A 71,080-nucleotide genomic window follows, 5' to 3' on the forward strand; every position below is an offset into this window, starting at 1 on the left:
GGGAACATTTCCATCTTGACAACAGCTGCATGGGCTCAGTAACATGCATCAAAAAATAAATGCGAGAGAATAACAGTCATACAAGTATTAAAACTCTCAGCCAATACAGTTAATTACCAGAAAATTGATTGGCGGCATTTGCTACTTTTCCCTTTAATGATGTTCAGGTCTTTGTAATAATTCTGAGGTTTCTCACTATTTTCAGAATTTTTATAAACCAGACAATCGTTTTAATCATCTGATTAATCCATCATGAAAAGAATCGACAGCTGCAGTTCTGTACAAAATATTTCAAAACATTAATGAATGAGTCAGAAGAAGAAATCATCGATAGACAGACAGTGGAATAAAACCTGTCGATTGAAGCAGTGAGTCTCTGCGGCCACCAGAGGGCAGCAGTGTTTATCTGCTGTGTTTAAACCATCGCTGATGTAAACAAACCTTTACTGATGTCACAGAATATTCAGACTCATTTAGTTGTTTTCTAGTGTCACAGTGTAATCACTTTGGTTATTGAACTACTTCTTCTATGTTTCGTGTTATTTTGATCTTTCATTGATTTGTTGTTTAATTTTTTGCACATTTTTCTTTTAAACTTTCCTTTTTTATTTTTATTGTATCATGCTTTTATTCTATATAATTTCTATATAATTTTGTGTCATTTTATTTGTACTGTTTGTTTTTTTGTATTTTATTTGATTTTCCTTTTATATTTTTATGATCTTTTTTTGAATGTCATTTTTATATCAGTGTTTGTTTTCATGTTTAATTTTAGTGCATGTTTTCCTTTAAACTTTCCCTTTTTATTTTTTATCTTTCTTCCATCATACTTTCATTCTGTTGATTCATTTGTAATGGATTTTTTTTTTCCTTTTTATGATCTTTTTTGAATGTTTTTATTTTGTTTGTTTTTCCTTTTCTTTTTTCCTTTTTTCCTTTTATTTGTTTATTTCATGACTTCATCACTGAGTGACAGCTGAATTCCCGGAACTTTGAGCTCTGCATCACTTACTGCTCACAGACCACCCTCTGACATCACCGCTTCACTCCACATCCGCGGAGTAAAATAGTTCCCATAGTTAACACACCCTCCTGCTCCGTTCGGACGCATTTTCTTTGATAAAGTTATCTGTTGCTATGGGAACACGTGTTTAATTGTTTTTCCCGCTGCCACTAACACGCTCGCGAGTCGTTGTAATTTACTACGTAGCTCACTCTTGGCACGAAAACTGTGACGTAGGCGGATGAGGGGAAAAAAGGCCGGACCGGGGGTATTAAATGTCCCGCGGACAGTAACGGTGAGTCACGCGCAGAAAAGCAGCGGATCGTACAGATTGCTGCTTGATAGATGAGTTGTATCGATTATTGATTCACAGCGGGGATATTTTTCACGGCCGGGTTCTGCTGGATTAAAACGCCTCCACTCACCGGGACATCTGCATTTCTCTCAGTTTTCACATCGGCCCCGTCAAGTTTATTCTGGGAGTCATAACGGTGAGTTTGAGTAGAAGCTAGTGTACCTGCAGAGCAGCAACACCTCACCTGTCACTACCTGAGTCAGCCTTTTTTTCACTGAATGCGACGGAACAATCTCAGTATGTTTACCACAATCAAAACTTCTGTATTAGTCATATTTGGAACACGGGAAGTGCTCTTCAGTTGTTTTTTATATGCCGGAGTGAAGACTGTCCTTTATTGATAATGATTTTTTGTATTCGAGTCAAATTTAATACTTTTATCCTTAAATTTTAAACCAAAGAATCCTGAACTTACTGTTTTTTGCGTTAAGTTTTGTGTGACTGCCGAATTTGCCCGTACTTACGGTCACAGGTAACAGCTGTGATCTGAGCTGTGACAGTAACTGAAGGCTGGTCGTGAATCTGATCTTAAATCCATCCTCAAACACATTGTACAGTGTTACCTATTGATAAATACTCTTCATATTTTATGTGTTAACTTTGATGGACAGTTTTTTGGATGAGTTTTGTGTGAATGTGTTACAGGTGAACTGTGTGAGCCAGTCCTGCCTGTAAACACCTGACATTTTATGAAGCGCATCATAACAACACCCAGTACAGAGTCTCTGTTCTGAATAAAGCTCAATCCTTTTTAAAGGGTTTCTGGGTTATTTACACCCCAAATAAGAGAAATGTCCCCATAAAGGCAGGACTCTGAGTCACACTTTAAAATGACAAAACGCCCATTTACAGAACGTTAAACTCCCTCATTTTTAATGGATTTTGGTTTTTATCTCCAGCCCACAGAGGACGTGAACATCACACTTTAAACTGGCAGTGACTTTGTTCTTATGACTAACTACTCATGGATATCTAACACTTCTCTTTTGTACAGCATCAGAACAGGTAACCTTTAGTTATTTTACACTAAAGTCTGTCGTGCTGTGGTGTTTGTGCCTCATGTCGAGTTTTATTGTCAGAGCTTTCAAGTTATATAGTTAAAATAAGGTCTGCTGTGGGGTTCATGTTGCTCTGTGGTCCATTAGAATAACTTGAGGATGCTTTTTGCTCTGTGTCATTGCTATGACTACCCCCCCTAAATATTCACAGAGGAACTTGGAGGGTGGCAGCTGCAGGCCGTCTCCCTTTATGCACATACTCTTTGAAATCCAGATGATCAATGATATCCGTTATGCTAATTTCAGTCTGTCTGTTTGGTCACAGGCAGCCGTGATGCCGCCGGTGTTAACCACGTCCAACAGGAACTATGATTATGACTATGACACGATTCAGCCCTACTTCCTCCTGGATGGCGAGGAAGAGGACTTCTACCTGCCTCCTCGCAGCCAGCTCCTCCCAGGCCCCGGCGAGGACATCTGGAAGAAGTTCGAGCTGCTGCCGACGCCTCCCCTCTCCCCCAGCCGGAGACCCTCCCTGTCCGGCGTCCCGCTGTCCGCCTCTGAACACCTGGAGGCGGTGTCAGACCTGCTGGACGAGGACTGCAACCCCTCCGAGGCCTTCCTCCAGTCCTTCATCATCCAGGACTGCATGTGGAGCAGCAGCTTCGCGGCCGCCACCAAGCTGGAGAAGGTGGTGTCCGAGAGGCTGGCCTCGCTCCGGTCCCGTTGCGACTCCTCCGCGACCGACGGCACAAACGGCGCCGCAGACAGAGCGGCGGACCAGCAGGTGGGCAGCTCTCAGGTGAACACGGGGTACCTGCAGGACCTCCACACGGCGGCGACAGACTGCATCGACCCCTCTGTGGTGTTTCCGCACAGCTCGCCGAGCGAGAGGAGTCGTGATGGAGCAGCGATGGAGGCGACAGCAGAACTGTGCGTGGACTCACCGCCGCTCAGCAGCAGCAGTGAATCAGGTGACTGTTAACGGATAATGTTCATTACACCCCAGAGCTTAATAAGAAACGTTTGAACAAAACACAACTGCCTTTTATTTCTGCCTCTCAGTCACTGAGGTAGAAAACACTGACACCAGGTGTTCCTTCTTTCCCCCAGAAGAAGAAGAAGAGGAGGAGAATGACGAGGATGAAGAGGTCGATGTGGTGACGGTGGACAGGCGAAAGGCGTCTCGGCGATCAGACACCAGCAGCAGACCGGACGCCTCCCCGCTGGTGCTGAAACGCTCTCACATCAACATCCATCAGCACAACTACGCCGCCCAGCAGCCTTCAGCGACGCGCCAACAGCCTGCTGGGAAGCGGATGAAGTCGGAGAGCAGATGCCCGGCGGCGGCGAGGCAGAGCGGCGGCCGCAGGTGCTGGAGTCCGCGGTCCGACGGAGAGGACGAGGACAAACGCAGGACTCACAACGTGCTGGAGAGGCAGCGCAGGAACGAGCTGAAGATGAGCTTCTTGGCTCTGAGGGACGAAATCCCGGCGCTGGCCAACAATGACAAGGCGGCGAAGGTGCTGATCCTGAAAAAGGCGACCGAGTTCATCGCGAAGATCCGAGAGGACGAGAGGAGGCTGCTGAGGATGAAGGACGAGCTGAGGAAGAGGAGCAGAGAGCTGAAACACAGACTGGAGCAGCTGAGGACTTTACATTAACTGTGTAATAGTTTTCATGTCAGAGACTGAATTCAGAACATCTGGACTGCAGCCAACATCCAATCAGAGTCAAGCTGAATTGTTTGGTGTGTTAAGCACCAGAATGATGAGTAACGTAAACAGGAAGTGGCTGCTGGTCTGCAATCAGTCAACCTGTGTCTGTCTGTATCTGTGTTATTTTTATTGACAGCTTCTGCACGTTTTCATTTAAACTTGTTTTTCTTAATGTTTTGTTCAAAAGTCAGATGTCTGGTTCAGCATCTGACTGGTTGTGTCACATGACTTTAACTGAAAGCGATCAATAATTTAATCTTATTTAATCAGCACTTACTCCCTAAAGTGTGGATTTCTTCTTATATGTTTCAGTTCAAATAGTTTTTATTTTTATATTTTCCTTCATCAGCTGCTTCTCTATAAAATCAGCTGGATGACAGGAAGTGCATCAGAGGCACTGCAAGCTCTTCAAAATAAAAGCCCTTCATACAGTGGACATCCTGTCAGTGTTAAAATGGTGTAAAATTTGTTTCTTCACATGAAAATTGCACATTTGAAGGAAACCAGACTGTTGTAAAATGATTTCTATTCTATTCGTTCATGTCATGCCTTGAGTGTTGCCTTACACTCATACTGACATACTGATGTCAGACCACACTCTTTACAGGTGTGCATTCAGTGGAAGTGGTTGGAAACGAGGACAGCTTGTTGTCTCGTGGGACACTTCCATCAGTCAGATATGTCACAGATCGGATCTGGTTCTGGGTTCAGAGATGGGTCGACCCTCGGTAGTTTGATCGTCGGTGAACATCCGGAGCGGCAGACTGAAGCTGCTGTCGTCACGCTGTGATTCCCACACTGAACTCACAAACCAGGTGAAAGTTGAGCCCCGGTCAGTAAACATGAGCACCTCCACTCCCATGATGCACTCTGGGACTTCACATCCCACAACGCTCCACAGGGCCACAACTAACTGGACAATAAGAATAGCACAAGAATAATCTTTATTTCCTGAATCAGCAAAGACACATCAAGGAGGTCAAAGGTCACAAACTCATAATAAGAGAACTGGATCTTATTTAGACCTTCATCTTAAAAACCTGAACTCAACAGAACCTCAAGTCCCCAAATTTCACTGACAATCTTTTAAAATGCAGCACAGTTACAAAACGTCAGGGGTCAGGCTCAGGATGAGGGTCAGGGTCACGGTGAGGGTCGGGGTTATCCTCACCGTGATAGAGATATGGAAAGGATGTAGATATTAGAGAGATGCACGTTGCCCAAGCGACCAGTCAGTCTGTCATAGACATAGTTTAGCGTATGTGAAGCAGCAGATACAGAAACGCTGCCGGCTGCTGAGACCACAGAAACTGTTCCCTTGTTGTCACGTTTTAGCGTCCCCTGGAAACAGTTTCCTTCGTTATCTGTGCCTCTTCATTTTCATTTTTTTCTAAATGCTGCTCATGGCGTCACATCACTGAGGTTGTTTTCTTCTCGTGCTTTATTTGTTAAGCTGCTAACGGATTCAGTATTTAATTAGTCTCCTGGCTGTGTCATTCATTACAGAGAAACATTAGGTCCCATTTACACCACTGCCACAGAAAAAAGCTCCTCTCTGATTGGCTGGCAGGTGTCCTCTCTCAAACATAGCTCTAATCAACAGTTTATAACAGGATGCACTCGCACGTGATCACCTGAGGTAAGAATGACTCTCCCTGGTCCCCACGTCAAGGCGAAAAGGACTGCGAAAAGGGAGGACAGACGGTAATGGACACATGAACCTCCTCCATTATTTTCTTACACCAGCAGACGTCCTGTGGAGTAACTCAATGATCACGAGACGCAACATAAAAAGGTGTGAAAGAGCATCACTTTCTGAAATATCAATAATTCTCACTATTATTCTGAAGAATTTATGGACGATGTTGAGCAAACACTGTAAAATCTTCATAATTCAGGTGTCTGATGGGGTGATTCACACCTGCTGCTCACAAATCAGGAGGCTGACTGCTGCACTTTCACTGTGATGAACACACGCACACACACACACACACACACACACACATACACACACAGCGGTGTTGTATTCCCGCTGTGTGACTCTATCCAAACTGTTCTGACACCAAACAACACTGCAGTTTTTCTGAGTCCCTGCAGGCTGTGAACGTTATCCCACAGACAGAAAACATGAATCACAGGAAATAAATCTGTCCACTCAGTGTTTGTTCATGTTTTCAGAGAGGAAATCATTCACGAAGCATCAGCGCTGATCTGCATCCAACACATTCATGCACTAAAAATGCATTTACAAAGCCTCAGAGTTTCAATGATCAGCCACAAAGGAAGGTGAAAGTAGTAGAAATACAAGTGAGTCTGCATTTTAGGTGTGTGTGTGTGTGTGTGTGTGTGTGTGTGTGTGTGTGTGTGTGTGTGCGCGGGGGGTCTCCACACAGATGCCCACAGTCAGTGAGGAAGTTCACTGGGAATTCTTCGGGACTGGGACTGGGACTGGGAGGCCCTGAGGAGGATCTGGAAGAACTTCAGGAGCTTTAAAATGTCTTTTCGGAGGAGATGGAGGTTTTTAACCTGCGTGTTTGTGAGCAGCTTTTGAATTACTTTGAGTGGTGGGGGGCTCTTAGGTGTGTGTCAGATATCCTTTCGGATGTTCCAGAAGTGCCTTGGAGGTTCTTGAGGTCCTTCAGAGGCTTTTTAATTGTTCCTGAACAGGTTTAGTCTCCTGAAGACGTTCTTGAGTGGCTCTTAAATGACGTTAAGGAGGAGCCAGGGGTCACCCAGGACTTTCTGAACCTGGTTTATACACACCAGGTTTTATACATTACGTCTATTATTTGTGTTGGTCTCCCTGAACAGGTTCTGGGAGTTTGGGTCTGAGGAGTTAAAATAACCTTTAGGAGGAGGCGGGGTCTCTAAGGAGTTTCTGGAAGGTCTGACTGTGTCTTAAATGTACTTTTGGAGGTTCTGAGAGGTGAACGCTGACTGTGAGGTTGCTGAGATCCTTCAGAGGTTTTACAAATGTTCCTTAAGAGATGGAGGATTGCTGAGGATTCTGGTGACAAGATTTTCAGACCTGGTTCCAGAGCTCTCAGTCACCTCATGCATCGGCTCCCGTCATGCTGTGTTCAGGTCATGTGGGACAGATAGAGGAGATGACAAAGATTCTCATTGAGCCATCTCTACGAGTCAGAGGCTGATCATTAGTTCTGGAGATCCTTCAGAGGGTTTTGAATGTCCCGTAACCTCAGTCCGCCTCAGATGAAGCTGTCTGTGAGACTTGTGGATGACTGGGCTGGCGCATTAAAGTGCCCTCTTGGGTGCCAAAACGCGTGCTAAAGTGCCCTCTTGGACGCCAAAACGCATGCTCAAGTGAAGTCCTTTTCGCCCCTGCCCTTCGAAAAGTCTGTGCACGCCACTGGTCCTGCAGAGAAAAGGGGGTTTCCAGCACTTTGATGCAAACCTGGTCACAGCAAACCTGCCTCCTAGAAAGTTAATAATAAGCAACAACTAATATATTTAGAAAGATTCAATGTTTTATTAACGCAAAGAGGAAGTATGAATCAACATATCTGGAGAGTCACAAATTATCGACACTGAACATATCAGCAGATGTTCACTGACAACTGCTTCCTTTACAGGCTTCCTTGGGAGGTTTTGGTGGTCTGCAGGCGTGTCACTGACAGTTTACATGTTTCGTTCTGTAAATGGTTTAACTGGGCTGCTGTGAAAGTGTTTAAAGGTGTGAGATTAATGGAAACTGCTGTCTAATCACATCAGTCACTGGTTTCCTGGGAGCTCTGGCTGGAGGTCTGTGGACCTGTGTCTGTGGAGGCAGATCCACAGAGATCAGGGGGATTTCCACAGTTCAAACTGGTTAAAGAGTTGTGATCTGCATAACGGTGGTTTGGTCCAGGAAACAGTGCCTGAAAAGACTAAAATAACACAAGTTATTGCTGACAGGAGATCTGACTTTACATGAGCAGGTGTGTCACATAGCGTGGGAAAAACGTGGGACTTTCCTGCATGTTTCCTCTCTTTAGACTCAAAAATAATGTAAAGTATAAGTCCTCCTGATCTCACCGTTTGAAGTCTAAACAGGTGTTTGTTTGTGACTGAGGTCCACACACTGTGTAGCTGTGATTAGAGAACCGGCACATGCTCACAACATGTTTTCCAGCTCATGCAGGCGTTGTGAGCAGACTCCAGGGGGACGATAGAGGACAACAGCATGAAAACATGTGAACTTTGTGTTATATTGAAGGGACAAGGACACCAGAGCTCCTCAGAGGACGAAGGCTGAGATGAAAAAGTAGTCTGAGATTAAATGTTTTTACTCCTGAGAGCTGTGCTTTGTCTGTGTTTCACAGGTGGAGGATTAGATCATGAATCAAAAGCTCGTTGGATCTTAACGATGTGATGTTAATTAAGATAATTTAGAGTTCACAGGATGCAGTTTGGATATATTCTGTCAGTCTGAGTAGAATAACTGCAGGAGACTCCATGTCCATTCAAAGGGGACCATGAGAGCGTCCATGTCCACCTGGGTCAGGTGATCTGCTGCGCACTCACGTGATGATGTGGTGACATTAAGGTTATACTTAGGACCAGGTGATTGATCTGTTTGAGGGGTTACCTGTGCAGGTGATCTCAGGTGGCAGGAGTAGCAGAGCTTTAGTTCTTCATTAGCTTCAGTAGCTTCAGTAGCTTCTGTTCCTGATGTCCATGCAATGTCTTCACAGAACTTCAAAGAATAAACAAAAGCACACGAGACACCTGACATCTGTTCACACCTTAAAACTCAACGATGAGCACTAAACAATACAATAACTCAGCGTAATCATGCCCCCTCTCAAAGAGCTAATAAAGCAGCAAACATCCTGTGATTACAAATCAACCCAATTGACGAGTCGCTGCATCAGCATCACGTCTGAGGAGTAAAACCAGGATCCTGTTTGGCTGCTTCATTTCCTGTAAATAAATTCAGCCTGAACATTTTGGTAAAGTGTGTTTTGTTTCACTTTCATTCTGGTTCTGAATTTCCCTCCACCGGTGTTTTATAATTTACTGAACTGTGTGACCTGCAACCTTCAACGGTCGACGAGCTCTGAGATTCAAACAGGTCAAAGTTTTCCTCCACGTTCGGCGCTGAAGACTGAAGCTGAGGAAGCAATCCCAAAGCCTCCGTCAGGAGTTTAAAGTGTGTTTTCAGCGCTGAGCTCGGCCAGCGGGATCCCACTGATCCAGTCTTCTCGTCTCAGCCTGAGGTGGAAGAAGGCCGGCTGTCGCGTCGTTGAACAGTCTGCAGAGCACAGGCAGCGTGAAGCGTGTGGGAGCCACAGAAAGGGGGCAGCTTCATGCCAGCTCGCTTCGGTTCAGCCTCCCACGGATCAGGTTTTTATTCAGTTTCAGAAGTCCCAGAGAAAGCTGCAGCTGCTGCCAGCTGTGAGCAGAGAGGACTCACGTCTCTCCTTCAAACACTTTCACACGCTGCGTTTCATCATTTTTATCAATTTCAAGGTCTTATTTCATGCTTTAAATCTGATCACGAGTTTAACAAAGTCCGAATAATAAAATGTTTGGTTTACAGCAGATGAATTCTACGTTATCGAGATCACATAGACGGATTCGTTTCATTATTCATTCAGACAGTTTCAAACGAGCGTCACTGATCTGTGTTTGACGGCTGGTTCGTTAGTCGATCCAGCGCCTTGTCCAGACTGAAACACTCAACAGCGCCATCATCAGGTCAACATGTGTCCAGCGCTTTGGCTCATGAGCAAATACCTGCAGAACTCCTGACGCTCACATCAGCCTCAGCCGTTAGCATGCTTAACATCTGCATCTGCAAAAAGGCAAATCCTGACATCTGAGGAGCTACAGCCAGTGAACGATGGAAAGTTCATAGATCAGAGAAACAGTTCCAGCTCGCTCCACCATCAAAACTTTAAATAAAACCTGTGCATGCCTTAACTTCATGTAACTGCAGTTAGTTTCTCTTCACTTCCCACCATGCACCGTCGCCTCCGGCAGGTGTTCTCACCTCTCTTTCAGGACTGTGGGCGCCTGCAGACTGTGCTCCACTGACGTGTCCTCACTTTCACACATGAGCCACAGAAGCTGAAAAAGCCTTCAAACAGCAGCTCAGGGCCTCCAGCTCAAACTGAAAATGGCCTTTACTCCACCCGTGTTGTGCTTTGGCGCCAGCCTGTACTCCCCCCATCTATCCTGCTGAGCCCCCATGGGACGCCATGACGCTAACCCCCCCCTGAACACCACCCTGCCCCCTCAGTGCATCTGCAGGGGGCTTCCTGAGCGTCGACTTCCCCCCGACGCTGACGGAAAATGAAACCTTTCTGTCTGCGGACCGGCAGCAGACCACAGGACAGCGCTCACTTTCCAGAGACGCTGCAGCTGTTTCATGACACGATCGAGTTTCTGTTGTTGTGGTTCGCAGAGAGGAGCCGAGCGAGCCTGAAGCTGCTGAGTGAAAACAGGAAGAAAATACTTTAAATCCTGTTGTTTCATGAGGCCCTTTAAAAAATACAAGATCATGTGAGTCCCCTCAAAGGTGAAGCTTTCAACAGCGTCTGCCAGAACGAACCTTCATCGCTGGTGACGAAGTGACTGAAAACCTGGAGGAGCTGCGAAGAGGCAGCAAAAAACTCAGATCATTCACTGAAGTTAAAGGATAACTTTGTTTTTTACAACCTGGACCTTATTTCTAGCATTAAATACGACCATTTACTCACCCAGACAACTTTGGTGGCATTTGGAGTCGTTTTGAAGAAATTAGCCCCAGAGGAGCGGCGCGTATATCCGTATAATGCGAGTACTCGGGGCATCCATGCGCAGCCTCTATATAACGCATAATCTGCAGAAACTCGTTCATATTCCAATATTTAGTTCTGATATGCTGGTGCTATTCCCCTCTGAGCCGGCGGTCGGCTAGTTTAGCTGTAGTTTGGCACAGCTGTGGTTCGTTATTGCGTATTCGTAGCCGACCGCCGCAGAGTCAGCCGTGTTGTGGCTGGCTGCTCGCAGCGCCCGGCGTTCGGTAATGACATCATCCACGTCAGAGGTAGTTGTCTAGAGACGCCGGATGTTGATAACATGCCACCACGGGCTCAGAGGGGAATAGCACCAGCATATCAGAACTAAATATTGGAATATGAACGAGTTTTGCCACCAAAGTTGTCTGGGGGAGTAAATGGTCGTATTTAATGCTACAAATAAGGTCCAGGTTGTAAAAAACGAACGTTATCCTTTAAAGTAGTCATACCACGTAGTAGAAATACTGCATTCAAAACATGACCTATCAAGTACAACTTCAAAATATACTTAAAGTAGCAAAGGTAGAATATTATATATTTTATCATCCTGTCATAATGATTGATACATTAATGTGTTCATTTTCTTTTCTTCTATAATAAATCATCATTTATTGGTGGTTTTATTTTGTATATTAATCTGAATTTGCAAAGAACTAAAGTTGTCAAATAAATGTAGTGTTAAAAATTAAAAGTACAAAGTAAACTGAAACTCTCAAGAAAAACACAAGTACCACAAAAATGTACTTCAGTACAGAACTTGAGCATCAATGTATGCCGTGTCTGAGGCCGTCAGAGATCAAACATCGGCTGACAGAAAATGTCACAGACGGAGATTTGTGAGGGGAATTTTCCCTCTGAGGCAACAATCGAACAAAGGAAAAAAAAAAAGAAACGTGCTGTTAAATTTGGAAATAATGAATGTGTCATAAATCATGTGTGAGTAAACTGTGAGTCATGGGTGTCTCCCTCTGCTCTCCACGCTCCATCACACTGTTTCAGCACCTCCTCTCAGCGCTTTGATGCTCACTGAGGCGGTCAAAGCATCACTTTAACTGTCTCTGCTCTGTTTGAGATCTTCATCACTTCTCCTGTGTGTGAATACAAACTTCTTCACTCCAGCTCTTCTTCTACAACTTCTCACAACAGTTTGTTTACACGCTCACTGGTTTGTTCGTGGACACGTCACTCGGCTCTGTTAAATATGTTACTTTGGTTATTCTGATGGAAAGAAAAGTGATTGGTGAAACGAACACCATTTCCCAGAAGCCCCCAGACCACCATGAGTGAAACACCACAGCTGGAGTCCATGAGTGAGATTAGTGTCTGTGGTTAGTTCACTGTCTGTAAAAACAGCAGGACAGTTGAGTGTCTGTGGGTAGTTCACTGTCTGTAAAAACAGCAGGACAGTTGAGTGTCTGTGGGTAGTTCACTGTCTAAAAACAGCAGTCAAACTTTTGTGGTTATTAATAATTTTCTAACGTTCAGTCAGAAACGTCCGCTTAGACTTTCAAAGTAAAGTTTGCAGAGAGTGACGATAAACTCGAGATTAACGTTGTGAAACACTGATACTTTGCTTTAAACACCAAAACTACTAAAATAAGTACATTAGCTACGTTACTTCAGTTACAAAAGACATTTACACTCCTGCGTGAAGGTCCTGGTCTACCTGAAGACCTGAACGAGGTCAAAGGGTGCAGCACAGGGTTAACCAAACGAATGACGGAAGTCATACACATCAAGATTTTCTTTGAAGTGCAGCAACTGAAGAACGTCTGCAGCACCGAGCAGATCATTGTTTTTACTAAAGACTCACATTTTTAACATTTTCATTCTTTAAAGTGTTCAAACCGATCACAAGACAAGAAGATCCACTGAGAATCAGCCAGGTTATTCACCCTCAGGGTTCATATGAAGCATCAGGATTTTTAGTGGAATGAAAAGTTCCAGTTTAGTTTCATATTCCTTTTGTTGGTTTTATCGTCTTTCTTACAGCACTTTGTTTGGCCTTGTTGTTTAAAAGCGACAAACCTTCGTCCCTACTCTCACCGCTCTTCATCACTGGAGGTGGTTTTTCCGCTCATGACAGCAGAGACGTGAAGAGAGAGAAAGTGAAAGCCAGGTCAGAGATTTTCTGTAAAACTACATCAAACAATGGCTAAAAATACTGCAGTGTTTCCTGAGCTTCAAACGCACCACCTGAGTTTTTCTAAGAACTGCAGGCAGCCTTTGAGAGAAGCTTCATCTGCTGTGGTTTCTGACATCCACTCCGGTTATTCAGACCTTTCACAGCTCAGGTGAGACATCTGACAACTGTTTCCTGCAGCCGTTCGTCAGATTATCTGTCACCTTCATGTTTTATACAAACACTTTGTCCTGCCATCAGTGTCAGTACAAGGAAAATGTACCTGAAGTATTCAAGTCAAAGTACTGAGTGCAGTAAAATGTCCCTGTGACTGTTCTCCTGTTGTCCTGTTCTACTGTTCTGCTGTTCTACTGTTCTTCTGTTCTACTGTTCTCCTGTTCTACTGTTCTCCTGTTGTCCTGTTCTACTGTTCTGCTGTTCTATCTGTTCTTCTGTTCTACTGTTCTGCTGTTCTATCTGTTCTTCTGTTCTACTGTTCTCCTGTTCTACTGTTCTCCTGTTCTCCTGTTGTCCTGTTCTACTGTTCTGCTGTTCTATCTGTTCTCCTGTTCTACTGTTCCACTGTTCTCCTGTTCTCCTGTTCTACTGTTCTGCTGTTCCACTGTTCCACTGTTCTCCTGTTCAACGGTTCTCATGTTCTATCTGTTCTTCTGTTCTACTGTTCTCCTGTTCTACTGTTCTCCTGTTGTCCTGTTCTACTGTTCTGCTGTTCTATCTGTTCTTCTGTTCTACTGTTCTGCTGTTCTATCTGTTCTCCTGTTCTACTGTTCCACTGTTCTCCTGTTCTACTGTTCCACTGTTCTCCTGTTCTATCTGTTCTCCTGTTCTCCTGTTCTACTGTTCTGCTGTTCCACTGTTCCACTGTTCCACTGTTCTCCTGTTCAACGGTTCTCATGTTCTATCTGTTCTTCTGTTCTACTGTTCTACTGTTCTACTGTTCTCCTGTTCCACTGTTCTACTGTTCTACTGTTCTCCTGTTATACTGTTCCACTGTTCTCCTGTTCTCCTGTTCTGCTGTTCTGTTGTTCTGCTGTTCTCCTGTTCTCATGTTCTGTCTGTTCTCCAGTTCTATCTGTTCTACTGTTCTCCTGTTCTACTGTTCTACTGTTTTACTGTTCTCCTGTTCCACTGTTCTACTGTTCTACTGTTCTCCTGTTATACTGTTCCACTGTTCTCCTGTTCTCCTGTTCTCATGTTCTCCTGTTCTGCTGTTCTGCTGTTCTCCTGTTCTCCTGTTCTCCTGTTCTGTCTGTTCTACTGTTCTATCTGTTCTACTGTTCTCCTGTTCTACTGTTCTCCTGTTCCACTGTTCTACTGTTCTACTGTTCTCCTGTTATACTGTTCCACTGTTCTCCTGTTCTCCTGTTCTCCTGTTCTGCTGTTCTGCTGTTCTCCTGTTCTCCTGTTCTCATGTTCTGTCTGTTCTACTGTTCTATCTGTTCTACTGTTCTCCTGTTCTACTGTTCTACTGTTTTACTGTTCTCCTGTTCCACTGTTCTACTGTTCTACTGTTCTCCTGTTATACTGTTCCACTGTTCTCCTGTTCTCATGTTCTCATGTTCTCCTGTTCTGCTGTTCTGCTGTTCTGCTGTTCTCATGTTCTGTCTGTTCTACTGTTCTATCTGTTCTACTGTTCCACTGTTCTACTGTTCTACTGTTCTCCTGTTCTGCTGTTCTCCTGTTCTCCTGTTGTCATGTTCTGTCTGTTCTCCTGTTCTCCTGTTCTATCTGTTCTCCTGTTCTCCTGTTCTGTCTGATCTCATCAGATTACTGTGACTCAGTCGTTCATGTCAAAGCAGGATTTTACTGTTGGAGCTGGTTGAGCTTCATTTGAACTAATGATTCTTTTCATTCTGGATCAATCAGCTGATTATTTCCTCCATTAATCGATCGATCGGTTTGGAAACATTGTGAAAATAGTGAGAAATGTGGTGACGATGAGGCCAAAGTGACGCCTTCACAGTGTTTGTTTAGTCCAAAGCTCCACATTATTACAAACACATTCAGATCATTCAGAGGAAAAGCAGCAAATCAAACATCTGATGTTACAGGAAAATAACTTAAAGTTATCAATGTCAAAGATTTTCATTTAGATAAAAGTCTGTTAAGTTTCTTTCTGTTGCTGAATGAGTGAAACTGTGGACCACTGATGGAAGTACTGCAATATTTATGTGTTTACAGGATTACTAACTGGGTCTGTGGTCACATTCCCTGAAAAAATGCTGTATTAAGTTGCTGCCAATACAAACTCAGCATTTCCTGCTGCAGCAGCTTCACATTAAAAGCATTTTCAGCATTTGCTGATCAGTCTGAAATGCTGCAGTTAGTAACTTCTCACTCCTTCCGTCTGCAGACTCCTGCTGTCTGCAGACTCCTGCTGTCTGCAGACTCCTTCTGTCCACAGACTCCTGCCACCCGCAGACTCCTGCCGTCCACAGACTCCTGCTGTCCACAGACTCCCGCTGTCTGCAGACTCCTGCTGTCTGCAGACTACTTCCGTCCACAGACTCCTTCCGTCCACAGACCCCTGCCGTCCACAGACTCCTGCCGTCCACAGACTCCTGCCACCCGCAGACTCCTTCCGTCCACAGACTCCTGCCACCCGCAGACTCCTGCTGTCTGCAGACTCCTTCCATCCACAGACTCCTGCCACCCGCAGACTCCTGCTGTCCACAGACTCCTGCCACCCGCAGACTCCTGCCACCCGCAGACTCCTGCTGTCCACAGACTCCCGCTGTCTGCAGACTCCTGCTGTCTGCAGACTACTTCCGTCCACAGACTCCTGCCGTCCACAGACTCCTGCCACCCGCAGACTCCTTCCGTCCACAGACCCCTGCCGTCCACAGACTCCTGCCACCCGCAGACTCCTTCCGTCCACAGACTCCTGCCACCCGCAGACTCCTGCTGTCTGCAGACTCCTTCCGTCCACAGACTCCTGCCACCTGCAGACTCCTGCTGTCCACAGACTCCTGCCACCCGCAGACTCCTGCCGTCCACAGACTCCTGCCACCCGCAGACTCCTGCCGTCTGCAGACTCCTGCCACCCGCAGACTCCTGCCGTCTGCAGACTCCTTCCGTCCACAGACTCCTTCCGCCCGCAGACTCCTGCCGTCCGCAGACTCCTGCCGTCCAGAGACTCCTGCAGTCTGCAGACTCCTGCCGCCCGCAGACTCCTGCCGTCTGTAGACTCCTTCCGTCCGCAGACTCCTGCCGTCCGCAGACTCCTGCCGTCCACAGACTCCTTCCGTCCACAGACTCCTGCTGTCTGCAGACTCCTTCCGTTCACAGACACCTGCACAATGTAAGGAGGTCATACATCTGCATTTAAAAAAAGAAACAGTGCCACTGAAGTGAGTGAGATATAAAAGTAGGAGATTTGCTGGAGATGGGGATGAGCAGCGGATGAACAGTCAGCAGTACACGTTCTGCATCCTGTGACATCAGGAACGCGGCTGCAGGAGGTTAAGATGAAAAGAAAACAGTCGTATTAGTTTTTGTGTAATCTGATGCGACAGCTGCTGTCTGGTTAACCAACAAAACTAAAAGTAAAACTCCACACCTGACAGCTCAAACTGCTAAGCTGATAAAGCTGCTAACTGCCCGCTGATAAGGCAGGATATGTGTCCCTGTTTACCCACGATGCCAAGCGGCGTTATCAGTCAAACAGGAGCCGTCTCCTGCTTCCTGCTGGCATCAATCCCTCTGACCAGGAGGAAGGAAACTCCTTATATGGGTGGTAGGTGTGTGTGTGTGTGTGTGTGTGTAATTTCAGACTGTGAGGATTAAAACTGACAACGTTTAAATGTAGCACACAGAACTAGACAGAGATTCAGGAGAACAAGTTCAGTTCATCATTCCACTACAAACACACTATATGGCCAAAAGTGTGTAGACACTCAGTGGTCGTTTCTGGGTCTGTCAGCTGCATGAAGTCATGTTTTTTCCATTTTGGTGGAAAAACTTGATTTGACTTAATGTCTGAGCTCATCAGCTTCATTGATTTCTGTAAATATCTGCTGATTCTGAATCTGATGCAGCAACACGTTTCCAACAACTTGTGACAGGAGCAACTAAAGACTGGGAAAGATGTGGAACGCTCCAAAAACACCTGTTTGGATCATTCCACGGGTAAACAGGTTGATTGGTAACAGGTGAGTATGAATCATCCTGGAAAGGCTCAGTGGTTCACAGCAAGGATGGAGCGAGGTTCAACACTTTGTCAACACATGATTGGATAAAGGAGATTTTTATGATTGATTGTGGTTTTATGATGTTTCACACAGAGTCCAGACTTTGTTGCATTCAGCCTTGTCGTCTACACGTAGGACCACAGTAATATGTGACAGTCAATGATTTCAGGAGATTAAAGGGCAGCACACGCCAGCAGTAACATCAGTCAGCAGAGGCCGACGTGCATCAACTGTCGGTCTCAACAATCAGCTTGGTCGATCCAGCACTTTGATCCGGACTGAAATATCTGAACAGCTGTTGGATGATTGTGATAAATGTGGTTCAGATGTTCATGTTCCCCTCAGGATGAACTGCATTCACTTTGGTGATCCTCTGACTTCTCCAACACTTCTGTTTATGATCAAACACCTGCAGAACTAAAGACATTCCCATCAGCCTCAGCTGCACTTTGTGTTAGGTGATAATTAGCACATTAGCATGCTAACAGCTAATATGGAAACATTTGAGCTCAAACTGCAGTACATATATAGACCACATAAACAACTTTCAGTGCACAAAACCAGTTTTCAGCTGATGAAACTGCATTCTTACAGTTTAAGTGTACGCAGTACACTTCTGAGGTACTTTACTTCAGTACTTCCATTTTCTGCCGCTTTCTGCTTCCACGCCACTACCTTTCTGAAGCAAATATTGTACTTAATACCACCACATTCATTTTATAACTTTAGTTACTTTGCAGATTTAGATTAATGATATAAAATGTAATCAACTAATTAAACATGATGTACGGTTGCAGGTTAAGATAAAACTTTATTGATCCACAGCAGGTAAGTTTACAACCTACCCAGCACCATATAAATTCACTCACCTTGACATTATTATTCATTACTTATTATGATTCTAACTTCTGAACACAGGACTTGTACTTGCATCAGCATATTTCTACAGTTACTGCGATACTTAAGTAAAAGCTGTGAGTTAGCTGTGAATAAAACCGCTTTAAAATCAAGAGTGAGGAGGAGGACGAGCTGTCGTCACGTGAGCTGAATGAATGAACTCCGACAGTTGCTGGTTGACGCAGATGACAGGAAGTGCAGAGAGTCAGTGAGAGCTGATCCACCTGTGTGAGATAATAAAACCACACAGGTTTATTTTTAACTGCCACAGGTGAAGGAAACTGCCGGATGTGATAATAATATCTGACCTGATTGGAGTGAGTAAAGCGAAATATCTCTCAGGTTTGAGTCAGCCGACGTTACTGACTGTGTTTGTCCCTGCGGGCCACCGTACACTGATCACACAAAGCAAACAGGTTTTATGCTGGAATTTTGAACTCTGTTACATTTCATCCTGAAATATTCATTTTCACGTCATAACAACTGTTTGCCTTTGTCTGTTCAAGTTCATTAACATTTCTTTACATTTCACAGGTGAAATACTTTGTTTTGAGGGAGGAGTCGTTTTATAAGCTTGTTCTTTACACTAAGTGTGGTATTAGTACTTCTACTGAAGTAAAGGATCTGAACACCTCCTCCACCACTGCAGTAGTAGTATTTATCAGTGGTTCAGTCAAACAGCTTCCTCTCTTTGATCTCAGGTGAGACACACCTGAAAAACAGATTCTTATTCCTGGAATCCAAAAGGAACACACACACACACACACACACACACACACACACACACACACACACATTTTATAGCAGCTCGGTTATCTAATCTCCACACACTTATCATAAAGATAAGACTGTATTCAAACATCTTGATAAGATAAACACATTTTTTTCTTCTGTCTCTTCACACATTATTATCCGTCTAAAGTGTCTGCTGGCGCCCCCTGCAGGCTGCAGTGTTCATTACAGACACAATATGACTTAGTTGCACAGAATTAAGTTTTTCTTTTGGACCTAAATTCAGATAACAGCCCACAGAGAGTCATTTTGGATGCTCACACATGTCTGTGACTCCAACAGTTCGATTGTATTTATTGTTTTAGTCAGCAGCAACCTCGCGGGGTAAATACTGAGTCCAACGCTGAAGCACTAAAAACTGCAGTTCCTCAAATGGCCACTCGAGGCTGGTTCCAAAAGCATGTCAGTCCCCATAGAGCCCCACATTAAAATGTCCACTAGTATTTATTACCTGTAGTAGTTTAGCCGACTCTCTGCTTCCATCACTGTTTATTTTGCAGTTCAGTCATTTTCAGGCAGAACTCGTAAACTTCATCAACTGAATACCCCTCGCCTCCCCCCTCCATTTCCAAGCATGTAGGAGGAGCTACGGTGGCCTTTAGGTAAGGTAAAAACAGAAAATAGAGTCAGTGTTTGGTTTGTCCCTTCTGGGCTACTGTACAAACATGGCGGTGCAACATGGCGGACTCTGTGAAAGGGGACCTGGTCCCTCTGTAGATATAAAGAGAGAAATCTTAAGGTCAGAAAAATTAACTATTGTTCTGATGATATTACATTTTTCCGCCAATAGATCTTCCTAAACTCTCCACACTGGCCCTTTAAGTCCGTTTGGGTCCTCACAAACAGAGAAGTACAAATAATATTCTGTGTGTGTGTGTTTGTGTGTGTGTGTGTGTGTGTGTGTGTGTGTGTTGGGTGTGATCTCCTTCTTTCCTCCTAAAAAAAACAAAAAACTTAAATTCTAGACCGAAAATAATTCATATAATAAAAGATGACAAATATGCAAAATCAGCAGAACACACGCCAGACGGAATAAAAACAATCACGTAGTCAGAGAACACTTTGTGTCGGCTGAAAAGCAGAACTGAAACGATGAGTCTCAGGAAGGATTTAAAAATACCGGCAGGAGAGGAAGAGATGAGAGCGACATCGACTGTTCCACAATCAACAGAGAACATTATGCCCCCCATTTTCACCTGCAGGTTGGAACAGACAGGAGTGATTGATCCGATCGACGCTAGAGGTGGTAATGAGCTGAGGAGGGCAGAAATAAATGAGATTGAAAAGACATGCCAAGCATCCCAGAATGTAGAGTCAGTCAGTTTAAAGGACAGACACGGCTGCATGTACTCATCTGAACCCTGAATGTCCACCGGATGAGGCTGCGTCTTGTTCTGAATGCTGCATTTTTCCATCTTTAATATTCACTCTGATGATAAAAGCTGAAAATAAGGCAGTGTGCTGCAGCTGCAGAGTATCTGTGGTTTTAATATGTTTGTGAAACACAAAACTTTTAACCATTTTGAAATGTGTTTGCTGAGATCACGGATCTACTTCTGAAACGCTTCCAGTGAATATCTGAACTTCTGCTGAGATATGACCAAGTTTTCCAGCATCAACAACACGATGCATCTGATCCAGTAGAGATCTGGGGCCAGAGTCAGAGGGGATGTGTCGAAAATAGAGAATAAAACCGGGCCTAAAATGGATCCCTGTGGTACTCCACAGGAAATTGGTGCAGACAAGGAAGTTTGTAATCCAAACAGGGACTGTTCTTGTGGGTAAGAGACAATCCACCACAAAGCCAGACTCACAATGACTCACAATGATTGGCTGTCGGAAGCAGCCGAGAGGCCTAACAGAACTGTTATATAATGAGTTTAAAGACATCGAACATCAGCTGCAGCTTCCAGAGCTGTTTCCAGACTCATGGGATATGTTTTTTCTGACAGTACTGCTACGTCTTTGTTAAAATGATAAGATGATCAGATGTTGCTGTCCAGTGCAGCAGCAGATACTCATTAATCACTGAATGGAGACATAAATTTAAAAAAAAAAAGGGGTGAGTCTCATTTTTCTTAAAAATGTAAAAACTTTATTTGGCCAACACGAATAAACATCATTTAAAACAGTTAATGCCATACAATCCCTGACGCTGCAGCATCGACACACAAGGCAAATAAGCTCATAAAGATTTCCAGTCGGCAGTTCCACTGATCAGATCAGTTCAAACATCGACCAAACTGCAGTCCACATCAGTCACATCAGTACCGCATCTTCTTCCTCACAGTGGTTCTCCTTCTCTTAGCCAAACTGCTCTCAGTAGCCAGTTTATGACAGGCTATGCTAGCCGTCCACATGTGACAGCCAACAAACTGTTTTTCAAATCACGCTGCGAGTTTCTAGATTCAAATAATTCTCTCAAGGTGCAGAAATGTTCGGGATCCACTCAAAGACAATCAGAGATGCTTCTCATAGAAGAACAAATGGAAGCGGCTGTGAGCTGGGAACGTTAACCACACCACTTTACTGGAGGTTAGTGATGCCAACAGCTCATCTTCTTCTGAGGAATCATCTGTTTCAGTTTCCCCAAACAAACTGGCTACTGAGCGCTTCGACCTTTTTCCACCCAAGAATCCAGAAACCACAGGAAATGTACATCGAGGCGACCAGGAACCCCTCTGGGCTGCGTGGGCTTTTAGGGAAGTGAGCAAATGCAGGTCGCATGATGCTCTAATATCCAGAGAGACTTTTATTTATAGAAATTGTTTCAAAACTAAGATGGAACATTTCCAAAGCGTCACACGTTTAAAAATCTGAAGCTCTCGCTCCTCAGGCTGAGGACTGACGGCCAGCCGGTTTGTTCAGAGACGTTCATGCACAACTTTTTCCTTTTCTTTGCAGTGGTTGCGTCTGTGTTTGCTTCCCCTGCTAACCAGGTAAATTACAAGGTGACATTTAGGATTCAGGCCTCATTTGATGACCAACTGATTTTCTGTGTTTAAGCTGCAGCTGTTAAAAAAAAACTACAGCGCATGAGAACAACTATCAAGAACTCTGCAGCCATCGGTTTCATCCGTCATAACATTAGGCTAAACTAATTGTAGCATTGGTTTAAGATCTTAGGTGTCTCTATTGAACATTAAATATAAACATCTGCACATGCAACAGCTGAAGTTTGAGAAAAGCATCCTTAGTTCTTACTTATTAGCTGTTTATCATAACAAGGACTGTGGGCGAGATTTGATGCAGGCAACACAAGTCAACACAGCGCTGTCGTTCACTTTGATTTGAGGTGGAGCTTTGACCTGATATCCTCTTTTTTCCAACCTTAACCACCTTTTAAGGCCAAAAACAGAAATCTCACATAAAAATAAAAGAAACTGTTACTTAAAAATAGCACGTTTGTGTCAGACCCCGATGCTCGTGCTGTAGCAGGACGCAAACAGCAGCCGTCAGACGATCACACAGTCAAATGAAGAGGAACAGGAAAATGATTACCCGCTCAGTGCGTTGTGTCGTTGTCCATTGAACTGATGGCTGGAGTTACAAAAATAAAAAACCATGATAAACTGTGAAAAAGCGTGTTTTTCCTCTGAGATTCTGTGTGTTTTGACCAATCAGTGATGTTCAATTTGTTTGACCTCGGCCACAGAGACTTTGTTCTGAGGTAGGAACTGTAGCCGAGGAGAAGGTTCTTCTAGTGTACAAGTTCCTGGGTTCTTGAAACTAGTTCTAGAAAAGGTTCTCGTGGTGGAAAAGGGTCTGCAGTGACGATCTATCAGACTGTCAAGCCACCAACATACTTAACAGATGGCAGCTAATAGATCTGTGCTGCTTCAAACTTGTCAGAGCTGCATTCACGTCACATCAGAAGTACGAGAGCCCGACGGACCGAAGGCCGCCATGTTTCAGTCTTTGAAAAGTCAGCACATGGTCTCCAGAGGACGCTTTTTATCCGCCTAGGTCAGGACAAACTTTACATTTTTGGCTCCACTACTAGAAAAATTAAAGGCCGGTTTATGTTTGAAAGTTCATATGTTGCGTCGTCCAATCACGCGATCACACGATCACACCGGCCACACATCGTGGACAGAGACGAGACATGACGGTTGTTCAAAAGTGGCTAACGGAGCACATTATCAGACGGCCCCTCCTGAAGGACAGTCATAGTGTTGCATTCAGTTGTTTAAAGTTCAAACTACACTTCCTTTCACACCTTCGCACACCTGACCAATCAGTGTGGAGGGTGGACCTGAATGTCTGTGTGTGGTTCAGAAACTCTCAGCTGTTCCTATCAAGGTTTGATTAAACATCAGTCACAAATAACTATTCAAGAGGATTTTTAGATGTCTTAAAACATGTCTGAAGGGAATCTCTTTAGGATCCATAAATGAGATTTTCATTTTTATATAACAGCAAACAACTGTTTGCTATATGAGGATGCTGCATAGTGTAGTACGGGTTGTTAGCCTGTATAACCAGTAAAAAGACTAAATCATCAGCATGTTGTTTGTTCTGTCACATTGATGCTTTGACTGTAATCAAACTGCAACCAACAGGGGGCGCTAGCAAACCGACCGAGCAGCTTTCACTGCAGTGTTTTCTGTATGTGATAAATTCTGGAGATTCGACGGTGCAGAGTAAACATGATGAGAACAGACTGTCGATCTGACGTGAACGCAGCTCGAGCAGCTTTATCAGCCGGCTGAAAGGTTTCTCTTCTTTCCTTTTTACAACAAAAAAAAAACAGCTTTTCTCAAGTGAAAGTAAAAAAAACACAACAACTGAGGTTAAACAAAGAAAAATTAGCTACAGGTTTGTTCAGTAGTTCATTTGAAATTTGGACCAAAACACTTTTGCCTCCTGTATCGTTCCAGTTTCACTTCTGCAGCGTGTGATTAATTTGGCTGCAGCATGTTTTTGATCTGCTTGGAGGTAGCCTCGTCGTTCAGATGTTTGGTCGTATACCTGCGGGGATGGAGCAGGCGGATTAATTATTCAAAATAACATTCAGGACATCAGGTGAGAAAAGCATCACGTCACTGATGGAGGTCTGTGTCACACCTGAGAGCGTTGAGTAATCCCTCCACACTGCTGGGCGGCTGCTCCTTCAGCACTCTGATGCAGCCTTTCATCTGAAAGTGACCAGACAACACAGTTAACTGATCCTGAAACACACGGAAACAGGAACGAGACAGCAGAGGTCTGCACCGGTCCAGGAAGTCCAGGAAGAGAATCTGAATCCAGGAACAACCTGCCCAACAAACTCAGACCGTCAAATCAGTCCATTCTTGTCTCAGAAAACATATTTTTTCGTCTCACTAACGTACGTCTATGTTTGAGGTCTTAACGAAGGCTCCAGCTGGGTGAACGTGGTCGTACAGGATGATGACACCGACCATCACACGGAGGCAGAACAACACCGTCTCTTCACTGGTAAAACGGCTGCGATACTCCCTGCACACACGCACACACACACACACACACACACACACACACACACACACACACACACACACAGTGTTGGTTCATGTCTGAGGCAGGTGACTGTGATGATGCGTTCAGGAACATGCCAGGACTCACGGTGTTTCGAGCATCACTTTGCACACGCTGGCCATCGTACTCAGACAGTCTGTCGTGTTTTCAATCGGGACGTCTGGATTCTGCACCACAACAACAGGACAATAAAGTTTCATTCAATAAACACAAGTTCATAAATGTCATATGGGAAACATTACCCAAGTGTCACACTCAAACCATTATGGCATGAAAAGTAAAACCATACAGATAGGAGACAGTTTAGCATCTTATCAGGTGTGGGAAATATTTTAATCTTTTAACTAAGTCAAAGTAGCAATACATGTAAAATATAGTGTAATAATACTAGTGAAAGTACAGGGTACAGAGAGTACTCCTTATGCAAAAAATTACTTATCAAAAAATGTATTCTTAGAATAAAGTAAGTTATATTTCAATACTACACTGCAAAAAGTATATTTTTTGTCCTTTCATGCATTATATTAGTTTCAGGGATTTCCTGCATATTTTAAACTCATTTAGAACTCCGTGAATTTTTGAAGGGTTGTTTCATTAATATTCAGACGATTAACATATGTGACACACAGGTACGGCTGCTGAGCGACAGAAACACTGTCACAGATTTTTGTTAGAAACGTGAAGCCACTGAGTCCATGAAGACTTTTCTCACTGCAGACTCATCAATGACACACAAAACAGGAAAACTTTACTTCTAATGAGTTTAAGGGAAACTCCAGGGTTCCTCAAACACTGAGAGCATTTCAACTTCCCTTCACAGGAAAATATAGTGAGGGCGACCTCTGCTGGCGTTTATGAAAACAACACATAGAATTCTGCTTCCTGTTTTTTCAGTCAAGCTGCAGTTTCCATCATGTCTGTCCAGACTTACATAACATCTGTGGTGAAGACTTTTAAGTCATTTCATAAGAGTGTATTTGTTGCTGAAATGGAAGTTCTCACTATACTGAAATGCATCATTGTCCAGAGAGAAACATACTGTCTTCACTTAATAATAATAATAATACATTTAATTTCTTGTGCACTTTTCATTGGCAGGATCTCAAAGTGCTACAAAGTTAAAAAGTTAAGCAAAAAAGATAAAGCAAATAAATAAATAAATATAATAATTAAAAAAACATGCTCAATGAAAACAATAAACAGGTTAAAATCAATTCATGATCAACATTCATAGGCCTTTCTGAATAAAAAAGTTTTCAGGCCTGATTAGAGACTGTTTTTCCAGAGGAGTCCAGAGGACTGATGGAGAGCTTCATCACATGGAGCAACAGCAATCAGCTGAAGATCAGTATCAGTACAACCAATCAGCTCGTGGTGACTTTGATGCTTTAAACATGGCCGCTGCTGCAGAGAAGCTACAGACTGTGAAACATGGAGGCTTCACACACATGTTGAACCTGCAGCTCAGAAGATCTTTACTATCAGCTCAGTTTCATGGTGGACGCCCACAATTAGAGTCACCAACTCAGGATTGGAGCAAATGTGAAACATGACCACAACCTGCCTTCTGTTTCTGAGAGACGCTGCTGGATAACGGACAGAAAAGTGTCTCTGCACAACATTATGATGTCACAGTGACGATGACCTTTGACCTTTTGGATATAAAATGTCATCACTTCATCATTTTATCCAAATTTTGTCAAAATTAGAATATGAATTCTTGCCTTTTGGTCAAAAACGTCTTTGTGTGGTCACAGTGACCTTTGACCTTTGACCACCAAATTCTAATCACTTCCTCTTTGAGTCCAAGTGAACGTTTGTACCAACGTTGAAGAAATTCCCTCATGGCGTTCCTGAGATGTTGGGTTCACAATAATGGGACAAACGGAGAGACAACCTGAAGACATGATGTCTCCAGCAGCAGCAGCTGTCTCCAGCATGGAGGCATAGAAACAGTCCACAGTGCTATTAGTGACCCCTACAGGCCGAAACGGTCATTGCACCTTCAACACAGAGACATTAAAGACTGTTTTTCTTTCTATAAATCAACGCTAACTTTGAACTAACCAATCCAGAACTGTCGTGTCTTTGTCTTCCTCTTTCCTATTTCTTGTTTCCTGCAGTTTTTAAACAATCAGGAAACCAAAACAAGCTTATTTTCATTTAGTATAATGTACAAAAGGACTGAATCAGTCAGAAAATTACGTTTAGTAAATTAATACATATAATGCACACAAAAAAAGCTGTAATGTAAATCTAAGGATGACTCACATCTGAGACGAACTTTGATGTGGCGTCACTTAGCGTCTTCAGCATCGGCGTGGCACTGGCGTAAAACAGAGACATCCGATTGGCCAGCTCATTGTTGACCTCATTTCCTGCATCGGCCTGAAAAAAAGCAACAGGTTGCGATGGAAAACTGATCAATGATCAATGTGCTGCAGGAAGTCTTCCAGCAGAGTCAGTGAACAAACAGATTTATTGCTCTTTGTGTGTTTGTCTTACTGAAAGGTTGTTGATCCGCATGCGGCTGATGGTTCGACGGTAGTAGCTGAAGTCGTTCTGGATGGCGGGGTTGGTCATCTGGAGCAGAGAGACAAAGGGGACAGTGTGGAACAAGTATTCACATCCTTTACTTTCAGAAAAGTAGCAATACTGCAGTATCAAAAGTATTGAGTGCAGTAAAACGTCCCTGTAACTGTTCTCCTGTTCTATCTGATCTCATTAGATTATTGTGACTCAGTCTTCATGTCAAAGCAGGTTGGAGCTGATGGAGGTGGAGCTCATTTTGAAGTTTTTCATGTATTTTGTGTTTTTTTCTTTTTGTAACAAAGCAACATAAAAAAAGAGTAAAGAAAAGTACTGCAAATGTCTCAAGAATCAGAAATATAATAACGTTTTAGAATAAAAAGAGCTGCACAGTGTTCAAATGTAAAGTACAGCTGTCAATCATGTAGTGGAGTAGAAGTATGAAGTAGCATAAAATAAAAGTACTGAAGAAAAGTACCTCAAAAGTACAGCAACTGAGTAAATTTACTTAGTGACACTCTAATCATTAAAGGATGTGTCAGATGAGGAGAAGAAGAGTAGGAGGTGTGGATGAGGTGGAGGTAAAGAAGAGGAGGAGTGGAGGAGGTGCAGGGGGTCCAGAGGAGCAGGAGCAGACCTTGAGCTCGTCGAAGCGCAGTGTGAAGTGCAGGATGTGGGCGAACTGACGAGCCAGAGCCTGTTTCTGCTCCAGGTGCTGCGTGGGAGTCGATGCGGAGCTGGTGAGGACGTCCAGCAGACACCGCAGACTGGACTCTGGGAGGGGAGACAAGGGGGAGACGGGGAGGAGACAAGGGGGGGACCAGGGGAAGACAGGGAAGAGACCAGGGGGAGACGAGGGGGAGACCGGGAGGAGACAGGGAGGAGACAGGGAGGAGACGAGGGAGACAGGGAGGAGACCAGGGGGAGACGGGGAGGAAACGAGGGAGACGCGGGAGACGAGGGGGAGACAGGGAGGAGACGAGGGGGAGACAGGGAGGAGACGGGGAGCAAATGAGGGAGACCGAGGGAGACCGGGGGAGACAGGGGAGACGAGGGGGAGACCGGGGGAGACCGGGGGAGACGAGGGGGAGACAGGGAAGAGACGAGGGGGAGACAGAGAGGAGACGGGGAGGAGACGAGGGGGAGACGGGGAGAGACAAGGAGGAGACAGGGAGGAGACGAGGGGGAGACGGGGAGGAGACCGGGAGAGACGGGGAGGAGACAACGGGGAGTCAAGGGGGAGAGGGGGAAGAACAGGGGGAGATCAGGGGGAGAGGGGGGAGACCACGGGGAGAGGGAGGAGACCAGGGGGAGAGGGGGGAGACAGGGAGGAGACCAGGGAGAGACAAGGAGGAGACAGGGAGGAGACGAGGGGGAGACACAGAGAAGACGAGGAGGAGACCAGGGGTAGACCAGGGGGAGACAGGGAGGAGACACAGAGAAGACCAGGAGGAGACCAGGTGGAGACCAGGGAGAGACCGGGAGGAGACAGGGAGGAGAACAGGGGGAGACCAGGGGGAGATAGGGAGGAGACGAGGAGGAGACCAGGTGGAGACCAGGGAGAGACCGGGAGGAGACGAGGGGGAGACACAGAGAAGACGAGGAGGAGAACAGGGGGAGACCAGGGGGAGACAAAGGGACAGTGGGTACAGAGGGACAAGTATGAGTAAAAGTCAGGTATTTTGTCTCCGGTTTCTCTAATTTCTGGACTATAACGAGCAGGAGACACAGCCAACATTCACTGGCATCATCTCCACCAGTCTGCAGTCTCTGCCGGCGCCCCCTAGAGGCTGCACCGTTCATTACAGCCACAATATGAACGTGTTGGCAGAGACTGATCAACATCATAGAGATTCATCTCATCATAGCAGAGCTTAAAGTGTAAAGTCTGTCCTGAGGGGGGCGCTGTGGGGGAGGCCATGCTGTCAGCAGCTGCCGACCGTCTCATCCACACCGTTCAGCCCTCGAACACAGAATCACCGAGCTGTCACGTTTCCATCGTTTCAGGTTCTGTGAGAACGGCTCGTTATTCCCTGAAGCATCACGTTCTGTTCACACAAGACCAGCAGGATGTTCCAGGTTCTTACCGAGCTTCTGGGAGAACTCATAAAAGGTTTTCAGTTTAGTGACCAGAGGAACCACAGCTGACCAGGCCTTCTCCTGCACACCCTCCACACCTGGACTCTGGATGGCCTGAACACACACACACACACACACACACACACACACAGTATTATATTATTATAGTGTGTGTCTTTTCACAGTAAAAGCCTGAAAACAGTGGAGAAAGAAGTATTCAGGTTCTTTTTTAAAGTAGTAGTAGTAATGTAGGAAAGTGTGTACTAATACCACACAGTGAAAATACTCCACTACACTAAAAGTCTTGCATTTAAAAGCTTAGTGAAGTAAAAGTACAGTTGAAACCAGAAGTTTACATACACCATATAAAAAGGCACATAACTTTTTTTTTCTCACCGTCTCACATTAAATCAGATTAAACTTTTCCTGTTTTTGGTTAATTAGGATTACCAAAATTATTTCTATTTGCTAAATGCCAGAATAATGAGAGAGATCATTTTTCAGACATTTTTTTTATTACTTTCATCAAAGTCAGAAGTTTACATACACTAAGATTACTATGCCTTTAAACAACTTGGGAAAGCCCAGATGATGATGTCATGTCTTTGGAAGCCTCTGATAGGTTTATTGACAACACTTGAGTTAATCAGAGGCACACCTGTGGATGTATTTTAAGGCACACCTGAAACACACTGCTTCATTGTGTAACATCATGGGAAAATCAAAAGAAATCAGCCAGGACATCAGGAAGAGAATCGTGGACTTGCATAAGTCTGGTTCATCCTTGGGTGCAATTTCCAGATGCCTGAAGGTGCCAAGTGCATCTGTTCAAACAATTATACGCAGGTATAAACACCACGGGAATGTCCAGCCATCATATCGCTCAGGAAGGAGACGGGTTCTGCGTCGCAGAGATGAGCGTGCTTTGGTCCAAAATGTGCCTATCAACCCAAGAACTAAAGCAAAAGACCTCGTGAAGATACTGGCTGAAGCTGGTAAGAGTGTGTCATTATCAACAGTGAAACGAGTCCTGTACCCACATGGGCTGAAAGGCCACTCTCCCAGGAAGAAGCCAGTACTCCAAAAGAAACAGTTTGCAAATGCACACAGGGACAAAGACCTTCATTTTTGGAGACGTGTTCTGGGGTCTGACGAAACTAAAATTGAACTTTTTGGCCATAATGACCATCGTTACATTTGGAGGAAAAAGGGGGAAGCTTGCAAGCCTGAGAACACCATCCCAACTGTGAAATGTGGGGGTGGCAGCATCATGCTGTGGGGTTGTTTTGCTGCAGGAGGGACTGGTGAGCTTCACAGAATAGATGGCATCATGATCAGCCAGGAAGGTAAAGCTTGGGCGCAAATGGGTTTTCCAAACGGACAATGACCCAAAGCATACTGCCAAACTGTGTGAGCAAGGCGGCCTACAAAATTGGCTGAGTTACACCAGTTCAGTCAGGAGGAACTCGCCAAAACTCCTGCAAACTATTGTGAGAAGCTTGACCCAAGTCATACAGTTTAAAGGCCATGCTACCAAATACTGATGACATGTTTGTAAACTTCTGACTCGAGAAAGTAATAAAAAATTGTCTAAAAAAATCCTTGTCTCATTATTCTGGCATTTAGCAAATAGAAATAATTTTGATAATCCTAATTGACCAAAAACAGGAAAAGTTTAATCTGATTTCATGTTAGACGGTGAGAAAAAAAAGGTTATATGCTCTTTTTATATGGTGTGTGTAAACTTCTGCTTTCAACCATATGTCAAAATGTCCCTGTGACTGTTCTACTGTTCTGTCCGATCATCGTTAATCATTAAAGTTGATCAGTAATTTTCTGAATAACTGATTAATCGACTCATCTGTACTTGTATAAGCTATTTTGTGAACTTTGTGAAGTAACTAGTAACTAAAACTGTCAGATAAACGTAGTGGAGTAGAAATATTTCCCTCTGAGATGTGGTGAAGTAGAATAAAAAGTAGCATGAACAGAAACATGTACATGTACCTCAAATTTGTACTTAAGTAGAGTACTCGAGTAAACGTACTTACCTGTCGTATTTCCTCTCCTGCTCCTCTGTAAGCCTGCAGGTCGTCCAGGATGACCCGGGCCTCCGTCAGCACCTGGTTCACCTTCTCCCACACCGCCGTCTCCGACTGTGTGGGCTGAGCGTCTGCAGGCAGGGGTCAGAGGTCAGAGGTCAAAGGAACAGGTTAGAGCAGAGAGTGTGTGTGTGTGTGTGTGTGTGTGTGTGTGTGTCTTACTCTCAAAGTCCAGGAAGAAGTTTCCACCATTGTTGTCGATGTCTCTGGTTAACACCTTGATCAGGTTCCCCATGCTGCCAGCACACTCAGTCTGAACCGTCTCGGTCTGAGCCTGGAGGAGAACGCGCAGAGATGAGTGACAGCTGACGTCTACAGTGGATCTACTGAACCTCTGAGGATCTCATGAGAACACTCTCAGGTCAGACCGGACCTCTTCCATCAGATGTGCCTATTTTCTGAATGAATGAATATTCTGCGGCCCGGATGGGACAATGTGGGCCAAGGTCCAGACTTTGAGACACCCTGATCTAAAGACAGCGGAGTCTCCTCCTCTGATATTACCTCCGTCCATCAGATCTGCTTCCACCCGACAACCATCACACACCTTAAATCGCTGTGACGGCAAACGCTTTCTGCAGCCGCGTCAAAAAATCTGACGGTATTTAAATGCAGCGCGAGACACCGAGTCCCTCTGTGTAGTTTAACACAGCTGAAGGAAGACAAGACGAAGACAGAGGGACAGGATGAAAATATGGAGGAGATCATAACAAACGTCAGTGTGAGCGAGTCACCAACACAAATATCCACATCAAATTACAGGAAGTGAGTGAGTGGATAAACGCTTCATCATCAGCTTCTCGCGTTTCTGTTTGAAGGCTTTCAGGCCGACATCTGGAGACGTCACCTTGGACTGTCACAAACTTTTCACTGTTTTCCCAAAAACTTTCCATTAAACAATTCATTAATTGTAAAATTTAAATATAATATTTACAGAAAAATATATTTAAAAAGTGATGAGCTGCTAACAAAACAACAAATGAGCTGTTTGCTCACTTAAAGTGGTGAAAACTGGCAGCTTTTAAAGTCAAAGTATGACCTCACAGGTTAAACATGCACGTTAAAGCCACGTGCATGTTGTAAATATGCTAACACACACACACATCTATCTTAAATCAGATGGAACACGTTAAAATTTAGACTGAACGATGGAGTCTGCAGCTAAACACTAACATCATGTCCGACGTTTACCACGCTCATCATCTTAGATTAGCGTGCTAGCGTGCTAACATTTGCTCATCAGTGGTAAACACAAAGTGCAGCTGAGGCTGATGGGAAGCTCTGTAGTTCTGCAGGTATTTGGTCATAAATCAACCACAGATTAAAACGTTGGCCTGACGGTGGCGCTGGATGAAAAGTCAGAGGCTCGTCAGTTCTTAGTCAAACCCCATCAAACCAGCAGACTCACGGTGACGCTGAACACTTCGCTTGGCTGCAGGTCAGGCTGCACAAAGTCATTTAACGTTTCCTGAATTTTACAGAAACGAGTCTCGATCGCTGCAGACGTTCAGAGGACTTCAATTAAGAGGCAGACAGAAAAAACCATGGAGTCTGAAGGACAACATGCCACACGACAAACCGCACACGATACTGATTCAACAGCCTTAAAGCTACTTACAGTGACGGCGATGGAAAACTGAATATTAGAGAACTTAAACGCCTGCTGCTGTGCAGAGTGACGCAGCTTTGAGGCCGTGAGCTGCAAACTGAACTGGAAGCAGCGTCTTCTCGTTAAAAACAGTGAAAAGAGGAAGTGATGAAGTCTCTGAAAGTTTGGCCTAAATTTAAAACAGAGGAAGTAGAGCAGACCGAGCTCAGATCAGGTGAGACACCGAGCGAATAACAACGCCTCGCTGTGCCCGAGCTTCGTCGCTTCATGTTCTGACATCTGAAGCTTCATCAAACAAAGTGCTGGAAACACGTCTCAGAGCTGGAGGGAAGACACTTTCAACACCAGCCCGGCGGCATAGATTACTTCATTTTAAACGGTCCATGAACGCATGCTGGCTCCTTCTTCAGCACAAACTCATTTCATCAAGCTGCCAAAAACCCAAAATACAAGAAAAAAACACACACAACACACTCCAGATATTATCAATATGATTGTTTCATTATGACCCAGCAGAAAATGTCAGAAATGAAAGTATAACAGCCCATTTATACACACACACACACACACACACACAGTGTCTCTCACACACACACACACACACACACACACACAGTGTCTCACACACACACACACACAGTGACACACACGCATACACAAACACGCACACACACACACAGTGGCACAGTGATACACAGTGGCACAGTGACACACACACGCACACACACACACACAGTGGCACAGTGACACACACGCACACAGTGGCACAGTGACACACACACGCACACACACAGTGACACACACACAGTGACACAGTGACACACACACATACATACACACACACACACACAGTGACACACACACACACAGGAGATGGAGAGTGAAAACCTCACATTAGTCAGCTGATCACCTGCTCAGATGAACTCTGAACCTCGTCAGGTCGCTCAAAGAAACAAACACACACTGTTCCATTCAGAAAGATGCAATTAATCATTTTAATATCAATTATTTTATAGATTAATCAATTAATTCTATTCTATTTGATTTACCATCATAAACAACATTCGAGACAATCTTTTCTTCAAATACATGCTGATTAATTTCCTATCAATCAGTGATCGGTTCATCAATCGACTGGTTGCTGCAGCTCTAGTTTGAATGTCTAAAGTGATAAATTTTAGTATTTTAGTGTTTTAGCTGCTCCGGAGGTTTTTCTTGTTTGATCTACTGGAGTGTGTGTGTGTGTGTGTGTGTGTGTGTGTGTGTGTGTGTGTGTGTGGTATACACCACTCTGCATAACGAGTACTTGAACCTGTAATGCTTGCAGTACATTCAGCCGGCTATCCTTTTGAACGCAGCAGGTGTTTCTGCTCTGATGTGATGAAGATGTGAGTCTTCTCTTCCACCACAGCTGATGTGTTTTAATGTCAATCAAAAGAAGACCAATCGACGACCATTTTTCAAACACGCCGAATATCGGCTGCGTCAAAAAACAAAACGTCCATCTTCCAGATTCACCCAGAACACGAGAGAACGTCAGGAAACATGATGAAGATGAGAGTGTTCGTCATCACCGTGGAGGAGTCAAACTGAGACGAACCTCTTTCACATCCAGCTGCTCGTACAGCTGAGGTTATGATATCTGAAAAGCTGTATTAGAGTATTTATTGGCAGTGGTGGAAGAACAACTCAGCTCGTTTACTCAAGTACAAGTATTAATACCACAGTGTTGAAATACTCCGTTACGGGTAAAAGTCTTGTTTGTGGGGCTGTTCTGTGGTATCGATGCCTCTGAACTCACTTTGGGTTCCTGTTCACTGAAAACCTCAGAATGTGAAGATACACAGAGCTACTGTCAGTACTGCAACAAGTACTCTGATCCTGGACTAAAGTAGAAAAACCTCAGTCTGAAAATATTCCTTTACAAGGTAAAAGTCCTGATTTCAAAATGTTGCAGGAATATTTTCACTAAAATGTACAAAAGAAAGTAATAATGAGAACGGCTCCTTTACCACTGTGTATCATTACAGAAAAATACATGATTCTGTTTTTAATCACACACACGTTACACATTAAAACATTTTAATAACACTGAGCCAATTTTAGATACTCTGTGTACTACTGGGCAGATGAGTAGTATAGTACAGGTAGTACTGCATCATATCATAAAAGCACATCATGTGTTTATACGTTAAAAAGTGCTGATAAGTGTCAAATAAACGTGGAGCAGTAAAAAGTACTACACTTCCTGTGAGATGAGTGGAGTCACAGTAAAAAGAGGCATAAAGTGGAAATACTCAAAGAAAGTACATTTACTCAAATACTGTATTGAAGTACTTGAGTAAAAGTACTTTCCGCCGCTGTTTGCTGGCGCTGTTGTGTGGTATTGATACTTGCTGAGTATTTCTTCCAGTATCGATCATATTTGATGGGTTTTCACATCATGTGTCCTCCGGCCTGCAGCTGCAGCTGCAGCATTAGACGGAGTGAAGTACAAATACCTGCCCGCTGCAGTTACCTGGTAAGTGCAGGGTACTCGGCTGCTTGTTGCGTTCAAACAGCACGAACTGTTGTTTGTGCTCGTCGCTGTCGGCTCATACCTTCAGTAAATGAGGACGTTGCCATGATCTGATCTCAGAGCAGCGCTAAAGAGCGACCGGTCGCCTCCTGCTTCGTCACTTATGTCTCATAATAAACGCAATAAAAAGTCGAGCTGAACTTTGAAATCAGATAGCAGCTTTTTCCTGGTGAGTCTGCAGGACCTGACATGTCTGATCTGAGACCGGGATCCACCCAGAGAGGACTGAACCCCCCTCCGGAGCTACCGGACTCCCCCCTCCTGGCCCCGGTCACAACCCCGTCCCGCTCCTCACCTTCACTGATGGCTTATCGATATGTGCGGATCGATAGCGTGTGTCCGGGCTCCGGCGTGTCCGCGGTGGTCCAGGTGTCTCCCGGCGGTCCGCCTCCTCTACATGCTGAGTGAGTGTGAACCCGGAAAAGAGCCGCTCGACGCTCCGTTAACTATAAAAGGAGTGATTTCCTCAAGAGGAACTGAGCACTGAGCCAATCAAAGGGCCTTGAAGGCAGCAGCGGCGAGGTGCGTTCAGGGACGTTCAAACCCACTCAACACAGCTGACAACACACACATTCATTTACATAATTGTGTGAGTGTGCCTGTATGTGTGTGTTCTGGAGGATTAAGAATCGATAGTTATCAGTATAGATGTGTGTGTGTGTGTGTGTGTGTGTGTGAATGGCTGAATGTTGACTTGTGCTGTACAGTGATTTATGAATGTAGACCATTTACCATTTACCGCAATTAAACTGCAATAAATAAATAGGAATTACTGTACTTTGAATTATCTTATGTCAGTACCATTTATTTATATAATGGTTACATCTAATTAAAAGAAATTAACTTTCTTAATGACCTTTATAACATTTATTAATTAATTTATTTATTAATTTATTATACAAATTGTTTTTATTAATGAATCTATATTAGTTAATTTAAACACAAGATACTTGTGTTCAAAAAGAGGATTCATTCTCAGTGAAGAACCTTGGAGCCCTAATCTGCCTCTATACCTGCCAAAGAGCAGTGATTCCTAACACGTCTCTGGGGGTCATCAGGTGGATACCTCCCTTCAACGGTGTTTCGCCTACTTAGTCCCACGACACCTCCAGGAGGCTAGAAGGTGAACTCCGGCGTCCCAGAGTCACCCCCCCTAGTGCCAGTTCACACTGCTCCTACACAATCCAAACAGCACTGCCACGTTCAACTGACCCAGAGATGCTCCAGGTAGTGGCCAGTACCGATGCTACCCTTTAGCTAATGCTAATGCTAAATGCTAACTGCTAAGAAGAACAGAAGAAGACAATACAGCTAGATTCACCTATACTGTTAATGCTAACTGCTAGATGCCAATGCTAACTGCTAAGATGCTATAATACTACCACTGCTTTAGCTATTGTTAGCTGCTACAATGCTACCACAGGCAACAGGCCTAGATGCCACATGTAACTGCCAATTGCCGCACTACCATCATCTACCCCTGCCTCTCACCAACTGCACCAATAAAAGCGGGGTGGGAATACAAACCCTGGTTCGGGTAGGGGGTAGAAAATAAAGAGGTGGAGTCAAAGATGAAAGTAGGGATTGGATACAGACCCTTGTTAGGGTAGGGGGTAGAAAGTTTAGAGGGTGCTGAAGGTGGAGGCCTAATCCACAGACTAGATTTAACAGCCTCTTCTAACATTATTATTATTATTATTATTATTATGCTTGTGTCAATTTACATTAGGGGCAAAAAGAAAAATGATTAACCCTCATGTGACTCACCAGTGAAATGTGGACAGTATGCTTCCACAGCACTGTGCTTTTGGTGGGGGGTTATTTCACAAAATCCACAACACAAGTTATTCATAAACATCTTTAATATATAGCTGAATTTTTTACAATAACTTGTCTTTGTTCAATCGTCTCATGCAGTAACAGCAGGAAGCAGCAGCATCAAACTCCACTCACAAAACAGTTGTTTTTAATACAAGTGTGAAGAAGAAACGCAGGTCAATTAAAAGAAACATAGTCAGAGGGAAAGGTCAAAGTAAAAGCAAAGGAAGTGGATGGAAATAAGAAGAGCAGATGGGGAAAGGAGGAAGTAAAAGGAAACGATGAGCCAGGGAAGGAACAGAGGGGGGAAGTTTCAGGAAACAAAGTGGTCAGGAAGGATACGTGAAGGTAAGAAAAAGGAAGGATAAGGTATATTGTTGTTGCACCATGTGATGAAGCTCTCTGTCAGTCCTCTGGACAAACAGTCTCTAAGTGAAGACAACATGTTTCTCGGTGGACATTATTCACTGGAATCATATGTCAACATATTGAGAACTTCCATTTAACCAACAAATACTCTGAATACCTTTAATTAAACTCCTTCAAAGTCTTCACTACATATATTATATGAGTCTAGCCAGACATGGATGTAAACTGCAGCTTGATTTGGCAGAGGCACTAATTCTGTTTATATATTCAATTAAAACTATTGGTAAATTCCTCAATTTTTATCATTAACAGAAAGTAATGCACCACAGTCACAACATACAGCGACTGTATTCTTTAAGGAACCTAAAGAAGACAAAATTCCTGTACTGAGTTCTTGTTAACTTTTACAGAGGAGCCATAGAAGACTGTAAAACGTGACAAACTGATATGGTCTGTGCACAATGCAGGACAGGAGGGCTCTGCAGCAGGTGATTAAACCTCCCACAACATGAGGCTTCTGTGCTGCACAGATAATAAACCATAAACTAGAAAATTCCCTCTGGGAAATTTTGAAAGTGACTTGGGGTGTGTTCGAGCCGACAAAATTATCTACGTTTTAAAGTTTGAATGAAGTCTCTAGGAGAAACTATGGCGAAGCAGCGGACAATTGAAAAAGGCTGCAATTTGAGAAAACAGCAGATATCAGAGGCAGTCAGTCCCTGATTAATGAATTGCTCTCAGCTGTGTTTCTGTGGCTTTCTCCTTGTCTGTCTCTGTTGATCACCTCAGCTGTCTGTGTCTGCTTCTCTCCTCTGCTTCATGTCTCTGTTAACATGAATTAATGAACTGAATCAATAAACATGAATGGAGCTAATGCTAACGGAGCTAACAGAGCTAACACTAACGGAGCTAACAGCTAACGTTGCGAATAGAGCTAACGGCGCTAACGCTAACAGAGCTAACTGTGCTAACAGAGCTAATAGAGCTAACGGCGTTAACAAGGGGGCGGGGGGATGGGGTTTTCATTATGCATTTGTCTGTGTGTGTATGTGTGTGTGTGTATGTATCTGTCTTTGTGTGTGACTGCGTATTAGTGTGTCGTCGTCTACGCTGACGGAGCTAACAGCTAACGGCGCCAATAGAGCTAACGGCGCTAACGCTAACGGTGCTAACATTTCTAATAGAGCAAGCAGAGCTAACAGCGTAAACAAGGGGGCGGGGGCTGGGGTTTTCATTATGCATTTGTGTGTGTGTGTGTGTATGTAACTGTCGTTGTGTGTGACTTGTGTCTACATGGAGATGTGTCTGGTATATGTGTGTCTGAATGTGTATGTGTGTATCTATAACACACACTAAGTGTCTGTGTGTGTGTGTGTGTGTGTGTTTGTCTGTGTGGATATGTGGGGCTCAGCAGTATAAACAGTAGATATCAGAGTTAGTCAGTCCCTGATTTGAACGAATTGGTCCCAGCTATGGCTCTGGCTTTAGCTCAGAGGTTGCCATGAAATAGCTGTAGGGGTCAGTGACTCGGTGCGTTGCCCCTGTCCCTAATAATAATAATAACAAGAAGAAACGCGCAAGATAACAATAGTGACTCGGGGCGTTGCCCCACTTATAGATGTAACAATAAGTGACTCGGGACGTTGCCCCGTGTCCCTAATAAATTACATGGACGTCAGCACTGACACTGCTCATACTTTCTCAGTGTATAGGTGTAGGCTACATATTGTATGTATATTACAATATTACAATGTATATTTCATTCCATTGTAATGTAATTATTTGTATACAGGCCTATGTTCAGTGTATGTGTAGCATGAAGGGGCTACAACTTACATTTCACGGTGCGACACTGTGCTGTGAAGTGACAGTACCTGTAATCCTACATTTCCCATGATCCCCCTGCACACGGAAGTGCGTCATCGCGCCTGACCTTGGCACTCTTCTTCACTTGATTTTGTACTACGCGGAGAGGACGAGCATGGCGAATAAAGAACCCGGTGTAAGTGTTTTATAGCTTTAAATTGAATATGAAATGAATATATGTCACATTTCTGCAGTCAGTGCGGTTGAACGGAGATGCTGTTTCCCGCCCTTTGTACGCCGGTTCGCGATGTTAGCAATTTTAAAACAGCAGTTAGCTGCACACACGTGAGCCATGCTGATGTAAGCTAGCTTAGAGTTAAAATGTTACTTAAATGTTATTCAGAAAGCTTCAAGTCAAAGACGAAGACCGACACTAAAGGTGGAGATTTTGTGAAAGCTAATTAATGTTGTTTATCTTACATTTCATGAACAGTCTTGCAGGGATATTTAAGTTCGTCTCGAAGTTTCTTTCCGTCATATAGCAGGGATCCCAGTTCCCGTCTAAAAATCTAACGGATTTATATGTCCTCGCATATCTGCACATGAATCCGCATGATAAAATAGTGCTCTAAATGTTATAGACGTTTGTTGACTTTCCTCTTTAATTCGGCATATGCATGTACATTTGTACTAAAAAAACGTGCGCCTGAATCCACTAATGTTACTCAGGCTGTTTGCACGGCTGACATCCGAAAATACTACAAGCAAGCAAACACAAACGTTGGTATTCTTTTCTTGATATTCTGTAGGTTATTTCTAAAAGGAATTACAGATTAGAGCATATGAAACAAAAAAAAAAACAACCAACAATTGCTTATGACGAACGTAAATTATTACCATTGGCTTGTGTTGGCTAACATTAAAACCATGGACTTTTTGAATGGAGTTGTCAAACATGGTTACACATCTGCTACGAAGGTCACCAGTGTCATGGCTGTAATAATGTTCAACCAATAGCAGCTCCATTTGAAAGGGAATCACGTTGCTTTTTACCCTAAAACCAGCCCAGTGTGTGTTGTCATGTTTAGTACGAAACGTTATGTATATGAGCTGCTTTACTCAAAGCATGTTGTTTGTGTTGCAGGGTTTTCTGCAGCAGCTGCGGCAGATAGCAGGCAGGATGTCATCAGGACCTCGGGGCGCGGGGCTCGGCGTCAAACTGCTGATTGGTGCAGGAGCTCTGGCTTATGGAGTGAAGGAGGCAACGTACACAGGTAGTCTACCTTTATTTCATGTATACATCTGTTTCTCACCTGAACACTCCAGTGACTGTCTGGAACAGTTGAATTGGCTTTTAAAGTGGTATTGATAAACTGCAATGTTATCGGCTCTTTTCTCTGCGCTTTTTAATGTTTTGCTGTAAAATTGTGTAAAACCGCTGCAGCGTCTCCTCAGCGCTCCGTCGGGTCCGAGCTCCTCTGACTACTCTCATTTCTGTTCTGCAGCAAAACCTGAGAGACTGAAAAGACTTAATCAACAATAGTCTTTAATCTTTTAGACTTTAATCAATAGACTAACAGATGTTTGAGTGTTAACATTAATAATAAGTTATCTTATTTAGAGCAATTAGAGTCCAGTCTTTTGAAGGCTCAGAGTTTCTTCCTGTCCTGACGGGGGCAGCAGAGCATCAGACGGCGAGCAGAAGAAGCTGCTGAGACGTTGTTGAAGGCAGTTCTGAGGTTCAATGAGTATTTTAGTTTGTGTCAGACGCGGTCATGATGCGAGCGTTTGTGTGTCCTCCAGTTGAAGGAGGTCAGAGAGCCATCATCTTCAACAGGATTGGGGGGATGCAGATGGACACAGTTCTGGCCGAGGGACTCCACTTCAGGTAAGAAGCTTCACCAGCAAAAACACACACACAGCGATGCTTTATTCTTTTTATATTGACTAATGAGGACAGAGGCTGCCGACAAGTCAGAAAACAAAAACAACAAGTTTCTGGTCCTAATGAGAGCCAATGAGCTCACCTCTGAAACATGAAATTCACTGGTTAATGTATGTGTAGACGGGATGTTAAACCTCCATCTTGTCTCGTCCTGCAGTTCTTCTCTACATTTTCTGTTTCTATTGTCAGACAACTGAGTGAGCTCTAGCGTTAACTAACGAGCTGCTGCGCTGCAGCTGGAATTATTATTATTGCATGATCACAACATGAATGGACAAAATAAACAAGAATGGAGGTTAATGACAGCAGCTGTGCTGTGAGATCGACTGTACTGACGTTTAAAATGAGAGATAACAGAAAGTTGTACGCAACAAAAGGTTGTCATATGAAAGAAATAACACCTTTCACCTGTGAATAAAAGAAGAGAAGGAAGTGTGGATGTCAGGCGAGTTCATAAAATGGTCTCAGAGGCCGATGATGTTCTTCATTCAGGCCGTCTGGGTGGTTACTAACATCTGTCTGCTCAGAAATACTGATGTTTGCAAGTATGATGCTTGGAACAGGAATGCTTCTAGCTTTGCCAGGACCCCCTTGATAAAAAAAACTTGTTTTTTTGTTACCATGACTGATGTGCAGGAAGAGCTGCAAACTGTCATTTCTGGATGTGGATGATTGAGGTTTTTCAGTAGCTGATGCTGATATGCAGACAGCAGGGCAGCCAGCAGCACAAACAAACATTTATCTAACAGTAAAGTTACTGTCTGCATCGCTTTGTGTTTGGTCCCATCGGACATTTGTTTAACAGAGATGTATCATCCACCTGAACACAGAAAAATATTTGAAAATAAGAAATGTTTATTGTCCCTCAGACATCAGCAGATTATCTCAACACGCCTGTCTCTCAGTAGTCGTTTAATATCCAGTTGATGATACGTGTCGTGTTGTCGTAGGAACAGTTTGTATGAAATAACCGCATGAAATGGTCTATTTCTAGGGATGCACGATAACTGTTATTTAAAAACGATACCGATATCCGATAACACACACATATACCTAACATCATTAGATCAATACCACAAACAAAACCAAGACTAGACTGATCTATGTAAACAAACTGAAGAAGGGCAGTCCATAGTAAGTCAAGCACCATCACGTCCATGATTAAATCTTCAATAACCTCAGCCCGTGGGTCATCTTTGGCAAATTTCTCTGACTTTTCGAAAGCCTCGCCGACGTGTGTCAGTCCCGGGTTGCTTCTTGGTGGCTGCCTTGCTAACGTTAGCATCTTTAGCAGGCCGGGCGTCCTCATACACTTTCCAAACTCCGTCAAAGCGGTGGTTATGTTTCAGGTGGCTGACCAGGTTTGAAGAAGCTCGTGCCGTTTCTCGCTCCTCGTGGAACTCGCTTGGAACGTTTGTTACGAATAACCAGCGAACTGTCTCCTTCGGAAACTTTGAAGAAGTCTGAACTCTGTTTTCATAAGCACGCTGTGCCGCATGCTGCATTCAAGGTGTAACGTACATTCCCCCGTTCCCTCATTTGCCAGTCGTTCTTTCGGCCTTTTTAAGTTCATGTTTCTATTCCTCATGTGTAACATGTGTAAAAATGCTGCGAATGTTAATTCAAGTCACCAACTACCAAAATTATGACCGAGTTAACGAGTTGTTTTCTGGCATGAGGAGGTATTCTTGATTTTTCCCAGTGACAAAGAGTTTTTCTGATTATGCCAACGTCACATGAACGCAGCATTCACTGCAGGCCATTCGGGTCTCATAGTGGGAGCGAGGCACTGCCGTGCTGACAAAAACACGTATGTTATCGGGGCTGTTCGTGATGATATCAGACTTATCGGAATGACGTCATAATTTCCTGTTTTCGGCCCGATATTTATCGTGCACCCCTACCTATTTCATATCACTTTTTGAATTGTAGGTTATATATTTGAAGTTTCTGGTCCCTGTCAGGTTTTTCGTACCTGAACCACGTCCATGTGACAGAAGTGGCTCCTCTTTTAGGTGCAGCTCCTCGTTTCGCCTGGCTGGTCCTCCTCCTCCGTCAGAACGACCTCGTCCTCCACATGTGTTTGTCTTGTCTTCATGCAGCTTCGTCCACATGATAAAAATGTTGCTGTGAAAAGTCTCACCTGCAACGCAGCAAAATAAATAAATGAATGAATGAATGATATGAAATGAAGGTTTTTCAGCGTCACACGGTGTCTGTCTCGCTGAGTGTGTTGTTTTCATGAACGAAGTGTGTGTTGTTGTCTCCAGGATACCCTGGTTCCAGTATCCCATCATCTATGACATCAGAGCCAGACCCAGAAAGATCTCCTCCCTCACTGGAAGCAAAGGTCAGACACAGAAATGAAACTTTGAACCATCAAACGAACAGAAAAGAGTGAAGCCGGCCGGCTGCTGTGTGATTTTCATCTTAAACAGTCTCTTAACTCAATCCAGTCCTGGAAATACTCACATCTCATTATGCAGAATGGCCCATTTCAGAATCATGTTCATTATATTGCAGGATTATAATGATTTAAGAATGAATGTGTTCATCACTTTAATGTTGCAGCTGGTAAAAATGAAAAGAAAGAAAGTTATTCTGCCAGTTTTCTTTCATCCGGGTTTTTATTAAGCTGCAAAAACTGCGTCATTCCCAAAGATAATTTGGAAAAATCTTTATCTTTCGTAGCCCTTTGAGTCCAAGCTTCCGTCTTCAGAGTGTTTGTTTCATCCAGCCATCAGTCCAACACCCAAAGATACTGGAGTTACGATCACACGCTGACAGTTATACTGGTTTTTGTAACACTTCTTGAAGAAAAGCAGCAAATCTTCACATTTCTAATCCAGCAGAGAATCTTTTTCTGCTTGAAAAGTGACTGAAACGATTGGTTGATCTGAACAGTTGCAGATTCGTTCTGTTGAGTCTGACTGGATGATTTTATTGGCAAAGAAACGTGTGTTTGATGTCATGTACAGTCTCCATGACGGAGTTTGTCCACCAGAGAGCGATGAAGAGCTCTTTTTTTCACACTCTCCAACACCGCACATCCACGTCACTGTTCTCTAAAAGCAGATCCAAAATATAAATGATATGAATATTAGCTCACATAATGTTTTAAGATTTGTTTTAAACTCTTTTATTGATATTAGCCTCCAGCATTGATCACCGTCTGAGTTACTAATTTGAGTGCAGACTGAATATCCAGGTGTGTTTCCAGAGTGAACCAGAAACAGTATTCTGTCCATCCTGAGGTGAGCAGCAGCTGTAAACACACCGTCTCCTTCTGCCTGTCGTTGCTCAGACCTTCAGATGGTGAACATCGCGCTGCGAGTCCTGTCCCGGCCGCTGGCGTCCAACCTGCCCATCCTCTACCAGCAGCTGGGACAAGACTACGACGAGCGCGTCCTGCCCTCCATCGTCAACGAGGTGCTGAAGAGCGTGGTGGCAAAGTTCAACGCTTCTCAGCTCATCACACAGCGCGCACAGGTAGCAAACACTCACACCGCCGCCGCCGTCTCCAAGCAAAACACCACCTTCACGCTCAGCGGCCACTTTATTAGGCACACCCTCACGATCCACCACAGCTCTGCAGCAGCATCCACCTCAGAATGTCAGAAAAAGTTGTAAATGTTTGTAACTGAGTCGTATTTCAAGGTGCTGTTGTATCATAATGAGAGGTGTTTCTTACACCAGTGATTATAACGCAGTCCAGTACAACACCATAACGACCTTTGACCTCAGAGTTAAAACTGAAGAAATGTTTTATCTTCGAGGTCCTGAAGCAGCAAAACTAGCACCAACAGAACATTGAATTACTTAAAGGTTGTATAAGTTTGCTTAATGACTGAGTGTGTGCTTCAGTAGTGCATCAGTAGTAATAAACAGGGATGCACGATAACTGTTTTTTAAAACCGATAACCGATAACTTTCAGCTCCTAAAGGCCGATACCTTTAACACACAAATATCCCTAACATCATGACATCAATACCACAAACAAAACAAAAAACAGCGCGCACAGTGAGAGGCGGTTGCTAGGCAACGTACATGTTTACTTTCAGAGCCGCTGTGCAGTGAGAGATGTGACAGACGAGTAGGCTCATTTTAAATCAATAAAATGTGTTTTAATCACTATTTTATGTCACATTATTGAATTCTTTAGTAGTGAGCAAAGTTCTAAGCGGGATAACATATAGTGAGCAGTTTCCTACGGAGAAGCGTCGCGTCGGGCGTCTATGTCATCCTGAAGGAAGATACATGATCCCTTACTTAGACTGATCTATGTAAACAAACTGAAGAAGGGCAGTCCATAGAAAGACAAGCACCATCACGTCCATGATTAAATCTTCAATAACCTTAGCTCGTGGGACATCTTTGGCAAATTTCTCGGACTTTTCGAAAGCCTCGCCGACGTGTGTCAGTCCCGGTGGCTTCTTTGCGGCTGGCTTGCTAACGTTAGCGTCTTTAGCAGGCCGGGCTTCCTCATACGCTTTCCAAACTCCGTCAAAGCGGTGGTTATGTTTCAGGTGACTGATCAGGTATTAAAGCTTGTGCCATTTCTCGCTCCTCGTGGAACTCGCTTGGAACATTTGTTACGAATAACCAGCGAACTGTCTCCTTCGGAAACTTTGAAGAAGTCTGAACTCTGTTTTCATAAGCACGCTGTGCCGCATGCTGCATTCAAGGTGTAACGTACATTCCCCCGTTCCCTCGTTTGCCAGTCGTTCTGTCGGCCTTTTAAGTTCATGTTTCTATTTTTTGTGTGTAACATGTGAAAAAATACTGCGAATATTAATTCAAGTCAGCAACTAGCAAAATTATGGCCGAGTTAACGAGTTGTTTTCTGGGATGAGGAGGTATTCTTGATTTTTCCCAGTGACAAAGAGTTTTTCTGATTATGCCAACGTCACATGAACGCAGCATTCACTGCAGGCCATTCGGGTCTCATAGTGGGAGCGAGACACTGCCGTGCTGACAAAAAAACACGTATGTTATCGGGGCTGTTCGTGATGATATCAGACTTATCGGAATGACGTCATAATTTCCTGTTATCAGCCCGATAATAAATATCTAGAATTTGAGGGAATCGAATTCAAAAACATTGAAACAAAACTACAAAATGTAGAAATTCTGTGACTAAAACAAATGTTTGAGTTTTAACCAAACTGAACATTACAGGTATAGAAAAAGTCAACGTTATGGCAGAACAGTTGCACTGGATTGCTTCAGATTGTCCAGGTGTACCTAATAAAGTGGACACAGTGTCTCAGCCTAGAACTGAACATACTGAAACTCAATGACAGATGATGGTATGTTTGCAACTTCTGCATTTTCCAGCAGTGTTTGACTCTAGCATCTGTTTCTGAGGCCGTCATGATGTCACTATACAGGGAGGTGTTTCTGTTATTTAGGCCACCCTCATTGACACAGATGGGGTGGACAGAATAATAGAAACACCTGTTGGTATAAAGCAGTGCAGCTCAGCAGCCTCCAGAATGATCCTCTCGAAAACCAAACCATGTAACCTTCATGAAGGAGGATTTACTGCAGGACTGGACTAGTTTTAACTCTCCGTGCCTCATCAACTCCCCACTGAGTGTAAATGAAACTGCAGGTAACCATAGCAACAGTGCAGATGCTTCAGGCTCTGTCAGCAGTTAGCTTAAACTAAGCTAACCGTGCGTTAAACGGAGTGCATGCATTTTAAAACTCCAATGACCTCTGAGTGTCTGGACCAAGTCCCGTCTCGACGTGTCGCTCGGTATCAGGCAGGCGCAGAGAAAAGAAACGTCTGGTTTCACCCCGCTCCAGGTTTCCCTGCTGATCCGCCGAGAGCTGTTCGAGCGGGCCAAAGACTTCAACATCATCCTGGACGACGTGGCCATCACCGAGCTCAGCTTCAGCCGGGAGTACACCGCCGCCGTGGAGGCCAAGCAAGTCGGTGAGGAAGTACAGGAAGTTATCAGCTGATCATTTTCTAAATGATCCCTCAGTTTGAACTGATTTACTTCCTTCCAGGCAGCCAGTTGACTTAGTTCTGCAGACATTTGAAACTTGTTGAAGAGAGATAATTCATGATTTAGGCGTCTTTGACTGTGCCGTCACTGTGATGTGGTAGTAGTGTGAGTAGACTCTCTTATGATTAGTTGTATGGGCAGAGGGTGTAGGATTTACATAAAGATTTATTTAAAGGCCAAGGTTTCCTGGCAGGGCCCTAAACTGTCACTTGTTCGTAAGTGTACAAAGTCACATAAATAACCTGAATATCAGTTACAGATATCAGAGGCCTGATGTGACTGATGTGTGTGTGTCTGTTCCTCTCCAGCCCAGCAGGAGGCGCAGCGAGCTCAGTTCTATGTGGAAAAGGCCAAACAGGACCAGAGACAGAAGATCATCCAGGCTGAAGGAGAAGCTCAGGCTGCCAAGATGGTGAGTTCATGTTCAGTGGTGTCAGCATGAAGGAGCGCGAAACTTCACACTGAGCGTCCATCAGCTGGTGGTGGAGGAGTACTCACATCTGTACTCAAGTAAAAGAAGTAATACCTCTGAAAAGAACCAGAGTGTTACCTGTTACAGCAGGCGGACACGGAGCTCATTTTAATTACTTTATAGACTGTCGGATCGTTAATCTAAAGCACATGATCATATTTTATAAATGGATCAGGTTTTGTTTGTAAAATGTTAATCTGTAACTGTCAGATACATGCATACAATTTAAATACTCAAGTAAAGTACTTCAGTGCAGTACTTGAGTAAATATACTTAGTTACTTCAGCCACAAACCACGTGTTAACAGCTTCTTTTGTGCTTTCATGAATCTGCTTTTGCTCACTAGCTGCAGAAATAGAGAGAAGTGTTTGAGTGAGATTTGGGTTTGTGGGTTTTCTCTGGAGGTCGTGTTTTAAAAAATCACCTCCTGCTCGGTGGCGTGATGACTCGTCCGTGAGGTGAGCAGGATTTGTCTTTGCTGCTGGATTTCTGGGTTATCAGATTAGTTCGGTTATCAGTTTGGATTCGGTTCGCAGTCCTGAAGTCTCTCATCATCTTCGTCATCATCGTGACTGTTGTTATTATCTTTGTCTTCACTTTTTGTACGAACAGTGACATCATCGAGCTGTCAGTCTCTTCGTGTTTTCAGGAGTTCCTGGAATCAAATCAGGAACTTAAAATCAAAATCAAATGAAACTTCGACTTTGTTTAAGCAAATCTGATCTAAAATGATTCTTTAGTTATTATGCCCCATTCTTCAAATTACTGGAAACGGCGTCTAGACCTCGGCCTCTGGGGGCCCAGTGGCCTCTCACTCAGTTTCCCCATAGACCTCCATTATAAAAGAGACGTCTGTGAAGCTGTTGCCAGGTCACCTGCAGCTTGCAACAAGTTGAGCAGTTATCACTCTTTATGAAATGTTACGATTTCTACCTGCGTGACATCATCGCAGTGTGAAGTCTGCGTGGCCTGTCTGACACTAGTTAGCTTAGCTCGCTAGCACCGTTGACTTAAAGGTCGAGCAGTTGAAATGCTGCTCTGCGACATTTCGCTGTCCAAACCTGCAGCCTGAATCTAGCCTCGCGCCAGAGGCTGCTCCGTGTTTAGATTACTGTTTGACATTACCGAGAACTGGAAAGACCTGTCGAGAGCAAACCAGAACAGATGAAAGCCGGTGAGGACGGTGACGATCAAATGAAGCGTTTGACAGATCGACACAGTTTTTTTAGGTTAATGCACAAACAGCAGAGGCTGAAGCTTGTGTCGGGAGCAGCTGTGTTTCCAGAAGGTGACGGCCTGCTCCTCGCTGCTGTATGAAGCCTGTTGTTGTGTCCTGGGGGGGTTTGAACAGAAGGTATTCATGTCTGTGATCGCCCCGCCTGCTGTGGTTTCTCTCTCAGCAGTCTGTGAAACATGGAGACCGACATGTTGAAAAGTAAAACGATTGTTTGGATTAGCGTGTTGCATCTGCAGAATCTGTCCGGCTGCGGCAAAGTGACTCCTTTCATTCTTAGCTGAACTAATTAAAGTGATTTATTTAGCTGTTTAATTAACACCGAAAACCACCTCCAGATCTCAGATAAATTCCTGTTCTGGCGTGAACAGACTAGACCTCCCCCTCATCATTATTAGCACTTATACAAACACTTCATCCAAGTATGCAGTAATTATTTTCCCTGCCTGTCAACATGCGTGAGAATATTAAAGTTGAGACACGCCTGCAGCTTTGATCCTCGTGATGATGATGTTTTCTCTGCTCGGAGAGACCGGCTCGGCCTGCTGCGGATCAGCCTCGGGTCGACCGCCGACTCTCCCCTTTGTTGGACGTGTAACACTATTTTCCTGTGAATACACTAACAGTTCAAATATCTGTGTGTCAGCTGGGCGAGGCCGTGACGAAGAACCCGGGCTACCTGAAGCTCCGAAAGATCCGGGCGGCGCAGAACATCGCCAAGACGGTAAGAAAGGTTCCCCTGAAACTGTTCTGAATGAGAGTTTCTTCATGCTGAGCTGAGCAGTCCTCCTCCTCCAGGTCCAGGTCAGACCCTGAGCAGTGATACAAAACCTCAGTTATGAATGAAAGTCAAACTTTATTGTCCTCAAGCAGGAAATTTGGTTTGCAGCCAGAATAGCTGAGTTTGTCCGTTTAAAAACAGCAACAGTCAGTAAAATCCAGACATCACCAGATCATCCTAAAACCACGCTGAAGCCCCCGCAGGTCCGGTTCACCCAGAATCTGTAACGTCCCGAGTCCTGATACAAAAACCAGGCCGAGAGTCTGCAGCCGAGCTCACAGCTGGCTGCACTTCAGCTGGACGTAAAATGTTCACCACGCTCACCTTCTTACTTTAGCAAATTAGCATGCTAATGTCAGCATTATTAAAGTGCAGCTGAGGCTGATGGGAATGTTTTTGTGTAAAGCATCTCGTGCGGGGTGTCTGTAAGCCTTTAAGAGCACATGTTCAGTCTGTGTTCTAACAGTGTTCAGGTGCCAGTAGGGAAGTTAAACAGGTTTTTCTTGCTGGGATCATTCCTCATGTTCATATTGCCGATCCAAGATCAATTCCCTCAGGCTTTTTCAGTGTGGGGACTCAATCTGAGGGCCTTGTGTGGTGCTAACATGTATCAAAAAATGTGAGGCTTCAGCTGCGTGAGTTAGTGGATATCTTCCAAAGTGGCAGAGTTTTAGTTCTATCCCATAAACACTAACTGCTCATGAATTCAGCCTCGTCCTCACTTCAGGACTGTGGATTCTGTCACGTCACTCAAACTGAAAACAGTTTTTAGACGACTTAGAATTAGTTTTTACCAGAAATCTCGTCAGTTTAATTTGATCAAACTTCCAGGCAGCTGTGGTGCATCCTCACATCATCCAATGGCCCTCTGATGGGTCCAGAGCCCCAGTTTGATAACCACAGGTGCAGTTCAGTGAAGTGGCTCACTGAGGCCACCAGGTGGCGCCAACTGAACATTTATTTGACAGACGTCAGAGGAAACGTAGGCAGAAACAAACCTCCAGACTCATTTTTCCCACAGTTACTTTGGTCGGCCTTTTAAAGTTTTTTAGTTTTATTTTGACTGACGTTACGATAGAATGTGTACACATCCCATAATATAAAAAACAGCACCTGATGCTGCCCAGAAACTACAACAGCTCCTGTCTTCTTCAGGTTTCATACCTGATCGGTGTGTTCAGGCGATTTCAGTGTGTCTACAACTGATTCTGTCCCAGCTGGTAATTCTCTCACATCACAATAAAACGGTGGAAGATTATAAAACCTGGAGACTAAAGTCAGGATAATTATTAACACTTTATTTTATCCATATAAACACTTTATGGGAGGGTTATAAAACATTAGAGGTGCAGCTAACAATTATTTTAGTCTGTAAAACTTGCTCACACACACCAATAAACCTGTGTTAGTTAGTTTAATGTGGACGTGTGATAGCACACGTGAATAAATCTTTCATTGTGTTTAAATGTGTATAAATCAGTCAGCTGGTCTGTGAACGTGAGACAATTCATCACATATAATCATATATAACTGTGTTCAAGCACTCGTTAACTCTTTGTATACATGTGAGGACTGTTGTCAGAAAGGAAAACACTTCAGGTGTGCTTGTATCTGCTGACAGTGTCTCACAAAGCCTTCATGGATAACTGCAGGTTATTTATTTTGTGGTCAGCCTCCAGCCCGTATGTCTTGATGTGACTGTGTGCTGCCCCAGTATTGATGGTTAAATTATTCATTATGGGGGTCTGAGCGGCGTTCTGATGGCTCGACCTCGCAGTGTGAGCTCACAGCATCACGTCATGTGGACCCGGCGCTCTGGTGGCGGCGGCGGCAGCGGCGTGTGTTTCCTGTATGGATGGATCACTGTGCTGTGAATCAGCTCAGTGTTGAAGCTCTGACAATGTTCCCATTGTGCTCGGCAGCAGCTCGTCCAGGCCTGCACGCCGAGAAACCTTCCACCTGTGTTTTCTCTCCTCTCACTCGCCGTGTGTGTGTGTGTTTGACCTGCAGGTGGCGCAGTCCCAAAACAAAGTGTACCTGAGTGCCGACAGCCTGGTGCTCAACCTGCAGGATAAAGACAGCTTCGAGTGAGTCTGAACACTGTTTTTTTTTTTATCCTGTTTGCATTGTCAACGTGTCGACCCGCGCCGGGTTGAAACCATCAGGAGAAGCTGGGTGCCAATGCACGATGTCAAGTTGTCAAGTTTTGCAAAATAAGCCGAAAATGCTGAACGTTTACAGCTGCAACAAAAGATCATTTTCATGATCGAACAGGCTGCAGATTATTGAGCTGATGAATCGTTTAATCTAGAATACGTAGCAGCAGATATTCCTTCATTATTACTCTAATACTGGAATCAGGATGTCTCGAAGTGGCTTTAATAGTTAATCAATTATCAGACTGGTTGCTAATAAAGTTGTGCCTATCATCTGATCGACTGACAGATCGTTTCAGCTCTGCAAACGTTAAACATCACCTAAACAACAACTAAACTAACACACAGTGGAGAAAAAGTAAAGTTTTGATCCACGTCTGGAACCACGAACGAGATTCAGGCCCCTCTTCAGCTGCTTCCTAGAGCCAAAGCAACATCCTGGTGGTCTCACTGGACTTCTGGTCCAGAGTCAGGAGGGAAGATGGGTTTAGGTTTCTACACCTGTTCAGTCAGACGACTTAGGAGTTGTTGAAAGGTGAAGAGCTAGGCTAGCGGTTTCCCCCCGCTTCCAGCCTTTGTGCTAAGCTAGGCTAAACGTGAAGCTTAGACCTCTTAGACTGCCGATGCTTTGTCGTGACGCTGTTGTGATGTTGAATCTCTGTGTTTCTTTCAGTTTGTCGCTGAAGTAAGACGCCGTCTCCCCGTCGGTCTGCCATCGTTCCTCCTGGTTCATTTCTGCAGAAACGGATCCTCTTCGTCACGCACTCGCGGCCGCCGTGACTTCAGGTCCATCTGTGAATCTTTTCGCTTCGCTTTGTCACAATCAGAAAAAACCTTTTATTTGTTCCCCTCTGACAGAAAATCTGCTGCTGTTGGTTTTCAAGTTTGTTCTTGCTGAGAAGTTTCAGCTGGGAAAGATTATTTCTGTACATTTTCCACGTGGACACTCGGGTTTCATCAGTCCACAGTTTGTTACATAAATAAGCTGGAAGCTCTGAGAAATAACAAGTTATTTTGGTTCCCGCTGAGACTTTTCCAGTTAATTACACCCAACACCCGACTTGAAATAAAGAGTTTTAAAGTTAAGCTCCAGTTTCATGAATAAAATGTGAAAAATTAGGCTGTAACCAAACCTTTAAAGAGTCAGTTCTCCCAAATCACAAACACTTAACCAGCGCTGGTGTCTGAGTGTCTGCAGCTCTGCTGTTATGTATGACTTTATTCTTGTCGTCTGAATGTGATTTATCTGCACTCTAACGCTGGTCCTGATACTCTCTCCATCAGTTATACATTCAGATCGCTGCAGAAGTGAAGCTGCTGATTAATCCTCTGATTAGTTTCTTGATTATTTCCCTCATTGTTTCGGCCTAATAAATGTCAGTTTACTGGAAACCGCCTGTAACGTGTTCAGAGCCCTCGGCGATGACGTCCTTTCTGTCAGAATTGTACCATTAAAGTTAACTTATAATAAATAATCTAAATTTGTGCTTTATTTCAGTTTGTGGAGCTTAAAACACTAAAACGCTTCTTTCAGAAAACGGCAGCATTTCCCACTGACGCGCTGCAGCCACTTTTATCTCAGATCGAGCGAGATATCAGAAAAAGTCTTTGTGAATGGGGTGAACTGACCCTTCGTGTGATGAAGGACATGAATCCTGCAGTCCTGGTCTGAGGGGAACCTATCGATTATAGACGTCGTCGGTTCGAGGAGCGGCAGAGCAGCAGCTCCGCTCTGGCTCTGATGGACTCGGACCGCAGAAACCACCTCTGAGGCGTTACAGCGTCGGTGCGAGTTCACGAGTGTCGTCAGGCTGCTCCGACGCGGCTCTCGCGGCGGCTTTGTGTTTTGCAACACTTCCACAAGCGTTTCATTGAGCAAAGCCTCTGCTCAGCCCCGAGCTAAGTATGAACATTGTTGAGTCACCATCGTTAATACCGGCGAGTATTTATGTGGAGAAACGGCCTCGTCCGACACGCAGCGGGACCCCTCACACACTGTTGTCTTTGTTGTGGCCGAGTGTAAATGAAAAGCTCGTATGTTGTGTGTGTTTGTTTGACTCTGGGTTCAGACGTCCGGTCTGCTGCTCCAGGTTTAAGCACTAATTAAATTTACATTAAACAAATGAAGTTGTTTTTTTTTTTTTACTTCTTTGTCTCATTAGAGGGTCGAGTCCTTCATTTCGACATCAATTAAAGCAAATTTCTTTCAAAATATGCTTTTCGAGGTTGTCTTGTTTTAATTCATTAGTGTGTGCTGTGAGATTTAAAGATGTTTACTGAAAGAATATCAGAATTAACTTCCTCTGTCCTCAGGTCTTCAACTCTCAGACGTGACCTCAGTTTTGATTCGCTGAGAATCAAAAGCTGGGACGTTAATCTGTTTTCCTGACGTCTTTATTTAAATCAGAAATGGATCCGTTTAGATGAGAGACCTCATTAGGTGTCAAAAGATGTCTAACAAAACATGTATACCTCGGCTGTGCCTGACAGTTATTTCCATTATTGATTAATTTATCCATTATTTTCTTTTTGAATGATTATTTAATCTTTAATATGTCTCATTGATCATAATGACCAAACAAGACGACGAGTCTGCGGCCATGCTAGCCACAACAGTGACAACGCCACGACGATTAGCAGGTACAATGTTTACAGTGTCCCCCTGCTAAGTTTAGCATGTTAGCATGATGTAATGCATATATGGCATCTAGCTACAGCTAATTTGCAGCCCTGATCCCAGGTCAGGCTTTTAAATCTCTCCTAAAACTGCAAACCAATGCGCCAGGTAGATTTAAAAAAAAAAAAAAAAGAATCAGAACAAAAACGCCAGGAAAGACGAAGCAGGCCTAAAGTTTACCATCTGAGTTAGCATGTTAGCTTGAGTTCTGCAGGTGTTTTGTCATGAAGCAAAGTTTAATGAAAATCATTTTTGTTGAAATTTTCTGCTGACAAACGGCAGAGAAAACAAAAACTGCTTATTTTTCATTCTTTGGGTTCAAAATATTCACTCTCACCTTGATATCAAGTATTTCACCCGTGCGGCTTTCTAAGATATAGAAGCAGTCTAACAACAATCTGTACAAACTGGTTCAGTTATCATGTATTTATGATTTTGTTCATTAACAGAAGAAGGGAAAGTTCTCAATGTGAAGTTTTCTCTAAACTCAAATAGCACAAGAACTAAATACAGTCCAGTCTGGTGTTCTCACAACATGAATTTAAATCAGGAGTTATCTGATGAGTAAAGAGTCATAAAGTGTGTTAGCACTGTGATGGCCAGCTTGCATAAAGAGATTTATTTTATTTTTATTTTTTAAATCCTGATTTCTATATTCCAGGTGTGTTCTGACAGAATGTGGGCTCACCTTGACTCCCTCTGAAGCCAACATACACACGACATGTCGTGAATATTCATGCTACCAACCTCTCTGATTTATTTAATATGTTTTAGTTGAACAAGTCTTGTTTATTCCATTAACTCCTCCACCCTGTAGTTAAACTGACGTCGCTCTCTATTGATGAGCTGCAACAGTTAACATGACGCAAGAGTGTAAGACAGCAAGGTGGAAGAAAGGGCAAAGACTCTGACTACACATTGACTACACTGACGTGCATACTTCACGTTAATGTGGTGTGTATTTAATCAGGTGATGGGCCGCAGCCGCCCGACGGAGACGAGTGTCTCGAAAAGTTTATGTCCGGGTGGGAGGGGTTGGCCGCAGTCTTTCCTGCTCGCCTCAGGGTCCTGGAGGAGTGCAGGTCCTGGAGGGATAGCAGATTGCAGCCAATCACCTCCTCAGCACAGCGGATGATGCGCTGCAGTCTGCCCTTGTCCTTGGCAGTGGCAGCGACGTACCAGATGGTGGGGGAGGAGGCGAGGATGGACTCAGAGGTGGCGGAGTAGAAGTGCACCATCCTAGACTTTGGCAGGATGAACTTCTTCAGCTGCAGTACATCCTCTGCTGGGCTTTCTTGGTGATGATGGTGCCCAGGAAGTTGAAGGGCTGCACAGTGTGATGGGGGCGGGTGGGGCTGGGCGCTTTCTGAAATCAACAATCAACTCCGCTTTCTGTATAGTGTTGAACTGCAGGTTGTTCTGTCCACAGCAGGTCTCCGGATGGTCGGTCTCCCACCTGTAGGCAGACTCAGTGAGGGTGGTGCAATCTGCAAACTTCAGGAGTTTGACAGACTAATGGCTGAAGGTGCAGCTGATGGAGCACTGGGGAAAGGGTACAGCCTTGGGGGGTGTTCGGTGCTGACGGTCATGAGGTCAGAGACGTGTTTCCCCAGCTTCACATGCTGCCTCCTATCAGACAGGAGGTCTGTCTTGTAATACCACTTTGTACCTCAAGAGGTGACAGTGAGTCACTGTAGCATCCAGCAACTCTAAAGTGGTTTTCTTGCCAGGTTTGGCTCCTAGCACCTGGGGCTGACCCTGATTTAACCCCTGCTTGGGCCACTGGAGGTGATAAAGTCCCGCCATGTCTTTGTCGTCCCCGGAGTCAGAGTCCAGGTCGGACTCACTGTAAACCACCTCAGCACTGTATTCATAGTACCTGGGTCGCCCTCGTGGTACACCGACACTCACCAGTGCTTCGCGCTCCCAGTCCAGGTCAGAGTCAGCTAACAGGACCGCTGGCCTCACGGCTAACTGAGCTAACAGCTACAGTTAGCAGCAGTTACTCTGGCGGTGCGCTGCCCCCTAGTTGTTAGGAGTATGAGTTCGACAGTTCTGAAGTTCTGCACATTTAAAGCTGGTCGCCCTGACAGAAGAGGGGCTCGCCTTCAGTGAGTTCAGATGAAAACATTGTCATTAACAACATTAAACTGACGCGACAGGAGTAGATGGAAACAGTGTCACGTTAAAGTATTGATAACCGCCTCTTTAAACGACGGCTGCGTTGTGTTCGAGTCCCAGTAAACCACGACAGTGAGACAGCGTGCCGGCGTTCACAGGACCCTGAGACTGAAGCAGCTAAATGGAATTCAGCCATCGTTCGTTTTGTTGTCTGAAGCCGAGCTTTTCCTCCTGTGAGTTGTCAGAATGAAGAAGGCCCGTTTGTCTCAGAGGGCTCTACCATCGGTACAAAATCCAGCATCCTAAGACCCTGAATGTGTCATTTAGAGCCACGGACATACACAAGTTAACCGACTCACACCAAAAACAACTCGACAGGTGACATCTGTTCTGCATCATCTGTTCGTTTATCAGTATCTCAGTCATTTATTCATCTTTAACTGATTTGAGGCCTTCGGCTAATTTCGTCAGTCACGTGACCCTCATCATATTTGTCCCCAGAGCCCCCCCCCTCTCCTCTCCTCTACCGGGTTACAACAACAAAAAAAAGAAAAGATAAGATGGCTGCCGAGTTATTTATAGCCCGAGCAGAGAGGCTGCAGTTCAGCTGCACTGCAACCCAAAATCTGCAGAGGGAGGAGGTGGGAGGGGAGGGAGGAGGTGTGTGTGTGTGGGGTGGGGGGGGGGGTTGGAGTCCATTGTGTTAGCAACACAAAGCGAGCTGCCGTCCCTCCATGTTGCAAGAGGCTGCTGTTCTTCTACATAAGAAAGAGGAAGGAGGAGGCGGGGGAGGGCAGGCGCAGATTTAAATCTCAGAGGGGAGGGGAGGTGAGGAGGGGGAAGGGAGGGGGAGGTTATGGTACAGGCGGGTGAATATTCATGGAAGGATTTTGAAAAAAAAAAGAAAAAGCAAAAAGAGGGGGCTGGGAGGCGGAGGGAGCACGGGATTGGCTGCAGCTCCACGCCCCCTCAAACCTCACACCGAGCCTGTCAGCCGGCCAATCAGGAGCCTCTGCACCGTTTGAAAGATGCCAGAGAGAAAAAGAAGAGGAGGAGGAGGAGAGGAGGGGAGTTTAAAAGGAGAGAAGGAGTCAGAGATGATGAATGTGCTGCTGCTGTTGATCTGCAGCCGCTGCAGTTTGTACAGAAACACGTTTTCTAAATTCACTTTTCACACAGAAACCTGCAAAGCTGCTGCTTTACGGCGGCGTGGACTTTCACCATACGGTCCATTCTGTCACGTGACATCAGAGTTTTTCTACCACCGCGAAGGAAGAACTGTTGTACGAGCTGCAGAATGACACCAAAAAGATCCCTTTTACCTTTCTGTCGCTTTAAATTCGCCTTTTAAACATGTTTGTCATCAGACGCCTCTTTACAGTTTACACACCGATCACAGATGGTGCTGGAAAGGGGGTCGGTGTGACTTATTCACCCTGTGGGCTGTGAATACACTGTGCAGCCCCCCCAAGACATATTCTCATGAATCTCATCATCAATTAAAGATGATACGAGTGAAATATGACTCTTCATCTAGTGGCAGCTGTCGGAACTGCAGCACCACCGACACATCTGTCCACCCTCCGCTTTGAAAAGGCATTTATTTGTATTTGACTTAAAAAGCCCTCATCAGGTGACTGATACAGTCAAAGCAGCTTTGATATTTTCACTATAGGTAGAAAAATATATTCACAGTGCACACACACATACATAACGTGCACACATGCATGATAAAGTGACAACAGAGGACATGAAGGGAGTTCTTCAGTACAAATGACGGTTCAGGAATGAAAGTGCAGGATGTCAGTTACTGTCTCACAAATTATTAGCAAAGCAAAATCTGAACTGAAGGTGCATCTACGTCATTCTGTCAGTGTGGAGAAGTCCGGAGACCTGAGGCTGCACTCAGCCTGTGTATCTATCAGCACTGTCCTTTCCTGTCCTTCCTGTCGTGTCCTGTGTTGTGCCTTTGCTGCAGCTCTCGCTCAGCTTCCTGCAGCGGCTGATTACGCAGCAGCAGCAGCAGTGAAATGCCGCCTGTTTGCGGTGACCTCGTTTTTGCTTCAGATCATCAGCGCCTTTTAATCTTCCGCCGGTTCCTGCTTGATCTGCAGTGCATGATTGCAAATTCGCTATTAAGAGCGATGAGAGGAAGGAGCGGGGGGGAGGCGGGGGAGGGAGGAGGGGTGAGGCTGCAGCTTTAGTGAGAGGGATCACACACACATGCTAACACATGCTCACGACTCCACCTCCCCTCCTCTCTCTGCCTCCACCCGCCCGTCCTGTTTCCACGGTGCAAAAACAAGGACGGATTACCGTTCATCTGCTCCATCGCCATGGAAACACTGACCTCACACTGTGGTGACCGGCAGTCTGGGCTGGTCGCCATGGCGATCTGCTGCCGGTGCTGTGCCGTGCCGTGCCAGGCGGGTGGAGGGAGGGAGCAGGGTCTGCTGGGTTGTGACGAAGAAGCCCTGCAGCTCTCCGCAGTGTCGACAGAAAACATGCTCTGCTATAATGTGACCAGCAGAGGGCGCTCACGCTGGCACGACAGCAAAATGAATAACTGTCAATGGGAAATTCTGACCAAATGACTATTTATGACTGTGGTTACTGATGGGGTGCCCAGTGCCTTCTCACATCGTTCTGATCATCATAACTGATTGCTGCGTAGCCCCTCCCCCCAAAAATTGATTGCCTAGTCATCGCTTAGCAACCGTAGCTAGGCACAACAGGCCTGATGAGCTTTGAATTTGAAGACTTTGAGGAGTGTTTTCTTTTTGAGCCTTTCCAAAACCAAAAATGAGAGCAGCACAATAGACGTGTGTTTGTCTGCTCGAATGTTAGCTCCAAATGTTAGCATGTCCAGCGAACACTCATAGCAGCCCTAGCATTGCCTCAAAGGATGCTAAGCATGGCTAACATCACAAAACTCTGTCCTCTGTTTAAATTCTAGTCAACGTTAGCCCAGCGGTCCTAAATGCCATCCGTCTCGTTAGCTTACTCATGTAGCTAGCTGCAGCTACAGCCGATAAAATCAGACACTGACATTTGAACACCAACAAGTCTGCAGATTTTTAGAGTTGGTGCTGTGAGCTAGCTATCGTCAGTAGACATTGTTAGCTCTTGTTTTTTTAGGGGGTTTCACACCAACTGTAAAAAGTTCATAGAGAAAAGAAAATGAAGCTAATATGTAGCAGGACTTCAGCGGTCTGTCCTCACTGTTGTGTCCTTGATGCTACAGTAACGACCCTGTTACTTTGACCGACAGGCCGTTTTTTGGCTGCTGCCGGACGACAACACGAGAAATCTCACAGTGACCTGCAGGGATCTGCTAAGTAGATGATGACGGTGTTTGCTGAGCGTGAAGAAGAGTCTTGGGGTCAAAGGTCAGATCACCCTGACAGTACCCTTGAAACCCCCTCTGAGCCTCGTGCTGAGGCCTCATCTTCATCAGGATGTGTCTGTCTGCTCTGTGAGTTCAGTGTGAAGGCGCCGCCCTCCTGTTGAATCAGAGCTCTGCTGGTAATTTGCTGATCTGATCGAGCTAATTAACCTGCTTCTCTTTCCTGCTCCCTGTCGCTGTGAAGGTCTGCAGGGACGATCTGGAGCCGGTGTCCCAGTTCAGAGACACCAGCCTCCATCACGCCTGCCTGCCTCCTCTTTGTTCCGCAGCTCCTGAATTATGTGCGTTTGACACATAAACGAGCCTTTTGATTGCTTTTCCTCACGCAGCATCTTTCCCGTCACATCTCCGAGTTGTAGCTCAGACGCTGCTTTTCTCTGTCAGACTAATGACTGCAGGCTGAACACTTTAACTGCTGCTTTGATGGCTCGCCCTTGTGCTTCACTTTAAGTCAGGATTCTGGTGCTGGTTTTAAAGTCTGTGTCTAATAGTCTGATAACCATCTAATGTAAAGTAGCTTTGTAGAGGCTCCTGATTGATGGGACTCTTTGTCAGACTGGTTGTTTGCAGGACAGGCACAGAAAATCTTGCTCTCTGATTGGCTGTTTAAAATCAAATATGTGGGCATCTCCATCATAGTTCAGGTCACCAGATTAATCTCTGATCTATATTACAGCTCAAGGTACTGTACATTAACTTGTAGGAAGCCATGTGCATTTTCAAACTGAAGGTCGGCTAGTATTAGCACCAGCAGTCTGGGCTACAATGTGATCACTGTTAGCTCTGCAGCTCAGTGCTGTTCTGTGAGTTATCATAGAGATGGTTAAATCCATTTCTCCTAGAACCTCCTGCTGGAGATGTAAGAACGTAAATGACTGCGAACATGTCTGTAGCTGAGCGTCAGTTCGTAGTCATAGCCTTTCTATTTATCACGGTTAACATTACTGCTCTTCAGCCAGCTATCAGCTCATGTGTTTAATGCTGCAGAGGAATAAATCTTGTTCATGTGCGACGTGGCTGGTGCTTATCTGGCTCGCTAATGCAACCAGCAGCTTTGTGTGAGAGGTATAAATGTTGCTACAGTTAGCCGGCATTCAGGTTAGCTGTACTGAGCAATCGGGGGGTCAACATACGTAACAGACCTGAGAGTCTCACCTATTTCATCGGGGTTAGAGAGGGCTGAGGTACAGACACATACCGAGAGGACAGCAGCCGCCCATGTTGACATGTGATTATCTCTGTGAAGATTTTATATCAGCATGAAATTATGGTCGCCATGTTTTTAATCATGTGACGACCCCTCAGATTTTTTGGAGGGGCCCGAACCCCAGGTTGACTAAACTAGCTAACTGTGTATGAAGCGTTGGTTCAAACTAGCTCCACCTGCAGCAGCTCCAACAGCCAGCTGCTGCTCGGACATTGATGCTTCATTATGAATAATGTCATTTTTATCACAGCAGTCATAACGGCTGCTTTTCAGCAAAACAAGTACTTTTCATTGTAGTACTTTAAGTAAATTTAGCTGATAATACTTATGTACTTTTACTTGGGTTGGATTTGTGATGTACTTCTACCTCTACTGCAGACCTGTACATGAAATAGAAAAATCTGATGATTTTTAATCTTTCTCCTGTGACCCCCCAGCTTTATTTGAGTTAAATGCTAAATTGCCAGAGAACTCTTGTAACAGTAAAACACTCTCTGATTGGTTAGTGAATGATTTAGTTTTATTTCAACATCTGGCCCCTCTCACTTACGGAGACACGGTGCCGCTGTGACGGAGCAGAAAACATCACATCGTCTGCGTGCATTTGATTGATGAGTGCTGTCACGACGAACATGTGACCCTTCTGCTGTCGTGAAAACACCAAGCGGCTTGAGTTGTCAGGTTTCGTGTTGTGTTCAGTGACTTCTGGTTTTCGGAGCGGTGTAACTGTGGGAAACGTCGCCCCCAGGTTCACTCTCACTGAGAAACCTGAAGCTCCTTTCTTCTTTGTTGGTTTGTGGCGTCGCGACTTTCTGCGACGTTCTTTGTCTTTTTCACCAACAGACAGGCAGCTGATGGGAGGGAGACGGTTTCAGGTGCATCAGAAACCAGCAGGAACCTGTTTGTGGGCAGAGGGGGTTTCCGGCTGAACGCTCTCACAAAGTTTCCCCTCTGAGACGCCACAAACGGATCTCGGCTCAAACCACCGCCTTTGACTTTACAAACCATTTCAGGCCTCAAACTAAAATCTCTCCAGCTTAGTTTTTCAGAAGGCTTTCACCAGACGCTGAAACGCCCTGTAGCTGCTCGCTGTGGTCTCCCTGCTGCCCACGCAGTGAAAGTGTTGCTTTAAGGGAGCACGCCAACATGTTAGCTCCCTCTGCAGAGGTTTGGTGATGCTAGGCTAGCAGTTTCCCCCTGCTTTCACTCTTTGTGCTAAGCTAGGCCAATCTGCGAACAGAAAATGGAGGTTTCCACTAACAGAGACCTGACCCAGGACTCGAGTCTGGCAGGGTCCAGTTGTATTGCTGCAGGTCTCAGGTCTGTGCCGGTAAGCTGAGTGAATCCAGAGTGACTCAGCTGTGGTCAAACTAAATTTCCGCTCAGTGTTCGTTTTTGCTCGTGTTGTGTGTGTCCGACAAACCCGCTGAATGTGTCGAGCGTTGTTCACGTCCTCTTTGTTGGTGCTCGGCTGCACCTTTAACTAGTTACCACCTCCAGATGTCAATCAGATGAGGACACAGAGCATGAGACGGCATCATGATGGCACCTTGGTCACATGTCTGGACCAGACCAGGATGCTCTCAGGCTCTGTTGTCCAAGAAGCTGTAACTTGGTCTAATTTTGGAAAATGGAGACGGTGTTTAATTGGCACACTTCCATCAGTTCATATACATCAGCTGATCTGCAGGAATATGACATTTCAAAATATATGAAGAACAAAGTTTCCAATAGTTTACTTGAGTTTTTGGAGCTTTTCTTTCAAGGAAATTCTTCTTCCCTTCCAGGGATTTTTTTTAGGAAATTCTGGCCCCATGAAGTCAAACAGCATCGTCCAGCCGTTCCTTCATTCATATTCAATGTATCTGCAAATGTCTCATTATTCTATCACAGTGGTCATAAACAATCAGAAGCAGAATTTCAGAATAAGAGCGAGGAACTCGCACATATTTAATTAAATCAAATACTAATTTACCAATAATATAAATAATATCCGTCTGCTGTTTAAACAGTCTCTGTCGACTTGTTGAAAGTATTTTCTATACTACCAACCTACAACAGCAGTATGTAAACACCACATTTCATTATAATGATGATATCAGCTGCCTCGCTCTTCTTCATTTGAATTATAGTTGAAGATCATTTCACTCATTCCACTGATCTGTTTTAAGATCACATTTCATTAGATCATAATGATGATCTCAGCCGGCACACTCTTCTTCATTTGAATTATAGTTGAAGATCACATTTCCTGATCTCAATACAAACAATCTGGGCTCTGAACAGAACGAATGTTTTACGAGTTTAGCTTTCTTATGCTTGACTTTATAAACAGTCTGCTGGTTTGTCTCCTTGAATCCAGCTTATTTGAAATATGTATTGATCTCTTCTGTAGCGTACATTTAGTGGATTTGTGTTAGTCGTAAACGTATGTGTTGCCCCACACCTCCACACAGGAAAATAGGATTGGCTTGGCCTCTATATAAACTGTATGTGGTTTCCAGGACAGCTTATAGTCCACAAATACACAACTAACCTTTAAATATTCAATAGAATTAACTCCATTAGCTATGATAATGCTAAATTTGGCTTTACTTCAATAATAATAATGAGAATTTATTTGCAACAAACCAAATCATGATCTTACGTTCAACCACTGAATTAACAATTTACAGCAACACATCATCTGCAAACAAGCTGATCGTTTATGATGCTTCACTAAATATCGCTAATATATCAGAGGAAACGTCCCAGTACTGACCCTTAAAAAACTCTCAGCACTTTGTGAGTTACTTCAACAGGAAACCAAAACATGGTGCTCTGGGTTAAAAAATAAAAAAAATATGGACATCTTTCACTAACTTTAACCGTGTTTTAGAAAACAAAACCGAAGCTCGTGTAGGACTCCACCCTGAACGCATCCATCCAGCAAGAGGCCAGAAAACAAAAGAGCCATAGACACACATGAACTTTATTTATAGAGGTTAATGAAGCTCATTTTGTACAAAACTGTATGAACCCCGTCTCTTCTCTTTAACCCTTTTTAACCCTCAATCTGAGATCTCAGACACTCGAAGGACACCAGAGGTCAGAGGTCAAAGTGTTCAGGTGCTGAGGTAAAGGTGAGACCCGGCGTTGAAGGGTCTGGAGGACATTAGGACCCCGAAGAAACAATCAGTGGTCTTCAGTCTGCTGCTTTATGAGAGTGGAAATGCATCTCAAATTACCTCCTCGCCCAACATCCACCCCCTCCCCTACTGACGACTGAGTGTGTATTGTGTGTGAGTGTGTGTGCTTGTGTGTGTGTGCGTGTGCGTGTGTGTGTCAGACATGGAGGAAGGCGCTCGTATCGATTGATGAGGTCTGGCTGCAGCAGCAGTTTGTGCCTCATCAGGTTATTGATGCAGGATGTTGATTTGCTGATTTTTGGTGACCTCCTGACCTTCCCTCCGGCGCCACACTCAGGACAAACTTCACAGTTGTGCTCAAGAAACACCAAAATCTGAAGAGTAGCCGTTAAATCCAGGACGTCTTCCGCACTAACCTGATGAGCCGAGACGGTTTGTTACACGGAACCATCTGGAAAATCGTCCATGGAAAAGGCGCTTTCAAAAAATGCTCTGCAGGTGATTGGATGAACCATCCGTCTATCATAGGCTAACTTCAGCCAATCAGATGAATGAACCAGATGACATAGTTGTGTTGCTCTTTGCTCTCTTTTCAGAGAAGAAAAACTTTCCAGTCCTGATGGCTGATGCTACAGCAGCATCACGCTGACCTCTTCAGGACTCGCCAACCGTGGCTTCTATGAACGGCGTCACATGTAACGCACGGCCGCCTCTACCTGCCCGTACAACGCTGATTGGTCCGAACGACCTCAGATGCCTCGGTCGCACAACTCGAAGCCTGGCGTGATGGAGTCTTGCGTCACATGATCTCATGAATCCAGCAGCCCGGTAAGGTAAATAACTGGCTGCGCTCATAAACCTCAGCTCTGCCTGCTGCACTGCTGTGGACTACACAGCGTGTGTGAAATCACATGAACCCCACCCTCAGGATGGACTGTAATGACTTTGCTCTCCGCCTTTTATCCAGCGCCACCATCAGGTCAAAATGACCAAATACCTGCAGAACGAACAACATTAGTCTAGCCTCAGCTAGACAATGTGTTTGAATAAGAAATGTTAGCATGCTAACTCGCTAATACAGGTTTGTGAGCATGGTAAACATGATGCCTGCGTTATCTTTCCTGGTGTTTTTATCCTGATTTGTTCGGCTGTTTTCATCACATCTGCTGCAGCGTCTTCTTATGTAAAAAGGTTTATTTGTATGCTCCCTGTTAAATTAATGAATTAACATCAACAAGCTTCACTGGGGCATTGAGCATAGCTGCATGCAGCCACGAGCATGCATGTGGACTCTTCTTAGCGCCACCTCTGGTAAGACATGGATAAATGATCAGGGTGCTGTTTGAGGACAGTGTGGCTGTAATGACCACTGCAGCCTCTAGGGGACAGTATCAGGACTTCAGACTTTATGTTGAATACACTTGTGGAGCACTTTCCTGAAGATGAGACTTGGAAAGAAAAGTAAAACTGAGGCCTTCAGCCCTCTGCCGTATTTTTAGATCTGAATCAGGTCCCCAGTCTGTTCATGTCTGTCGTCACTTTCACTGCTCTGATTCAGGCCTCGACAATCAGGGGGGGGATTTTATGTTTCTGCCTCAGATCGAATGCACAGCGGCAGAGAAAAACAGGAAGTGTGCAGAGTGAGCTCGGCCAGCCGATGTGTTTCAGAGCCCGCAGGCCGTCTTCTGCAGCTCGCCTCACTCCACACGAACACACCAGCACTTCCTCATTCTTCACATTTCCGCCCCAAAGCCAACCGACGGCAAATATTTGTTTTTATCCTTAACAGGAAGACGGCGAACGCAGCCAGGCTGCTGCTGCTGGAACATGTGTGTTCGCAGCTCAGCGAGGGGAGACAAGCGAGCGTCAGTAACATGAAACAAGACACAAGAAGGAGAAGGCCTGAACCAAGACATGATGCCGGGGAAGACCTGTAGCGAGCACCCCCCTGTCATGTCCATTCATTACACACAAACGTGTCTCTCACCTCATCAAACTAACTTCACGTCTGTTGGTTTTGTTTTTCTGGCGTCACCTCAGTGTCTCCTGTGGCTTCTCAGCATCTTCTTATCTGAGCTTTACATTTATCCTTTAAACTGATAGACTACACGCATGTTGTTTCTCTCTGTCCTCGTCCCACCCGGGTGGGGGTTCCCCCGCCCTCTCGAGGTGAATCTGAGAGGCCTCAGGAGGCACGAGCAGTTTCACGAGAGTCATTTTCATCCTTCTTAAATTGTTTTGAAGAGATAGACGTGATTTTTCTTTTTTGTTCCTTTAGTGAAGGCCTCGGTCTGATGGTGAGACATCGTCCCACCACGTCTGCAGTGTTTCTGCCTGTGGTGGACGTCCTCACCGGAGGGCACGTCCTGCTCCCGCCTCTGCGTCTCAACAACAAACAAGCACAAAGTAAAATCCATGAACATTTAACTATCCACACACAATCACCGCTTGATGCGTGTTTCGTAAATCATCATTTGGATGAGCGCGAAAACCACGAATGTAAAAACATTTCCGCGTTGTTCCTGACGGTATCAGCAGAAACCGATCGCCCGGCACTCAGGGCATTATTAGCACCAGAGGAGAAGAAGAAGCTTGGCTCGTGACAACATGTAAATGTTATTTACATTCGTGAATAAACTTTTTGCATTCATTCAAATTATAATTTACGAAACACAAATCGTGTTAAAATATTTGTGGATTTTACTTTGTGTTTGTTTGTTGTTGGTAGAAATCTGTCTGCATACAGGAAGCGTGGAAATGAGGCCAACAGAGCACCTGAAAAGTGAAGCATGAAGAAAGAGCTGAGAGAGAAATTCAAACCCTGGCCCCTCCCCCGCCTCCACACAGCTGACCAATCACAGCGGGAAGTGGGCGGGATGGTCTGATTGTCTGTTTTGGAGAGTTCCAGAGATCATCAGCTCTGACATGCTTCAGTCGAGTAGACTGAGGCCATGACACCACAGAGGTGAGCTACAGGTGTGGTGACAGATCAAAACACCAAAACCAGAATACAGGCTGGACAGAGTCCAGAACCTGAAGGCTTCATCTGCTGGAAACATCACTGTGCTCGTATATTTCATAGACATCAGACTTTTAGGTTATCATATTGACCTGATGGTGGCGCCGGAGCAGATTTTAGAAGGTCGCCAGAGTCATTAGGATCAATCCTCTGGGGAACAGGAAAATCCACTGATCATTTCTATCAGTCAGTCGGTTTTTGAGATGTTTCTGATGATGGTGCTAAAGGTTATAACTTTATGAAATCATGCTGATTTATAAAAACAGGTGATTTAATCTCAGTTTTCTACAGCTCAGTCAAACAGGATGTAAACATCAGAAACAGGATGTGTGTAAATGTGCATATGGATGCCGGTTTATGTGTTCATATGTGTGCAATCTTTAGTCTTTTCTTATCATCAGATCTCATGTTCAGAGCAGCTCCTTCACTTCCTGTCTGTGTCTCTCAGCTTCAAGCCCATTGGTTCCCGCAGAGGACGTGAAACAAACAACAAGCACAACAAACATTCCTCAAGCAGCTGCTCGCTGGAGGAAATAGAGCATCTGTTGGGACTATTTTCAGCGGCGGATGAATCCACATTTGTTGCTTAGTGAGTGTGTGTGTGTGTGTGTGTGTGTGTGTGTGTGTGACTGAGGCAGAATAAACTACAGTGTGTGTGTTCATGGTGATGAAGAACATGTCAGACTTCATTTGACAGCAGACAGTCGATGGGTGAAGGAAAACGAGGAGGGATGGCATGCACCAGACGTCTGCAGCCGGACTCGAACCCGCGATGCTGCGATCACATGGTCAGCAAAGAGTCTCCACATATCAAACAATGAATGAAAGGCAGATAGTTTGTTTTAAGAAAAGACGCGCTCGGCACACACAGATGTACAGTAGCTCCGATGTTCATGTTGTGTTTATGTTTATGCATTTCTCAGGACTCCTCACCCTTCATCTCCTCCTCCTCCTCCTCCTCCTCCTCCTGCAGCCAGGACTCCATGTATGGTGTGAGGGGAAACGTCTCAACCCTCCAGCCACCAAAAAGCCTCCAGCAGGGAGTGACTGTGCTTCCCCGGAGTCTCAGAGGGCGAGTCCTTTATTTTTAGAAAGCCAGACTTACTGGCTATTATGAAGGAGGGCGTGTGTGTGTTTGTGTGTGTGTGTGTGTGTGTGTGTGTGTGTGAGGGAAACCTGACAGTGATAGATGGATCATCATGTCTCTTCATGTTTGCTGGAGCCTCGGTGGTTGGCTGAATGAGCCGCTGAAAACTTCAAAACCTTCCTCGTTACCACACAGACTGTGAAGTCCGTTGAAGTACGACTTTCTGCTTTTTCTCCACCAAACTCCAGTCAGAAATGTTGTGTTTTTTCTGCACGACATTTAGCTGAAAGCTGAAGTCACAGATTTTACACTCAGCATTAAAAATGAATAATCACGATTGTTATCTCTATTTCAAAGTTTCTTCTGTATTTCTCTCTTCTTCTCCGTCTCCTCTGCTCTTCTGCTTTTGATTTTTCTTTTCTTCTGTCACTAATTTATAAGCAGGGAAATTCCCACAATGGGAGTTACGAGGTTTTCCCCCAAAGAGTACAATGGTGAGATGTAGTAAATGAGAGGTTTTCCTCTAACAGTAACAAAGCCATTCTGATGGCTGTGAGACATTTTACTTGATCTTCCTCCTGATACTGGATGACCGAAGTCGAGTTTTTCAAAAGTTCTTTATTCGGCTGAACGGCTGAAGAGCAGTTTGCATCAGATAAACTGACTGCAGGTCAGTTATCCTGAATCAATTAATCACTGTGAAGGTGTCGCGGATGTGAGATGTGTTTGTCTGTCCTCTCTGTTGCAGCTTTCATTTCCTCAAACGGGGGTTTTCTGTGGCCGTGAAGGCTTCAGTTTGCTTCAGATGAAGTGTTGTTGGACCACGTCCGCAGTCACGGCGTCAGGTGGACAGAAAAGAGCGCAAAACGTCTCAGATACGGAGGTAACGGAGCTCATTTTCACCGTTTGTTCATGTGAGAAGTGACAGAATAGTTGTGTGAAGACTGAATTCAGTTCAAAGTTCGAAACCAGACTGTTTCCACGCCTCCACGCAGCTGACCAATCACAGCGTACAGTGCCAGTGGTTGTCCAATCAGACGCAGCGACGGCAGTTTCCACAAGGTTTCAGACTGTGAGAAAAGACAAAGAACATTTTACCAGCACTTCCCTAAAATGTTGACGAAATTAAACTCGTTCACAGAAGACAAAACTGAATCAGGTCAGACGTAAAGAGCACACGCCTGCGCAGCAATAAGAAGTGTCTGAACGAAAGGGAACGCCCCCCGACGCTCTGTGGCTCAGCTGCACACGAGATCCTCCCGTGGCCTTAAAACACTCGACGTGACCTCCTCGAAAAAGACACTGTGACGTCATCAGAAGTGATGAGATGAGTTTTTCCTCTTGTGCTCCAACTTTCAGAGAGCGATGTTGTACTTTTTTTACTCCACTACTTTTGTTCTACACTTAAAGTTACTTTTTACAGACAAACTATGGGGGGGGGGGGGGGGGGGGGGTATGATTTGATGATATGATGCAGAACAGGAACCTGAAGCGAGTTCGTGTTTTCAGTTTGCTGTTCAGCTCGGTGGTTCCTCACCTGGGGGCCAGGACCCATCGAGAGCAAGATGAATCTCTCATGTTTGCTTTTTATTGTTTTAAATTAAACTCCGAGCCTCCTCGAGCCTCTCAAAGCTTTGCACCTTTTCACACCTTTTACCTGTTCATCAATCAGCTGTAACAACAGGCTGTGAATAAACACGAGGGTTCACTTCTGCGTCCAGGTCTGAGATCAGTTGTAACCTGCGGAGGGAGCACCGGTAATAGCACTGTTCCAGCTCAGAGGGAGCGCTCTGGTCCTGAATCTGCGGGATCTGTTGGTGCTTTTTCTGGCACGGTGACGCTGCGTGACACGTTTATTCAGGTGTTCAGAGTGCCGCTGCTCTCATATCTGTGCATTCAGTGTAAGGCGAAAGCGAGTTTGCTTAGCTTAGCATAAGAACTGGAAACTGACGAAACAGCTAGCCTCGTCTCTGCTGGTTGCCTGGCAACCTCGCGGTGATAAAAAGACTACAGGAAGTAGATATTAAACAAACGATATATGAGATGGTGATCGGAGGTGCTGGGAGGTGGATTCTGTTTCCTGACAGAGCTAGGCTAACTGTTTCCTCATGTTTCAAGTCTTTATGCTAAGCTAAGGTAACCAGCTAAATGAAACTACAGAGTGTGAGTCATTCAGATCCAGCAGTTTTGATTTGATGAAGGTTTGAAACAAAACAAAAGAACCAAGAAAACCAAAAACTGGTTTGACAAGTTGAATTGATTATAAATATTCATAAAAGAGCAACATGCCGCTGATTAGAATATTAACTGTTAGCGTGTCTGTTAGCAGTTATCGTGTGTCTTCACTCAGCGTGGTGTCGTCATGGTGTGATTCAGCAGGGACACGCTTTCATTTCTGTCAAACTCAGCAGTAATTTGACCAAACGTTCCCTCTTCAGGCAGCGGCGCGCGTTTCAAACTGGATATCTGCATCAACCAGGATGATAAATGAGTTCACCTCAAAGAGAAAAACCTGAAACCAGATCAGAATCCAGATCCGTCCTGGGCCCCGGCTCCGCT

The 71,080-nt window shown here is 44.6% G+C and overlaps 3 protein-coding genes across 5 annotated transcripts; 2 read left to right on the plus strand and 1 right to left on the minus strand.

The window, feature by feature from the left end:
• The first annotated feature begins 1,243 nt into the window (after positions 1-1,243).
• On the plus strand, positions 1,244-4,508 carry LOC121615134 (transcriptional regulator Myc-1-like). 2 transcript variants are annotated; one of them, XM_041949329.1, is made up of 3 exons: positions 1,244-1,494; positions 2,682-3,330; positions 3,473-4,508. In XM_041949329.1, exons 2-3 carry the CDS (start codon positions 2,691-2,693, stop codon positions 4,018-4,020), a joined length of 1,188 nt encoding a protein of 395 aa, XP_041805263.1. In that variant the 5' UTR covers positions 1,244-1,494; positions 2,682-2,690; the 3' UTR covers positions 4,021-4,508. The 2 variants fall into 2 exon arrangements, with proteins under 2 accessions (XP_041805263.1, XP_041805262.1); XM_041949328.1 differs by having other exon boundaries at positions 1,251-1,494; positions 3,470-4,508.
• A 16,451-nt stretch (positions 4,509-20,959) lies between these two features.
• On the minus strand, positions 20,960-35,685 carry LOC121615137 (CYFIP-related Rac1 interactor B-like). Of its 2 annotated transcripts, none has more exons than XM_041949339.1 (11): positions 35,573-35,685; positions 31,253-31,364; positions 31,040-31,161; positions 28,997-29,102; positions 27,547-27,683; positions 26,886-26,963; positions 26,652-26,768; positions 24,468-24,547; positions 24,215-24,341; positions 23,949-24,019; positions 20,960-23,852 (listed from the first exon to the last, which is right to left on the minus strand). In XM_041949339.1, the coding sequence occupies exons 2-11, from the start codon at positions 31,323-31,325 to the stop codon at positions 23,783-23,785; spliced, it is 981 nt and encodes a 326-aa protein (XP_041805273.1). In that variant the 5' UTR covers positions 31,326-31,364; positions 35,573-35,685; the 3' UTR covers positions 20,960-23,782. The 2 variants fall into 2 exon arrangements, with proteins under 2 accessions (XP_041805273.1, XP_041805274.1); XM_041949340.1 differs by lacking the exon at positions 35,573-35,685 and adding an exon at positions 32,709-32,815.
• Positions 35,686-39,379: 3,694 nt separating this feature from the next.
• On the plus strand, positions 39,380-53,995 carry LOC121615139 (prohibitin-2-like). The gene is made up of 10 exons (XM_041949342.1): positions 39,380-39,466; positions 40,415-40,544; positions 41,074-41,158; positions 43,486-43,565; positions 44,520-44,704; positions 47,028-47,157; positions 47,542-47,645; positions 49,586-49,663; positions 51,731-51,807; positions 52,550-53,995. Exons 1-10 carry the CDS (start codon positions 39,446-39,448, stop codon positions 52,563-52,565), a joined length of 906 nt encoding a protein of 301 aa, XP_041805276.1. The 5' UTR covers positions 39,380-39,445; the 3' UTR covers positions 52,566-53,995.
• The last annotated feature ends 17,085 nt before the right edge of the window (positions 53,996-71,080 follow it).

This window comes from Chelmon rostratus, chromosome 12 (assembly GCF_017976325.1).
Source record: "Chelmon rostratus isolate fCheRos1 chromosome 12, fCheRos1.pri, whole genome shotgun sequence".
Lineage (NCBI taxonomy): Eukaryota > Metazoa > Chordata > Actinopteri > Chaetodontiformes > Chaetodontidae > Chelmon > Chelmon rostratus.

Excerpts from the sequence above, each read along its gene's own strand:
- LOC121615134 (XM_041949328.1), top strand. The coding sequence starts at position 2,691 with ATGCCGCCGGTGTTAACCACGTCCAACAGGAACTATGATTATGACTAT. Across the intron at positions 3,331-3,469 it reads CAGCAGCAGCAGTGAATCAG|AAGAAGAAGAAGAGGAGGAG; the intron begins GTGACTGTTAAC and ends TCTTTCCCCCAG.
- LOC121615137 (XM_041949339.1), bottom strand. The coding sequence starts at position 31,325 with ATGGGGAACCTGATCAAGGTGTTAACCAGAGACATCGACAACAATGGT. Across the intron at positions 27,684-28,996 it reads TGAGTTCTCCCAGAAGCTCG|AGTCCAGTCTGCGGTGTCTG; the intron begins GTAAGAACCTGG and ends CTCCCCTCCCAG. Across the intron at positions 26,964-27,546 it reads TGCGCTTCGACGAGCTCAAG|ATGACCAACCCCGCCATCCA; the intron begins GTCTGCTCCTGC and ends TCTCTGCTCCAG.
- LOC121615139 (XM_041949342.1), top strand. The coding sequence starts at position 39,446 with ATGGCGAATAAAGAACCCGGT. Across the intron at positions 40,545-41,073 it reads GAAGGAGGCAACGTACACAG|TTGAAGGAGGTCAGAGAGCC; the intron begins GTAGTCTACCTT and ends TGTGTCCTCCAG. Across the intron at positions 44,705-47,027 it reads TCATCACACAGCGCGCACAG|GTTTCCCTGCTGATCCGCCG; the intron begins GTAGCAAACACT and ends ACCCCGCTCCAG.